The 60,948-nt window shown below is 34.1% G+C and overlaps 1 protein-coding gene across 6 annotated transcripts; it reads right to left on the bottom strand.

Moving 5' to 3' along the window:
* Positions 1 to 1,349: 1,349 nt before the first annotated feature.
* Positions 1,350 to 45,403, bottom strand: LOC134255871 (protein FAM149B1-like). Of its 6 annotated transcripts, XM_062738448.1 has the most exons (18): positions 17,719 to 18,524; positions 15,478 to 15,582; positions 14,597 to 14,747; positions 11,074 to 11,213; positions 9,556 to 9,696; positions 7,907 to 8,074; positions 7,679 to 7,811; positions 7,451 to 7,502; positions 7,266 to 7,366; positions 7,071 to 7,174; positions 6,748 to 6,910; positions 6,627 to 6,650; positions 5,723 to 5,887; positions 5,371 to 5,487; positions 4,879 to 4,972; positions 4,617 to 4,742; positions 3,760 to 3,801; positions 3,096 to 3,179 (listed from the first exon to the last, which is right to left on the bottom strand). In XM_062738448.1, exons 1-17 carry the CDS (start codon positions 17,904 to 17,906, stop codon positions 3,761 to 3,763), a joined length of 2,013 nt encoding a protein of 670 aa, XP_062594432.1. In that variant the 5' UTR covers positions 17,907 to 18,524; the 3' UTR covers positions 3,096 to 3,179; position 3,760. The 6 variants fall into 6 exon arrangements, with proteins under 6 accessions (XP_062594433.1, XP_062594430.1, XP_062594434.1 ...); XM_062738446.1 differs by lacking the exon at positions 3,760 to 3,801 and having other exon boundaries at positions 1,354 to 3,179; positions 17,719 to 18,517; XM_062738450.1 differs by lacking the exons at positions 3,760 to 3,801; positions 17,719 to 18,524 and adding an exon at positions 21,032 to 21,266 and having other exon boundaries at positions 1,356 to 3,179.
* Between the last annotated feature and the right edge of the window lie 15,545 nt (positions 45,404 to 60,948).

Genomic DNA, 60,948 nt, shown 5'->3' with positions numbered 1-60,948 from the left:
AAGAGAAAATAGTTTTTACTTCCGAAAATGAGCTCAATTGGCCTTTCATATTATTTTACGAAATTAAATTGTATTTGCAAGCCACATTGCACATGGTATCAAAACTAGTTTCTTGATAACAACATTTTATTTCAAGTTCTAAATGGTTTACCAATCCGCTTTCAGTGAAAGTGGGCCGCTTTCAGTGAAAGTGGGATATTAATTTGGGTCTATCTGTATCTCTGTTTGTGTACACGGTTTCCTTACCAGACGACAAATCGAGAGGCCTTTAAGCTTTTCCTATGGACTCTTATACCAAAACTCTCTATGGTCTAAAAACGACCTCTATTTCACTTTGAGGTCAAAAGGTCAAGGTCATAAAACTAATACATTCTGTTTGTGTGTAACACTTTCTTTCCTTGGGATACTTGGAGAAACCTCCAATGAATTTTCTATTACAACTCCCTATGGTCAATAGAATAATATTCTTTTTAAATTTGATGTAAAAAGTTGAGGGTCATCATATCTTGATACACTCTGTATGTAATTTTTCTGTTCCTCAATGATATCTCATGACAACTTTGAGTTTTTTTGATGAAAATTTACCCTTCAAGTCACCATGGCCCAGAAAAAAAACAACTTTTGATTTTGAGGTGAAAAGATTAAAGTTTGAGGTAAAATTTCAGTCTAATGGACTGGTTTTTGACAAGATTTTTCATAGATCTTTCCTCTATATTTCAATACAAACCTTTCCTATTGTGACTCCACTTTGCCCCCAAGGGAATGAAAGAAACCACTCACAAACTAAACTGCTTCTACATAAGTTTTACCTTCAAGTGGTTCAGAAAAATTCTCTAATTACCCCATCTTATATTTTGCCTTTTATTGATTATCTCCCTTTGGAAGGGGGTTGCCCTTCACTTAAACAATTTACAGTCCCCAGGGATGCTTGTACAGACTTTGATTAAAATTGGCCCCATGGTTCTTGAGAATTTGAAAATGTAAAATTTTACGAACAGCTAGACAGAAAGCTAGACATAGAGACGCTAAACAAACTTGAGGTTTCAGCTCTGGATGGCTAGAACTATTATTTTCAAACAACCAAATGAAAAACAAAGTATTCTGACTTGAATCTTCATAACAAAGTGTTTGGTATATATGTACAACAAATATATCAAGTATACTTAACTTTGACAAAAATGTTACTGTCCTTAAACTTCATAGACAACCTTCAGACTAGTATAAACAACTATTTATATAAATAAGACTCAACTTCATAATTTAGAAATGGATCAAGGTTTATATGATCTTAAGATGTACATCTAGCAGAAATTATGGACCCTGGGCCAGACTATTATATGTATTAAGATATAAAAAAGTTGTCCAGTGAATAGACTTTTGCTACACTCCAAATGAACCAATTGTTAATTCACACTTCAAGGCAGGCATATGCAAAAGAAGACAGTTTTTGTACTTGACAGAATAGTCCTATTTATTTACAGCTATTGGTAGCAGATCACATATTGCACATAGCTACAATTAACATGTTGGCATTATATACGTTTCATGAAAAATAGCATACAAACAACAAATAAACAACAAGTAATTTGTCCACACTCACCAACATCATTCAGACTCAAAAACAGACTCAATTGTACAGTTCAATTTAAAATTATAATACATGCAGAAAAATAAAGGAGTTTCATTTGGGAAGGGGGATGTTAAATACTTTTTGAGTTTTTAACTGAAATAAAAGCAATAACTAGTTTTACTCTGACATTTAACCAATCAGTTCACCGTCTATATATAAAATAATGAAAATACATGTACACATCTCCAGAGTGATCTATCTTAATTAAAACCATAAAAATATATATAGCACTGAAATGGAATGTGGCCAAAAATAGGTGGAACCAAAATGTACTCTTTTACTTTGTCACACATCAGAAGCCTGAAGAGACTTAAATGTTTTTTTTTTGTTGTTGTTGTATATGATAACTGCCTCTGCACACAATCTGTGTACAATCCACAAATGATTGCATAACTATTTACAGAAACCCTGAGATTACAGTTACAATGTTTATGGCGTTTCCATGGCAGCATGTATCACCAGTGTTATGAATTAACAGTTTTACAAAGACACTAAGACAACAAAACTGTCTCAGAGAAAACAACAAAAAATGCTATAAAATCAAGACTTGGTACAGAAATTCCAATCGGGATAGTATGATGTGATTATGCTTGATCTTTAAAAGTGACACATTCAATAAAGATGAATATCATGCGGTTAAATCTTGTGTCAATCCTTTTAAATTTTGGCCAAAAACAAAATCAAAACAAACATAGGTACATAAATCATAACCTGATTGTACATAGAATATATAAATGCCATTTTATCACAGTGAGAAGGTGTGCCTAATGTATTACATGTAAACAGCAACATACATCTGTCTGAGTAAAAGTATTTCCAATAAAAAAAAAAAAATGATTTTCTTTATATGGGAATGGATGTGTTCAAATTAATAAAATCACAGAAAAAGTAACTTTCAGATCTGTAACATAGGGGATGCCTTGAACTGAGGACTGGAGGTAGAGACTTATTGTCACAAGTTCTAGATCAAACCCTTAGCTGCCTGATTCAAATATCTAAAAGCAATGCACAGGGAGTGGTCTACATACACATTTTATCTAAAGGGTCAGTCACAAACAATTATGTATAATTATATCTATATCACAGTAAACATTAAAGTAAAGATGGAGATCACATGGAGGACATGAATGAGTTAGTTCCCTTTCCTAGCCATTCCTCGTGGCTTTTTGATGTTTGACATTGTCTGGGTATGAGATTCTGCACCATAATTACAGGACACACTGCTGTCACCATCCAGCCAATCATAAAAAGTCTACAAGATAGGTGAATTGTCTACAACGGTTCCTGAATGTCTCCTGGCCTCCCAGGGAATGCTGGCTCTCCGACAAATCAACTCACTGTGGCAGAATAAACTGTTCTCCCGTGGGAGGGGGCGTGTGTGTACCCAGATCTGGGGGACAGATCTACTGAGAGGGCGGACACTGGTCTCCACTGTCTGGTCTAGATTTGGCACTTGTAAGGGCAGGGGTTTAGTTTTGTGGTTAAGATCTCACCATAGAACTATGCCGATATCTTCTGTATGGGTTGTGATGACTGGGGGGAGAGGGTGCTGCAATGGAGAAAATAAGAACGGTATACAACTTGGATCATTTCAGTACCAAATATAGTCCTGTCACTGATTTATGTTTATAATATCATCTGAAAGAATAAGCTTTATATGAAAGATTTATAGATAATAAATCATAATTTGTTTTTATTTCCTATTATTGTTTAAGGGGTAACTGTTATTTTTCCACGTGAAGGAGAGAGGACTTAAGAATCATTTAAGAAATCACACAGGAATAGAAGAAGAGAAACAGATTCAAGGTAAAGGAGAAACACATAGACAGATGATACACTGTCTTTATCTTCTACAAATATGTATGCATCACACTTCTACGTACATCTAATTACAGGTAAAATTTCAAAATTCTTTTTAACACAAGCATGTCTTATACAACATATTGGAACACGTATATAGGAAATTTTAAAAAATGAAATATAAATGTTCAATCACACAATTAATTGTGCATCAACAAACTGCAAATAAGAAATGTTAAATGGAATTAATTAAAAAGAAGAGAATCTTGTCAATAAAACAAGAAGTAAACATTTGGGGGAGTCCCACGAGTGATGGGGCAGGGCTTTACCTCAGCTATCTGGGAATTTTGGTGATAAAAGATGCTTTGGACCTGTTGTAACAGAATAATCCACTAGTTTACTGCTAACCAAATCAGGCTGTTATTGTATTTTATAACAATTTCTTAAAAATCTCATTACATCTGAGTATGATATGAAATAAAGAAACTGTGAAACACATTTCAACTCCAAAAACTGACAACTCTGGAAAGTCAAAAACAAAGCAAAGCTGAAAAGTTCATGCACTGTAACATTAGAATATAATAGTGATATATTTTTGGTGATATCTCTGCACTCGGTGTGGTGACAGTGAATAGGCTACCTCAGACCCCCCAGGCAGTGTCTATGCCCTTATCGGGTGGTGCTGAAAAAGGAAATCAAAATAGAACAAGGTTTAATCTCCTTAACTCTTTACTCATGCTTCCATTAATCAAAGTACTAGGAGACAAAGATTAGAGGTTTCTAAGTCCTTCACCTCTCTGTACAACTACAGTGCTCTTGTCTATTAGTCAACTAACTGTTAATTAGCTTGTTAAACTAATCATGCTAAAAAGCAAATATTACTTATAAATGGATATTTATAGTTGTAAACATGTAGTACTCTTTATTTCAAACAACATGCATGTTTACAACTCAGCGACAACATAACTTGCAGCCACCATGCCAAGCTCTACATGCTATTTTTAATATGTTGTTTATCCTACATAGAAGTTTGTCAAACTGTAAATTGTGTGCAGCAATTTTTAAAGTTTCTTTATAATGTTGCTGACAATAGCTATGTACTATCATGACAAATTCTCTACACTAAGACATTATTCAGAACAGAAAAAAATCCCATTCCAACACCATTAACTGTTATGAGACTTACTCCACTGATTGTGGTAGTCTAGATTGACCTCTGCATCCTCCATTATGTCAGGTGGATAGTTGTTCAGGTGACCTAATTCTGAAGAAGGTTGTAGTCCACTACCCGTGATTCCCAACATGGATGCACCTTCAAAGTAATTTTGTAAAGCTTGTCACAATCTGAATAATGTATATATATTAAAGAAGGAAATATTTCCTATTTTAAGACTTTATTTGAGTTATAAGACCTCGTTATTAACCCAGAACAGCATGCAATTAGTTACCTATCATCTGGGTGCTCCTTTGGGGGACAGGATTGAACCCTCCAAATGGAGTAGAGGCTCTCCGTGAAGTGTTTCCTCCCAGAGGTGTATCCGACTGAAAGACATAAGATTTATAAAGTATTCACCAAAAAAACGAAAAACATGAACATTGAATGGCACTCATCAAAATTGCATCTCTTTTTTTTATACAAAGTAAAAGCAGAAATTTCATAATAAAATATTGACTGAACACATACTGTGACAAAGAAGACACATACATGTGTATAGCAAGATTAACTAAGCAGAGTATAAAGCTACAATGTAAATATTTTTCTAAAAATCATTAGATACTGAAAGTTATTCAATATTAAGTTTCTTTTTTGAAAAAAAAAAAAGCAGAGAAATGAAGCAAAGACTAATTTTGACGAGAGTTGACAAATATGGACTGATTTTGAGGAGAATTGAGATGTTGACTTTGAGTTGGGTGGGCGACTGTGTGTTTCCTGAACTTACCCGCATGGCGTGGGTCGTACTAGGTCGGGTATCAGACGGCATTGGATACCTATCTCTAAAGCTTCGGATATCCTTATCTACAGCACTACTTGCACGATTTGCACTATACACTTTTTTCTAAAAGCAGACAAAAATGTGGTTTATTAAAGAGTATAGATGCTTTAAAAAATTCCATTCACCATGATGTCTTGTGTATATAAAACATACATAAATAAAACAAAAAAAAAGTCTATAATTCAAGTATATATTCTACTGAACAGTAAAGATAAATAAACATTTATAAAACATACATCAGAGCAGAACATCTAAACATGGAGGAGCGAGATTTTGTGAAATCTCTGTGATGGAGTACCTGTGCCCTGCTCTGGCTGGGACTGGCAACTACATCCTGCTCTGAGCCTAGTGGGGGCAGGGTCCCATTTCTTTGGTGATGGGTGGGTGGGGATGAGAGACGCTCACTTTGTGGGGTCAGACGAGTTACTTTGAGTGCACCACTTGGTCCAGGCTTCTCATCCTCCTGAAAAATGAAGCTTATTGTACTCTCTCTTTTCTATTTTCACTTCATGCAGCATTGACAACATGGGAGTTTTGACTTCTGGGTGATGACTCATGGATATTGCTTCCAACATTTTTAATCCCACATGCTTTTGACATTTACCTATGGATGCTCAATATTCATACACCTGTAAAACTATCTGACACAGGTTGATTTTAATTCCAATTTATGAATTATTCCACCAATGATATTTGCATTTAAAAAAATCTCCATTATTTTCATGAAAATATTATTGCCTATTTCAAAGATATTTAAATATATGAAGTCTGAAAAAGAAAAGTTAGAATTCTTGGTGGAGCTAAAATTACAAATGTTTTCGTTTTGGAAACTTTCATGTCTAGCTTCTAACTAAAGAGTACATTTATGCTATATTGACAACTCTACAAATATATCTCTAGATCATTAAACAATGTGGTTAAAACATGACAGAAAATAGAGATATGGAGCACATACCCAACAACACAAGACAAATGGACTCAGAGGTTAACATTTTACATATAGTTTAAGATTATGTTAAAGTTTCAGCTATTAGAATCCCCATTTCCTTTAGCTCTATTGCCCTACATAAAGTAGAAATCAGTAGTTGTATTCACAACTAAAGAAAATTCTGACATGATTTGGTATATTATTGTTTGCCATGTCCTTAAGTAACCCTCCAACCACAGAAATACAGGGAATATAAAGACAATAGAAAACTCACTCTGTGTTTTGTCTCTCTGATAAGCTAAACAAATAAAACATTTCTTAAGTATCAGTTCAAAAAAATACGACATCCATCAAACGAACTGAAAAATAAAGACTCTGGTCATCTGAACTCTTACCACATTGGGAGTTCTGGACCTGTCAATAGGGGCCAGTCTGACCAGTCCACTGCGCGTGCCTCTCTGCTGGGTCAGTTTGACACTGTATGGACGATTGGGCGTTTTCAGAGAAGGGTTAGCACTAGAGGCAGGACGGGCGGTGTTGATTATTGGGTCAGAGTCACTACAAAACACTTATAAGATCAACAATGGTAAAACTTCTATACACAGAACTACACATTGAGTTTTATGCTCAGATTCTGATTTCTCGTCATTGTAAAAAAAAAATAGATATAATAAACTTGAATAGTTAAATGATTGTTGATTTTTAAAAAAATGCTAACTGGAGGGAGGTAGTTTCTCGACTCTGTAGTTTCTTTGTAGATATGTGAAGAACATTCTCTAATCGAGGACCAGTCACTCCTATTGTAGTATTGGACCTCTGAATCTGTACAAAACAAGCCAAGGGTATTTATATTACAAACAAGAAAAGTATGTATAAAGCTAAATAGCTGAAGCTCCAGGTTAATATTTTGTACCTTGTTGTTAAGGAAGCTGAAAGAGGTTTCCCGTGAGGGGGGTAGCAGATGGTCAGGACGGATCTGCTCTAATATCGGAATCCGAATAGGCTTACTCTCATCTGCAGAACAAAAGACGAATATATTACACCACAAAAACAGAAGCAATTCAATTAACGTCACATGCAGCACTGTGAATATCTTACCAAGAACCAGAGCTGTGTATTTCCTTGTAAGTGGCTGCATCCATGATACAATCTGTAGAAGAAAACATATCTGTTGAAAGCAACTGACAAAGGACTACTTTACGAGTCTGTAGATTCAAATTAATCACCAATAAGGCTAGTACTCATTAAAACGTTACAACAGCAATGCTTATGTCCATGAAGAAAAAAGGCATACCAGTACGGCAAGCGCTGACAATTTTATCTTACCTCCTGCCATATATTGTCAAATGCAGAGCTGATTACACTGTCTTTGATACTGGCATTGGGGGTGATGGGAGGGTAGCCGACCCTCCTTCTCCTGGGGGTTAACTGTTTCTTGTCATGGGAACTGTCCTCATATCTACAACAAGGCCACATAAGTTTTAGTCCTCCTTAAGTTAAATGAGGTACACAACCATAACTATAATACACAGCACTGAAACACAAAAGACTTACAAGTCTCTGTATTCAATTGCTATGATTTCTTCATATTCTCCCTCCTGCTCAAAGATTTCCTCCTCTAGATGAGTGAACTCAGTAATGGGAGCATCCACCCCATGTCTGTTTGAGCGAGCCTCAATAGGGGGCTTCTTAACTCGAACACTTTTCCCTGACAATGATAATCTACAAGAGAAATATAAGGCATCATTACTGATGGTGTTCTGAGAAGTCTCCTCATCCTTAACATTAGGTACCTGGCTTTATACTTTCAACACCTTTTGAAGTGTGGGTTTCAGTGCCAGTGTGGGTTTTCAAAGATTACCATTAATATGTTATTGCATATACTGAGCAAGTTTGATTTAAAAGTAGCACTTTCTTTCGAAAAAAAAAATTGGAAAAGTTCATAATAATGATGGCAAATTAAAGATGATTAAAGATTATATGCAGTGAAAGTATCAGCTATTATAGATCTTTGGTCCAGGTGAGCTTATTATAGAATATTTTCAGACTTCGCTTGTTACTCATCAATACATGTATTGAGTTTTCAGACACAGACCTAATTTTAACATAATTTTTTCTGCTTTAGGAAACACAGCAGAAGATGAGAAATATAATCATTTGTGCATGTGTGCACAATGTATACACAGGAGAGATAGCAGAGTGACTCAGCACTACAGACTAATGGTTCTCCCCGGGGTACAAAGGACATCAAATATTGGTTATCTGACAGCAATGCATAATTCCTACAAGTTGTTAAATGTATCAACCCTATTCAGATAGGCTTATCAAATTTATGCAGAAAGATTGCTATGGAAACCAATAAACAGGAACAATAAATATTTAAATTTTAATTTTCTCCATACTAGTAAAAAAAAGTTATCCAGTTGATCACATCTAACTCGGGTAATGCAATATGACTAGAGAAAACTCCATGGTGTGGCAAGTTTGAATTAGAAATGATCTAATCATTGGACACTTAATTATTGATGGGAACTTTACCTCATTATCATGAGCACATTAATTGAAACCTAAATATGAAATTTACCTTTGACATTTAAGATTTATTCATACATGCACACTAAATAATAGAGATACAATTACATTTTTTTTTTAATCAATGATGGAAAAATCAATAGATTAAAACAGAATTGGATACTCTTTCAGCATGTTCCAATTGACAACCTTGCTGTCTCCTATATGAATACACTGTTTAACTGTAAAATTTGCAATGTATAAAAAATACCAAAACAAAATTCATTTAATTATTGGTAAATTCATATATGCTTTTTAAAGTTCATTAAATGTCTTAATATATATTTTCTAAATACCTGAGATCTGAGATTAGGTCTGGTTTGTTGGTGGACAACACATTTATAAGAAACTTCAGAATATATTTAACCAATGCATTAAATAAATAAATGGAACAGAATTCACAAAAAATTTTATCTACTAAATTTAAATAGTACATCTTTTGGACAAAAATTGTCAAAATTTGTAACTGCAATGCAACTCCCCAAAAATGACTACGAGTTTATGAGAATTAATTAAGTTTTAGTTCTGATATATTACTGGGACCCGTTTTAAAAAAGAACTCGTGACTAAGGCCAAAAACTTGTTCTTTTGTAAAACAGGCCCCTGGATTCTGCCAGTGGATATGAACTGACCCCTGAATATCTTGAGTATCTGCAATCTCAGTCTCTGTAACATCCACCAATCCAAGACTTCCTGTCATGGGTCGTGACCCCTCTCTTTCTATCAGCTGAAATCCCTGGTCCTTTGGACTCATCAGCTGATTTCCTAGTATTCTGTGGAATATCAGATAAGACACATGCATTAAATTCTGGCTTTATGTGATTATAATATATGGTATTAAACAGTAGAACCCACTCTTATATACAACTGTAATATGACAAACAACTATATTTATTTCTTCGCATTTTTTCTTATGTACTCTCCGTGAATTTTCGTATCTAAAGAAACTGGTTTTTCATGCACAAGCTCTTTAGTACTCACTATAAATATATTTATTGGGGAATGTTCGATTAATGCACTGTTCATTACAAAGAATCGTAGGTTGTTTTGTGTCTTTGGCTTTCCCTGCCCACCCAGCCCTTGCATTGTTTATTTTGTAAAATTTATGCATTTGAATTGCATATTTGAATAAAAATGCGATTTGTAACGAACGCAACAATCCTACAGCATATTGTCTTGTATGTTTTTCTATAAATTAGTCAAGAAAATATTTATTTTCGGAGGAGTGAAACGAGGGAGAAAATAAAGGACAGGGAAGAAAAAGTAATGACATGACAAAACAATGGGTAGAGTAAAAGTAAAAACGGACTGGAAAAAAATGCATGCTTACAAATTAATACAAATTTGACTACGGACTAAAGGTTTTTTAGTCAGAGAGAAAAGGATTGACCTAGACCTTTGATTTCACACTTGGTCTAAATTCACTGTAAATCCCTTATCCTAGGGCACACTTCTGGTGAAATTCTAACCAGAGGGTTAAGAAGGGAGAAGATGTACTCTTAGTAATGTTGACATATTTTTTTTTACTTTGACCTCTGAGTTTGTTTAATTTTCCTACACGCCTACCCAAGGGACATTTTGTGAGAGAAGTATGAACCAGATATGATAAAAGAAAGAGAATCTTTTCCCTAGACAAGGAATTTATACAAGAATGATTTTAAAATCTTGTCTTTTCTACAAGCTTACTCAATACATAATCTACAGAATAAAAAAAATGATGCATTTGATATGTGTATTAAGTATGGTTGTTCTAGTAATGCTTTTTTATTGATGAAACATTCACCAAAGAATCTTGCTTTCAGCTTATTTCATCGAAAAAAATTTGAAAATTAAGATCATCAATCGGGAAAGCTTTCAATCTAAATTTCAATTTGAATGTGTAAATACTACATAGTATGATAAATCTCTAAATGCTCAGCAGTGTGCTATTCACATGTGATCATATTTCCTATCAAACTAACAAGATTGAGACATGTTGCAGCTTATTTTTAAATGTGGTCTTCAAATATCAAATTCTCAAAAATTGATTACGAATGTTTGTCCATGATAACCTGATCAAATTTCTTGTTACGCACTGTAATCTAACAAAGGACAGGACTGAGTGATATATAACCCTTTTTTCTGAGAACTGGAGGAGTCTGTTTACACACCTGAGATGTGGAAACTGGGTCCCCCATTCCTGGCACTCCTTGTGAATATAGGGCGGGGCACCTCGGCTCTGCTCAAACAAAACAGAATCGATCTCCTCAAACAAGTGCTGTACTGTCTTTGCAGCCTGCTTGTCAAATTCCTGCAAATAAACAAATCAGTGTAAAATATTTGCAATAAAATTTTGTTTTTGTGAGATGAAATATTGAGACCTGGTTATTTAAAGGTTTTCTACAAAATTTATAACTATTAAGCAAATTTTTTTTAAACCTTTAATGTGACTGTATGTTTGTTCTGAGGGCTATATATGGCTTGAACAAATTTGAATCTCTATTATAAAAGGAGACCTGATCAATTTGAAAATAATTACAAGTAAGGTGAGTATATTTGCACTGAAATAAAGAGGAAAACATATCTAAATGCTGTTATCGGTATGCACAAAGTGATCAAAAACTTCCTTGTGGACATATGAAGTAAAGATAATTCATCCATGTTAGGAGACTTTGATATCAGTAATTCAAGAAAGTAGTTTCTGGGAATTTCTTATATGCTAGAATGTCTGTACTTTTCCTTAACCACTACTTTACTTATTAAATCTGAACATCTTAACTACTAATTTTAAAACTTGAGATATTCAGAATTTTATGTAAATCTAAATACATTCTTTGTTAAATGTTCAAATGTGAAACCTCCGTGTGGTTTCCTGCTTGATTGTTCTGTAATCCTTTGAGGTATTTCTTTAACTTGTAGCTGAATTATGGGTGCTAGTAAATTTGAAGTTATGTAAATACTATGTCATCAAACAAAGTCTTGTGAAGAGAAATGGTGGGCCAAATCAGCATGGAATACAATTTCAGATAAATAAAAAAAACACCTTGAAAATGGATGAACTGATTTGAATTTTTTTTAACACTTTGTAAACAATATTATGCCAAAACTAATAGAAAATTTGTTATTAATTTGCCATAAATTGCTGATTTATATTGATTTATGCAAGAGGAGTAATAAAGTTTGTGGAGGATAAATCAACACAGATCCTTGGTATCCAAGAGTTGTCAACCACTTCTAACCCAGGGACACTACCAGGTATAGAGGACATTGATTAGAGGATAGGAAAGTTATGATCATGCCGTCAATTATTGGTAGAACACTTAGAATGTGAAATAGAAAGCACGGAGAGTGTGATAATCTACTTAGTCTAGAACCAAAATACCCTGGCCCTAAAGCTGTAGCATACTTCTGTATGTCACAATGATGAACGACTTCTCTTTCCACTAAGATGTTATTACTAAAAATCTCAATTCCTGCCAAGGAAGCCGTTAACAAAGTTGAAATTTGTGCTGTCTGTTGCATAATTTTCAAGGAGCTGTTTTCATTTTTGTAAGCTGGGGATCTTTAAAAGGCTTGACAAACTTCACAAAAGCTTTCACATCTTGCAACATTAATTTTCATAAAAGGACTGCCACTGACTTTTTTTATTGGTCTCATTTTCCTATCTGTCATGGGAAATCTAACAAACTCATCCAAGCTTTACTTTTTGCTTATTAATCTATTAGAGAGTCGGATCCATTTACACAGAAATCAAATTGCCATCCTTATACAATCACAATAAAGTGACGTTCTATAGACTATTAATAGAACCATCTCCATTCTTTGTCTTAAGAGTTCGCAAAAATCAAGAACTAATGCCACTCTATGTAAAGTGCATTTTTATCTTTACAATTTATAATTACTTTGAAATCAATGGTAAAAAAAAATAATTTGCATTGAAAGAATTTTGCCAGGTAACAGTTTCCAGCTGGCAGGAAAACAGACAGCAAGTACTAAATGTTACAAGTTCAAAGATTTAATTGTGTATACTTTAAAATAATTGCTATCTTTAACAGAGCAAAAAATTTGAATAAAAGCTCCATAATTCCAGGCCTGAAGACTAAAACAATACACTTTATGGACTGTCACAGTGTTTACCTGCAGGGACCTGAGTATGCCATTTGCTCCAAGAAAACATTACAGGATTGAACCTGGGAGTCTTTGAGTGATGTTTGAGTTTACTATCATTAGATTGCCTTTTTATTAATTTTATAACAGGTACTAGAAAGTTCATTCTTTATACAGAGATCACTATTTTTCAAAATTTTTATTTCAAGTGTCAGTAAAATTGTCCTTGAATGTGGGGACCACCCATGTGAAAAAGGGTTTGGGTTTAGTTGATGTTTGAATTTTAATGCAACAAATTTATGAAAATATATTCCTAGTCATAAATTAAAAAAAAAAAAAATTGAACAATGCCAAAAAAGAGATGAATAAATCTAAGGTAAACTTTTTTTTTTACCATACATAAAAACCAAAACACCAGTGAGATGAATATCCCCAGATGGGAGGTTTCTAACTCTACTTGAATCTTGATTTAAGAGAACAGTTCATAACAAATATTTAATGTTTATTGACACTGCTGCTGTTTCAAGTAAACTTATATCACTTCTCCAATGGCTAGGTCCTCTCTGTTTAAACAGGTTCACAAGATATCTGTTAGTTAAATATTAATTTCTGACTCCACTTCCATAATATTTTTTCATCACCATGGAGATATCAATCTGTCAAATGATGTCATCCTTCCAACCAAGAGGGCTGAGTGATTTCAGATCTGTCACTGTTGCCATCATCATATGAGAAGATACTCAAATCCCATTGTTTTATTAACATCCCTATCTCTCCATAAAGGATGAAAATTGCATAAAAACTCAAAAGCTTTGTATCAAACCTCTATTCACAACAAAATCTCTCTTCTCTCTTTTTAAAACAATTTTTTGTTCACATGATTTAAAAAAAATGGTCCAATATTATAAAATTAGTAAAGGGCTTTTATATTTTTTTCTTCAGCTATAATCAAAAGTACGTTCTTTTTAAATCTAATTATCAATATTTTTTAATTTTTTTATCAAAGGCAACACATCAAAGATTCCATGATAATCTAAACGTCTTAATGTGGTCTTTGCACCCATATTCTGAATTATTTTGCAAGATAATGTCTCATTTCTGCACAAATTATCTTTTTTTTTATTGATATCTGATAGGAAAATAATTCACATCAACATTACTTTGAAGCATTTAAGGTCATGAATTGAAAATCATTGGGACATTTTTTTTTTAAAAATATGTTAACATCACAAAATATTTCAAAACATTTTCCTACTCAACCTAACAACCTAATAGTTCTACAAGGAAGCAAACATTTGAATTTAAATTCCTCAAAGTAAGTGTCTTTAAAAAACTAATCCTACCATAAAATTATAGACTACACTGTAAAAAAAAAATTATGCTGGTAACACACAAATATTATTTAAAGCTCCAATAATAAAGTTATAAAAAATGTTTGATTTACTTCTGACTAACTGATTCTCAATTTGCTATATGCATGCCATTTAAACTCCAGATTGGAGGCTTCTCTATACATATATACACACACAGACTACTGGAGTCAATACTGAACCGATTCACACCAAACTTGGTAAGACTATGACTTACATCCCAGGAGTATCCTGTGGATGTGGAGCCAGTGCTGCTTCTCTCGGTGGTGTTCCCAGTCCCCCACTCCCCCACTTTGGCAGGGAGGGTACTCTGGGCCTCTGTTAGTGTGGGGGTAGATCGTCCACTGCTAGAAGGGGTACCATGATAACTGTAAACAAAAAATCATAAATTGTTTTGGATTTTCCACCTAAATTTTGATCAAATTGAAAGCATTGTATCATCAGTTTAGATGAAAATATCATTTAAACCTTTGAAATAAGCATACAGCACTAAAAATATATGTGCAAGTTAACTTATACTAGTACCCATAAAAATCTTTAACATTTTTTTATACAAATAACTGTCTTGTTATCATAAAACTCTTTCATTGGGTGACCTTTTTAGACCAATTCCAAACATTGGAAACCAAGTAAATAAGATGATCTTGAACTTTTAATCTTGAAAATCATTTCAAATTTTCCACTTGCTAAAATTACAAAATCTAACAACATGCAAATTTGCCATTCAAAACTTATAAAAAAAAAAAAAAAAAAAAAGAAGAAATATAATATTTAATTTTTTTTTTAATTGAAGAAATCCATTTGTCAAAGTTTGCTATTTAAACTTTGACAATTTTAACCAAATATTACCAAAGGATCTCTTTTTTTATCCTACAGAGCAAAGTACCATACACAAACTACATTTCATAATGTAAATGCCTACATAGGTAGACAGGTAATAATTATTTGTTCGAAGATTTCACTAAGTAGGGACAAGAAAATTATTTATGTTACCAATTCAACAAGTTCTTTGTGTCATAAACAAATAATGACAAGGCATAAAGAGCTAAACAGAATTTAGGAACAAACATGACTGAAGGAATAAGAAGTCTGGCTTGCCTAGTGAGGGCTTCTGTGACTGTATCCAGGAACTCGGCGGGGATGGCCTGCTGGGTCTCGATGGTGGAGTAAGGTTCATTGAGGGAGCCCTGAGGAATGCCTCGTCTGAAAACAAACAATAACACCTTTATATAGCCATACCTGGGAAACAAATTACAGTCAAGATGCTTTATCCAACAATCAACAAATACATCTTTGGAGTGTTTACTTTCATATGCCAAAGCATGTGTTGGTAAATGTTTTAAGGCTAACATAAACTTTGAATTATTACGATAATATTGTGTAAATTGTACAAGGGAACAGCTAAATCTTTGTACTCAAATGATGGGAACAAAGACACTTGTGTGGGTGACCCATTTTTTTCTTCTTCAATTGAGATTAATATTTTTATAATAACATCTTTCAATATCAATTCTTTATTAAGATTTATATTCACTGTAAAACTGCACAATTGTTCTGTATGAACCTTTAAAGTCATCTTTAGTAAAATTATTTTTTCTGAATATCTAACCAAAATAAATTGAAATTAGAAAATATTGATTCATATAACTCATGTTACCATATATACTTAAAAGACCAAGTAATTACTTGAACAAACCAATTAACTGGATGAATTTTTTTCATCCCCATTCGTATTATCCATCTTCAGATTACCAATTTACTAATGTCATACGTACTATGGTATTAAAATATCTCGGCAAGTCTTCATATCCAAATCATTACATTATTTGATGATTCTTGTCAACAACCTTATTTTGTAATATATAACAAACTTTGTTGCAAAGAAAAATCATGACAGTATATTAAAATATGTACAAGTTTTAATATAATCATTCATCATCATTAAGTAGTCAATGGTCAATCAAATTAAGCTGCCTTCCTAATACCCATGGTATCTTTGACTCAAGGGGGCACCTTGACTTCCATAATAGAAATCAATCATGTTTAGAAGTTATAAGCTAGCACAAAGGCTTTGGCAACATGTCCATTTTCTGTCCAAACATTCTTCCCGGGCTGACCACTTTTATGTCCCTACCTTTAATAAAACTTTGCACTAATTCTTGTATTTGACTTAATTCTTTTGGTCAATAACGACCCTATCTTATCTACGTACGCAATGTTTAAGTGTAAACCAACAATGTCCAGTGCAAACTTACTCCAAAACAACTGTATTGAAAGGGAACAAGTTCTATTGATCGGCCCTAATCAGCCTACAGGTTATTTCAGATTTAATGCTAAATTTGATTCTAAAGACCTTATTCATTCTGATATTCATATCTCTCTCAGTGTTGAGAAATCTTTTCTACAAAGATTTGCTGAATCCCTAGAACTTTACCTTAACATTACATTCATGTATCTTTATTAGTCCCTTGTTCAATTTCAAGTACTTCATTGACAAGCTATAAAATTTTACAATTGCTTCAGGTAAATTTGGTCAACATAAAATTCACCATACACATTTACATCAAATAGAAAATGACAGTTCTATCCTTAAAAACCATCCCAGATTGATCTACCCCACTTTAAACTGTACGCCATTATCTCACCAGAAAAATATCAACATTTTGTTACGATGTTACTTTCTTTTCAATTTTTTTTTTTCAATTTCTTTTACAAGAAATTCAGAATAGCAGACAATTACTTGTATTCCAATACTGAGATCAAGAAAAGACTGCAGACATCACAGCTTCATTGATAATCAAGAGATACGAGAGAGAGAGAGAGAGAGAGGAACATTAACATGTTTAAATTTAATCAAAATAATATCCATTCAAAACATTTTAACTCCAAGAATATTTTTTTTGAAAGTATTTATTTGCCTTTGGAACTTTCTATTTCTTTTCTTTTTTTAAGATGTATTAAACCTTTAGAAAATTTTAAGCATTTTCCAAATACTAGCACATACCTACAATTTATTTTTTAAATGATGATTTTATGATCTATCACATTTTAAAATATAAACTGTAAAAAAAAAAATACATATATATACATATATGAAATGTTGTTTTTTTTTACGGCTTATGTCTGTATACATGTATTTTTTTAATCAAGATTAAAAATATAAATAGGGGAAAATCAGTTACAAAATCTAATATAATTTTTTACTGTGAAAAAAGAAATACCAGTAAATTATGAAAAGTCATGGTTTTAAATGTCAATTCAGTATAAATAATTTCAAAAATTAAAAATAAACTTCAAATCTGAAATTTAAATTGAAACTGAGGATGAATACTGGATTACCTTTTGTGAATTTTTGCACTGACACATACAATGGAGCGTGAGAGACCATAGGATCGCCTGTACGGTAATTTGATGGTCCTTTGTCCTACCCCACCCCTACTAACAGACTTAACATCCAAGCTCAACTTCCAGTATTTGGGGTTTGGATGGGACATATGAACATGCCTTATCATTACATCTGTACCCATTCCAAAATCTGTCACTATAACTTCGTTACAAATCCACAAAGGCCCATCTTACTAATTCACAATAAGATCAAGCCATGCTTCTTCACTCACAGAATCCAACATTACTGCTAGAGAATTGAAAGTTAATCCTTTAGTTTCTATGAGGAATGAACCAACGGACACTTTATAAATATCACCTTATGTCTGTTAACACTTCCAATTACATGTTTTTATTTAAACAAAGGTGAGTGAAGATATGTTGCCACTGATTGGTGAGTCAATTATCAGGTATGATAAACTATTTCCAGTTTTGTGTTTACACGAACATTCCTGAAACAAAGGTATTAAGCCAGCCAAAATAAAATGGCACATCATTTCTTATGTGATATTCATATTGACAAATGAAGCGTGGCCAACTTCAATATTGAAAGTGCCTACACTGGCAGTCAATTTAACTTTCTATTGACTGTCCAATGAAAACTATCACAAACAAACAATGACGACTTGAAAGACCAAGGTTTACTATCTCAGAGTTATACAGGCATTTACATGTAGCAACTGCTGTCATCAACGAATAATTCCGCAAACCACTTGCTGACAATCGCGGAACTCTCTACATCAATTGGAATGGAAGCTAATATTCCTCTGAAAGCTCCGAGCCATGATAACACTATCTTGGTTGGTAAGGAGAAATTTGTGATAAGATGGATCCAGACTTATTAGCATTATCTGCACTGACATTTTCACAAATATCACCTATTGATGCAAAGAACAAATCTATTATCAGAAATTAAATGCCATGCATTTATACGAAGTTTGTATGGCCGAATCACAAATCTTGTCAAGTTAATGGCTTCTTAGCATCTTTTCTTTTATACGTCTGAAAATGAAACTGAATACAAATCCGAGGGAATGAAAAGCAAGGTTTTCTGGAGATTAGAAGTGATGTATTGGCACATGGAAAAGAATTTAATAAAGCTGCTATATTGATGACAATGTATTCAGTTTCTCCTCAAACCTAATACATGACACAAGGCATTTAATGAATAAATCAAGCTTAATTATTTTATTACTGTCATCCTTGTCTAATATTTCACAAAGGGATTTTCCAAAGAAAAGTTGCCAAAATAGTTAGGGTGTTAAAATTTTTTTTATTATTATTAATCCGGTTGTTTAGCACAGTCACATTTATTTACAACTGAATGTATAGGCCGAAAAAAGCAGGAATTAATGAGTTTACCAGGGATGGGGTAATTGAATAAAGTAATTGTAATTGAGTGTAATTAATTACATTTTTCAAAGTAATTGGAAGTAATTTGTATTTGAGAGAGCCTGCAATTACATAATTGAATGTATTTAAATACATTTCAAAAAGGGTCATGTATTTTCAATTACTTTTCAATTACATTTCAATTACTTTTTTTTCAAAATGAAAGTTTATATTTAAAAAAGTGTCTTATATTGCCACATAGTTTTACACTGGTGGGTTTATTACTTATTCCCATGTTTTATAAATCTCAGTTCTCCCTATTCACACTTGCAAATAACAATGATAAATGTTTTGATAGTTAATTTGTTTTACAGCAATTAGACTAACTACATCCCCTTTTAGATTTACCTGTATTCTATTCATTTTAAGATAGAAAATAATGAATGGAATAGTGATAGATATTATTTATTTCCTTCAAAAATATGGATTTGAGAAAGTAACAAAAAAGATCTTGCCATACACCATACTGGTGTAGCATGGGCTTGTGTTTGTACAATAATTAATTGTCTCATAATGTTTTATTTGTTTAAACAGTGTGTCACACTCATTATAAGGTAAAGGTCTAATTTTGACCAGGTGTGAATCCCTATCATACCCAAGAACAAAAACACTGAATGAAAGTTCGAATAAAATCTTATTTAAAATTTTTTTCATTATTTTTATAAAAATAAAACTCGAAGTAATTGAAATGTATTTAATTACATTTGTCAAAGTAATTGAAAGTAATTAATTACATTTGAAAAAATCAATGTAATTGTAATTGCAAGTAATTGACAAAATTATCAATGTATTTGAAAGTAATTAATTACATTTCAAAGTAATTGACCCCAAGCCTGGAGTTTACCACAAATTTTAATATCCATATTTCAAGAAAAGCTGTAATTTGATTCTGCTTTCAGAAAAAATATAAATTAATATAGCAAGTTTCAATTATTTCAGTAAAAACATATTGTTTTCTCCACCTATCTGTCTGAAACTTTCAATTGCAATAGTAGCCAAATAATAAAAGAAAACACATATACAGTAAAAATTTGGTTATAACAAAGTCACTGGGACTTTGCAATATATGTAATTCGTTATAATAATATGTATAAGGAATTCATTAAATTTATAAAGCTGCATCGTCTCAAGCCACGGTCCAGAGTCCACATATAGCTCTCTCCTACCCGTGGCTGCTTGATCACAAAAAGTGTCGTAATCTTGAATATTCATGCCTCTCTATTGTGACGTCATATTCAGTCAGTGGCAAGTTTTGTTTCCATCGCAATCGAAATCAACAACTGACGTCAACAGTATACAAGAAAAATTTCCTTTACTGCGATTGGATATTAAAAGGTCGCGATAAAGTTCATCTTCCGACTATGCTTTACTCGCATTGGTCAATATTTTAATGAGCTACGAAGAATTCTTTCCTCGTTCAACCACGGCCAGAATGGGAGAGGATCGTACATTTTGGCCGTGGTTTGCGACGATGATAAAGCTGGGGATCCAAGATAACTTCGCTTTATCCATGAATTCACAATATCTGTGTTCGTAGTAAACGAGTTTTACTATAATTGGAAATTGCTTGCTTTAAAGAAAAGAAAAAAACAATGACTGCATTCTGTAAAACAATACTTAAATCTTATACGCATATCATAGTTTTGCTGGTTAAACATGCTCACCATTGGTCCAAAATTTATGACCGTTCAGTACTATTTCTTAATGCAATGCAATCTGAAACCGAACTCCAGTTTGTGAAATGTTTATAAAACTGAAAGCGAAAAAACAGATTTCTCCAGCTTGACTCGAAATAAAGGAAAAAACAATAAATACATATAAAAAAATCTTTTTCATTAAGGAAAGGAATATATGTTTTTGCTTGGCTTTTACAAACCCATTAATGATGAGAACATTGTCCAGCGATTTCCTTGTTCGGAATCGAGTGTGTGGAATCGTCATGGCAATGACTACATTTCTGGTACAATCTATCAAATCACTCAAAGAAAACTTGCATGCCTAGTGTACATTATCCAAGAGTATTCTAGCAATTCAAAAAAAATATTGCTAAATGTCTTTTAAATAAACACATCCCAACAGATTTCCTCCTTCTAGTGAGCACATTTGTGATACCAGCTTACTCAAAGAAGAACCTCCCAAGAAACTGAATTACAGCTGTCTTAGATAAATTAGAGATTTTCTGTTTCTGTAACCTTCTTGTGAATAATTAATGCACATGATGTAACTTGTGAAGAATATTACATTAAAAATTCATAAGATGAATTAACCCTCCATCAAATAATTTATCTCTACAATAAAGATTTCCTTAAGAGGATGATTCTGCTATATGGTAGTTGCTGTCATGCTAATTTTCCAATAATAAATTTAACAATCTTAATTAAGTGAAATTTAAAAAAGAAAAAAGAAAAACACAAAGGGTAGGGGGGTGCATGTCTATAAACATGACACATGTACATGTAAAAAATTGTTATTTCTTATTTCTTTAATGACATAATACAATATGATTGCCTTTTCAGTGTCAGGCTTGGGAAGAATAAAATTTCGGCCATGTTATTTGTGACATAATCTACCACAGGACTGAGCATGGGCAGCAATTTACTCTCCGCAAGGACAAAGCTTCATAAGTTGAAGTCCACTCTGGCCCCCCACCCCTGGACCCCCTAGTGCAGGCGGGCAGCACTATCAAACCTTAGTTTTGCCACCCCCGTGGCTGTTGTTATCACTCCAATTTGGTTTAAAATGTACGCCATCATAATATATTGCTTCACAATATAAACCACACTTCATAGAAATACATGTACCACATTTACTATCATCTGCCTGTTCAGAAACAGTTACCGTAATAAATTACTTTGTAATGAAAAGCATTATTTATATTACGGTTTGATTAACTTGAGCAATCTTAGAAATTTGTCAGAGCAATAGAGATTACTAGGTGAATTGCTTATTAATTAGAGTCTTACAGATTGAATAATAAAATTTGTTTTCAAAAACTTCAAACTCTCAGTTTAAAATTTGACATGTCAAATCTAACAGCTTTCAATGATATTTCAATGGTTATAGTAACTAAGAATGAGTTCAATTCTTCTGAATTATTAGACATTTTGTGTCAAGTTAATCTATATAATTTATTGAATAAATTATTCCTGCTTAAACCAATATTTTGTTGCAAAATATCATGTGAGGTTCTTTGATATTAAGACAAGATAAAATCATCAATTTTAGTTGACTTGTTTCATATCTCCACATTTTGCTGAATATAACATACACCTTTTCCCCTACATTATTTTGTGAGAAGGGGGGTGGCACACCACAATAGGTTTTTCACCAGTTTTTCTTTCAAGTGAAAAATACTGTGAAGTAAAATGTCCAGATTGCTGCTTGGTCAAATTTGGTACCATAATTTTTATTTTGTAATCAACCCCCCCCCCTCCCCCGATTTGCAGGCCCCAAAAAGGGGGTTTATAGTTTATACTCAGTAAAATTTACAGTGCATGCCCCAAATTGATGAGGAAAACTATATTTTGTTTGACATCTAACATTGTGCCTTTGAGCAGAAACTAAATACAAAAGCAGCAGGGAGATCCTGCTATTTTCTCATAAAATATTGATGTACCTGTCATCTGCTGTGATGAAAGTTATTAAACCTTCCACAGGAAATGGTAAAACTGTCATATCCACTTTCAGTAAATATCAAAATACAAGTCATTTGAATTTTCGCTACTGGCAAAATGCAAATCAACTTTCAATCAATTACAGTATTTGATACGCAATCCTATTTGAAAAAAAAAATTACAAAAAAACATTAATATTACAGAACAAGGGAACTTTTTTTCTTGATGTGAAAAGGGAGGCAACTTCTTTTACCTTTTTAGCTCTGTAGTTTATCCTCCTTGACAGATTTGTTTTCCCAAGCAACAATCAGATTTAAAAAAATTGTTTATTACATACATTGATGATCTTAAATGATTATGTGTTCCAAGGCCTTTGGGTGATTCAATTTGCAAGCACTCGAGGGAATCAAAATTGTTAATATTTGATCACTATTTGAGTATCTAGTAAACAGAGGTTTTTGAACTCATAAAATATCACAAAAACTTCAAAGAGATTGTGCAATCTTAATTACAGCAGGAAGAAAGGGGCACACATACATTTTATATTGACAAGCTCTCTATGAATAAAACTTTGTTTACAATTTGAGTACTGTCTATACATTTACAGTTTGGTTATTGTCTACATTAACACATGGAGCCTGGTAGAGGTCAATAACCTTTTTTTTTTTACATGAAAATGTACAGTACTTACTTTAAGAAAATGCCAAATTTCTTCAATTTACTTACTAAAAGCAAAATTATTATTCTATAAATTTAAACAATTTTTCACTAGATAAAATTCATTGATGAAATGATTTCATTCAAGAGTTGATGCATTAACATTCTTTCAAAAGTGAACACAGCCAAGTTACTCATGTGCCAGTGAGCTCAGATAATAACAAATTAATATAATTAATTATGATAATTTCAAAAGTGACACAGTTTTTTTTACAGAAATTCACTAACCTTATTGAGTGTTTACAATGACAAACAATAATACATGTAAAACAGTTTACATGTATAACAGCTAGAATTTGCAATATAAAATAAACTAGATGTGATCTCTTAAATTTGCAAGCAGAGAGAAATCTTCCATCTGATTCTCCATCCTCATACATTTTATATAAAATTAAATGTATAATACAAATTACTTATTTTATATTGCATACGGAGATCAGAGTATTAATATGTTTTCAAAGACAAACTGTCCATTTCCAAGACCTGCCAGATCTTACAATTTCTTCACCTTTCATTGATCATTACAGCACTTTTGGTCAACCAGACGGATGGCTGTCTCCATTAACACCAACCATCGCATCAGAGTTAAAAGAGACAGCCACCATTTTGGACCACTGTTTCAAATATTAAAACGCAAATATCTAGAGTTGGGATTTATAAATTTTAAAGCAAATAATTTATTGAGCATTATCAGAAGAGCCTCTATTAGAGCTACTACTAGGGCTGTGTATTGAGCCAAAATTTTCGATACGATACAATACAATATTTTTTTAAGCGATATGCGATATATTGGATTCTAAAACAAGTCCATCAGAAAAGGCTTATAAACCATTTTAATGCAAAAATTTCATAGCGATTAAGTGTTTTATTACCCATTTTAAAGTTCTTGTCTTATTGACATTACCAATAACACTTTAAATTAAAACTTTTAATGACAGTAAATTCAACATGTTCAAATAAAATTCTCTTTGTATTTTGAAACAATTATAATAACTGTATTATTTCCCCAAAAATTATATAATTATTGAACAGTTTTATTTCAAAAAAGTGAAATATAATCTTTTGTGATTGAAATTTCCATCTTTTTAACAGAATTAGAAGAAAAACTGTCTGTCCGATACGTATTGGAAGTTATTTTTCGATACGATATTTTTCTTGAATATCGATACGTATTGATATATTGATACAGCCCTTAGCTACTACTGCATGAATTAAAAAAATATTAGGGAAAAAAAGTTTTAAAAATTGAATTGGTATCCAGTACTGACCAGAAGTACTGAAGAGGAACAAAAAGTCACATCCTGGCTAGTATTTATCACAATCTATAATCCCTACAAGTTTCACATTTATATTCTTTGCTGTTCTTGAGATTATCTGCTGACAATATGTCATTTTAAATTCAGGGAATGGTTTATTTCTTGGCACCGGAGGTGATTTTTAAAATTTTTTTCTTAGATAAAATATTACTATAGATTACAACACATTGTTCCTGCAAATTTCATTAAAATCCATTCAGTAGTTTTTGAGAAATCACATGCACATAATTAGAAAGTCAGAAAAATAAGAAGAATAAACAATATTAAATATTAAGGTCTTCCATGAAGATGGAAACCCTTAAAAATTAACGTTTCAAAAATTAATATAAAAAAGTTGAAAATCAGATAAGAAATGAAGAAGTAATGATAGTTTAACTAATTTCAAGCATTTCTTTGCACATCAATTTAAGATTCTGAAAATTCAAGTGAATTGTATGGAACTTGATCAGTTTTCTTAGGAAAAAAAAACTTTCATTTTAAAAGTATTCAATAACTTTATAGTCAACTCAAGAAAAAGTATCTATAGTAAAATGACAATCAATATCTGAATATTGAGTTGCACAACACCCCATGTTATTGATGTTGCACTACCTATCTGTAACACAATAGAACTATTTTAAGATCATCAAAGTACTTCAATCATATTTGAACCACATGAGGGAGTTCTAAAATCCTGAACTTTACAGGTGCTACATTTCAAAAACATATCTAACAGTGTGAAAATTGTTTGTTTTTTCCTACAAAAGACAGGGTTCTTCTTCAAACATTTCAACGAGCGAGTTTTTAAGCCCTAAGGATCAAAGACTTATCTTTGCTATTCCCTGTCCCACATTTCATATCTTTCAGATCTCCTGTATTGACATTTTTCTGTGTGCATAATAATAAAATTGAAGGTAGCGATCTTTTTAACCTGTCAACCGAGAGCCACAGAGAAAGGGTATTATTTGCATTGTCAATTCTGAAGACAATGTGACAGGTCTGTCAGTATTGATCTATGGACAGAGAGGGTCGAGTAATTACAAGGTGCCAACGCACTACAGGGTTCAAAACCAAAACTGAGTATATTCCTTCTAATTTGATTATCAGTCCTTTTAGTAACCATTAATTTTAACTCTCAAACTTTCTCAACCTTCTGAACGCACCCATGTCTGTACACTAAAGCTTAAAAAGCCCTTTGAACTCTTATTACATTTCTAAGAGCAAGCATGAAACTAACTTTTCTGACCACAACCCTTCTTGTCACAGTTCATTTTACTCAACAATCTACTCCAATCATCCAATTCAATTTATTATTGGTCGTCTCTACAAGACTCCAGAACCAAATCACAATTCTTCTTATACATTGTACCTATACTGCACATGTTTGTAGGGAGTAGGGTAGACTAAAGATTCATAGTAATGTCCTATCAAGTACTTTCTTCAATAAAATCACAGGTATCATATGATACCCGGCCTCCCATTATGGTTATAATGGCAAAGTGCATGTTTTGCTCTGTGAGACCCGAAATAAGTATCTGACCCAAAAGAAAAAATAGTAGGTGCACAATGGCACTACGTAACAAAGATTCTGTGAAAGTCTCATTAAAAATTTCTTTCAATGGAATATGAGGAGTTGTGGATAAGAGATGGGTACCCCAAAACGTAACAGATAGTTACCCATATTGAAGCGGGGGGTATTATGAATTACAAAAGAAATATACTTTATAATATAAATAAATATAAGATTAAACTGAATGACATATTATGTTACTTAAGATATACTTAAATGTAATGTTATGTAAATGACAATATGTCTGTAGTGTTAATTATTAACATTAGCAGAATTTGCTGAATCATTCTAAAAATCTGTAGTAATAATTGATCACCAAAACTATAAAGATAAGATGGTACGCCAGTGAATAATGCAGAGCTTGAAATAAGTAAATGCCAGAAAAAATAGGAAACTATAAATCTATACATGTATTATGGAGACCTGGAGCCTAATTACTGAGGATCAAACAAACTAATGCTCCAGACATGTCAGGGGAAATGCAGCTCCTATTGACAGACATGACAAGTCAGCAGAGATCACATGCTCTCATCCCCGGGTAAACACAGGACCTCTTATCTGTCTACCTATCCACAACCCAGGATTAGCTCCAAGAATTTCTACTTCTTACAGATACTCTTCAATTTCACAGCAACTAATGGATAAGATACTTATATCAAAGGAATGTACAGTGGTAAAAAGTTGGCTAAAATATTTCTTCATTTTAATAAGGAATGTCAAAATTGCCTATTTCTTTTCCAAACAACACTCTCAGAACATAACCTTTTTTCAAATATACAATAGCACCCATTTACAACAAATAAAGCAGAATTTACACAAAAACTTGAAAAGAAGAAGACTCTTGCTTTGGTATTCACTGCAACATTTAGATACATCAATGGCTTTTTACCAATTAAAAATATTCATTTCTGATATATATATATATATCCCTTTGAACTAAAAATAAAAGATATCACAGTGTATGACACATCTTTTTCATGACTGGATGTTTAACTCAAATTAAGATGTTAATGATAACCTTACAACAAAACTTTATGAAAAAACATGATGACCTCAATTTTTCTATCATTAATTTTCCTTACTTACTTAGCAAAATACCCTTAGCACTTGCATATGGAGTTTATGTCACCCAGTTGATTTGATATCCAAGAGCATGTCAGCTACATAGGAACAATTTCTAAAATATGGCAAGCTATTGACAAATAAATTGATAAAACTAGGAACTCTACAGTCAAACACTTCACAAAGTCTATGGTCAATAGAAAGACTTCAGCAAATAGAATCTATCATTAATTTGAATGTTGCAATTGACATTTTTTTTTAATATTTAGAACCATTATCTTCACAATGAATTATCTACAATTTTATTTTCCCAATTATAACAAGGAGCAAATCATCACAAGTATTACTGATCAAAAGGGGATGGGTTCACCTCCATGACACCTGATCCCATCTGATGTTCTGAGAGGTTTGTGTTTGCTCTACACAAAATGTATATTGTTCAATCATCCTTTGAGCTTGATTACTGTGTTATCCTCATATTTCATTCAGAAAAAAGACTGGGAGTTGATTGTATGTATCTTCTTATCAAATCAATTCAATATAATAGTTCATGCAGTAGAAGTAGAAGAGAAAAAAATCATCAGATCAAAGGTTTGAGCAAAATCTGGAGAAATCCCAAACTACTGTGAAAGTCCTTTTGAGGACAATGAATCAATTTTAATTCATTGCTCAAATCATCAAATTCAACAAGATCAGATAATAAGCATAATGGATAGGAGTATCTCCTCAATACCCCCTCTATTTACCATGTCAATAGACAATGTTTACCATCAGAGAATGTATGTCATACATCATTGTATGGTTGCCGCCAACTTCCTAAACACTCTTCTCCAAGTTGTACCCAAGGTAGCTAGCAGCTACAGTCTTCCATTCTGACACTCCATGCTGGAGATCATGCATAAGAAACCTTTCAAAGAACAAACGCTTGCCCAAAAATGGGGAGTAAAATAAATGGTAAATTATTAGATACAATGATGACAAGCAATTCTATTGGAAGTACACTTTTTAAAATAGTTCTACAAAGTCCTTGCAATAATGTCTATAAAATCCCTGCAATAAAGTCTACAAACCCCTTAAAATAATGCCGACCAATCTAGTACTTATTTCTGCATTCTTCTGATAAATATCTTATGCATGTATCTATATTAAAATATTTCTAAATAGAAACTGAGAGTTGTAGAGCCACCTTTAAAACTTTACACCCTGCTGACCAGCTTATGTTCAGAAAAGATCTCTCAAGAAGAATCTCTTAGGATGATACAAACTTCTTTACAATATATATATATTAATTTCACTTTTTCTGATGATCTTTTGAGATTGGTGATTAAGCAAGAGTCTTCCAAACAAACTTGAGTTCCTAGCTGCCTGAAAGCCAATTAGGGCATTACCAATGACCTCCAACCAAACTTGAGTCTTCAAGAATCTCAAGGCCAATTAGGGCATTGGCAATGTCCTCCAACCAAACTTGAGTCTCCAAGAATCTCAAGGCCAATTAGGGCATTACCAATGTCCTCCAACCAAACTTGAGTCTTCAAGAATCTCAAAGCCAATTAGGGCATTACCAATGTCCTCCAACCAAACTTTAGTGTCCAAGAATCTCAAAGCCAATTAGGGCATTAGCAAAGTCCTCCAACCAGACTTGAGTCTCCAAGAATCTCAAAGCCAATTAGGGCATTAGCAAAGTCCTCCAACCAAACTTGAGTCTCCAAGAACCTCAAGGCCAATTAAGGCATTAGCAAAGTCCTCCAACCAAACCTGAGTTTCCAAGATCCCTCAAAGCCAGTTAGGGCATTAGCAAAATCCTCCAACCAAACTTGAGTTTCCATTTTAGAACCTCAAAGCCAACTGGGCATTACCAAAGTCCTCCAATCGAACTTGAGTTCTTAGCTGCCTCATAGCAAATAATTGAATTTGCAGAATTCCTCAAGCACACCTGAGTTTCCTAGCAACTTAACAGCCATTTTTTCCCTTCTATTGGTTGTTTTTTTTTTAAAGAGTCTTTACTTGTTCTGTATAAATTTCTGGCATATTTTTTTTTTTACTTTTTCTGTACAAATTTCTGCACTATTATTTTGTTTAAAAGGATCCTTCAGATCAATAAATTTGTTTTCAAACTTGCTTTTTTAAAAATGCAGATTCATTGTGCATTGAATACAATGAATACTTGACTCAAGGTTACATCTCTCCAGGTTTTATTTTGCTTATTGGTGACACTGGGAATATTTACACTACTAATTGCTAATAATTGATAGAGAACAATCACAAGAATAGAAAGGAATTACCAAAAGAGTCTTTTAAACCCATGTCAAAATAAATTAAATCACACAGGCGTACCTTAATCACTTGTATATCTGTTATCAAGCATGTTGGTTAATTAGTTACACCAAGGTAAACATGAACATATGCACCAATTGCTCAGTCAAGAAAAAAAGGGGATTACTGTACCTAGATAGTTGGAACTTATGTCAATTTCCGTTGCTATCTTAATAATATATTTTCAAAACAAAAAGTAATGATATACTAGTAAAATAATGATTTTTGGTTCATATTGGTGTCCTTGGAAAACATTTATATAATATCACTAAGTTCCTTTAAAAAAATTAATAAAAATTTAAAATCAGGATATCTGTATATGACTGTTATGATGACAACAACACTGCATGTATTGATAATTACATTTCACATTATTTTATTTTATATATTTACCAGTTAACTAAGTTTCTAGGGGAAAATGTCATATTATTGGTCAGATTTCACTGATCAGAATAATCACCCATGGAACTATTATTGCCTTCAGTATGCTGTATATTTTGTACAAATATATGGCTACTACTAATCTCTTTTCATAGATCACAAAAAAAATTGTATAAAGTATTGGTACGCGTTTTAAATTTATGCAATCTCAACATTTAATGGATGTGATCTTTATTGGGAATAATTGTTGATGGTTCAATGTATATACATGTGACCATATAAAACAATTCACAATATTGCAAGAGAAGTTTAATGCACAAATTGAATTTCTTCAAAAAAATTATTATACGAAATATCAAACAAATCAGTTTTATCAACTTTCGTGATCTTTTTTCATATTTAAATCAATCATTAATTCTTGTTGTGATCCAAATTTCATGTGATCTTTACAAATGATTCCTTGATTCTAAGGTAGCATTGACTGATCACATTTTTCTGGAGTAGGTACATGTGTGCATAGTATCATTTTTGAAGGGGATTTTGGATACATGAGTATGATTAGTATGAGGGGATTTGATCATGCGTGCCATATTTATATTATAGTCAATAGTAGTTCTGTTACCTCAGGTCATTTCAATCTTATTGATATAAATAACTTTTAAATTAGTTACCCATATTATCTTCAAGTTAGAACAAAGTCAGGGTACAAAAGTCTCTATAAGCTGATTTTGCTTTTGGTCTTGTTTTACTGTTTGGTGAAAAATGAGCTTAATATTAAAATAGGTTAAGCTGGCAAGGGGATTTATTCATATCTGCTCTGTACAAAAGAATATTGTAGCTTTTCTAAACCTTCTAAACCCGATCATGTCACTACCAATGACAAATGATATTCCATTTGGCCAAGTCCTGCATTTAATGATACCACAATCTAGATCTCTCTCTGATACTTGGTAGTCAAATGATAAAACACAGGCCTAGCCCATAAATAACAATATACAGACAACTACAACAAGCCTTTAAGATTCCTGCCATTGCATGTAATGTGCACTACTTTGTGTTCATGCCAAGAGAATATCCACAATTTCAGCATTTAATGTGTGCTGCAATGATTTTAACTTTTTATATACTTGAGGACTGTGTTTAGTAATAATAGGTCTATAAACAACAAAATAAAGGAAACCTTATTCTCATTCATGAAACAGTTTTCCTCTAAATAAAGTATTCATCAAATGTCTTATAGGGTTTTTATATGATACATATTACCTGTAGGCATTATCTTCCCATAAAAGTTTTTATTAAAGAGATTATTTTAAATCAGAAATTTATGACAATTTTACACCTATTTGCATTCATTTCTGAGTGAAATTTAAGACTTGTACACTTTTTTGTGTCGTTTCACACCTACCCTGGGGTTACTGGTAGAAGGCGGTGCTGTCTTGGTGTTGGCGTGACGCTCAGGGACCGCTCAGTCACAGTGTATCCGATTCGGGACGGCACATTTGGCCGAGGATTAGAGCCTCTTATTTCCAAATGTAACATAATTCACATGTCGGCAGATAACATAAAGTTTCAATACTTTCCCTGCCACATTAAAAGATTTCAAACGGGTCTAAATTTTTGTTCTTTTTTTCAGACTTCTTATTCTGAAAGATGTAAAATTCACTGAAAACAACTATATTATATGCCAAGTAATTGAAACAAACTTAGTCAACAAGTACATGAAAACAAACAAACATACACCTTACAAAATGTACAGATTTACACGCTCTCTTGAGTGGACCTGTAAATCTTCAGTCCTGAGAAACTTCAATCCCAACACAATTTTTTTTGACGTTAAATTTCAACTGTGTCAACAATTCTGAGTAAACATTAAAGTCGCTTTTTCCAATATCACATTATGTTCTCATAAATACACATTTGCACTACTGTTAGATAAACAGACCTCATGAATACACTTGTTAAATAATTTCCTTTCATTTAATGAAAGATACAGGCACAGTTAATGTTCCAACAGTAGTTGATATTAAGTTCCCTTGGCCGCTTTCTATATGGAGTATAGCGTTCCGTTACCCTGGCCTCTCCATTCCTTACACACCATTTGACATTCACTTAATTCCCACTTAAAACATTACAGAGGTTCTGTACAGAACAGCTATCCAATATTAAAAGCCCCTTCTATAGCGATTTCAACGTATCTGGCACAAGGTGAACATTTAAATAGATCTTTTTATATATATTGCCTTGTGGCATTTAAGACAATGCAAAGTTTTAGTCAAGGCATGTGGGTATATTCATCAAAGACTAAAAACTGTCTTGCAAGAAAATCCAAACACATCACGTGACTTTTAATTTGATCGGCATAAGGTTCCAAAGAAGTGTTCCACCCAAAGGAAGGTGAATCTAAATGACAAGATCTGCAAGACTAAATGTTGTAAGACTGCCTAAAGCTGGATCAATACACAGCTGATATAGGTTCTAGTATCCAGTGTGCCTATATAATTTATAAGATTTGTTTGAAAGATGACCATACAAAATGAACATTTGGCAGGCAAAAAAGACATTCAAAATATTTCCCACACAACACAGGTTTGCTTTGATAGAGAACATTGCCAATATTAATGATCATAAAACTTCTTTTGGTCAACACATGAGAATTAATTTTATGAATATTTTGCAAGACATACAAACTTCTACCTTGTCCAAGTTGAAAATTCATCACAAGGCCCACAAAAAAAAATTCTTAAAAATGCATCTATGGGGATTTGCCATGAAAGTTTAAATGCATTATGCCTTAAGTGCATTATACCTTTGATGTTTGGTTCCATCTTTCAATTGAGAAAAACTAATATTGTCTCAAAAGTTCATCATTGTGCAATTGCTTTTGAATTTTTGGATAAACAGTCATCAATAGATCTGACCCCTTTTAAATACTATACTTGCTTTCAAAAGAAACAGAATGTCATTAACTTTTACAAACAAAAATATTTCCCATGCCTTTTTTTTATTGTCTGAAAAGGAAAATTTAGACCATGGAAGAGGTGCATGTTCATTTGTGAATTCGAGAAATTTCTTCAGCACGCATGAACAGACAATATCCCCTGCACCTCTTTTGAGAAATAATAACTAAATGACAGCAATTAACTGTCAAATGCTTATAAGAACAATTTGAGTTTCTTTTCCTTGCAAGTAAAAAAACGGTACGATATATGCAAAGCTTTGTACCAAGAACCATACTGTTTGTGTAACCACCATAAAAACTCAATTTGTCGTTCAAAAAGCAAGGACCACATTTAAAAGCGAAAACTGTGCAATATTAATATATTTCTGGATGATTTATGGCAAATTCATGATTGAATAATCATCAAAGAAATCAAGCGAATCTCCAACTGCTTTCTGAAATGGCTCATCTCTAATCAATAACAAACAAGAAACATATATTGACGCAAGCGTCAAAAATCGGCCGCAAACCAATTAATTGTTCCATTGATATTGTAATTATAGAAAATGAAATTTGCGTGACCTGTTTTTAAAATTTCTTATATTTATGTATTAAAATATCCCCGTGACATGAAACACTTGCATGCGACATTGCCGATTTTCTTCATGCAAAATGCATGTACAATATTCATGCGCAGATCTAGGACCCCCCTGGAATTTACCAGGTTAAAAAATGTATTTACTAAAACAAGAAAAAAGGTACCATGGACCCCCCTTGGAAAACGCAGACCCCCCTGGTAAACACGAATAAGTGTGAAATGGGTAGGAAAAGTTAAAGATTTGAGGCAATGGAAGTCACCACTACCCCCCCACCCCTCACCCCCCCCCCCACCCCCCTCCGTTTGGGCGAGTTTTACTTTGCGTTTTTTTTTTTTTTGCTTGTCAAAATATTTATGAGATTGGATATTTTTTTTGACTGAGGTGGACCCTCCCCCCCCCCCCCCTGGAAAAAAATTCTGGATCCGCGCCTGATATTATATGTACATGTATAAGCAAACTGTCCAGAGACCTCTGTGTCGGTACTTAAATTGTAAACGAACCGCTCTGGTGGAAGTTTGATGTTTAAGTAGTTTTTACATAAAAGAACAGAACTAAAATTTAAACTAATTAAGCTTTAGTTTTACTTTATTAAAAATGCAACAAATATGAAATATGTTGGGCTCTTCGCTCTCTCTTAGAGGATATTAACATCCCCCAAACTCCCTCTAGATCCACCACTACATTTCTTCTCTTTCAGTCTCTTTGTTTTGGTGTTGAGACGTGGCGGGAAAACGCGTGGCACATTGTAAAACGCGCTTTATCCTAGTCTCTTGGACCAAAATGTTGTAAGATTTTGTGTTTTTCAGAAATAAATATTTCATCAAATTTTTGAAAATTTTCCATAGAAAATGTATAAATATACACGTCATTTCAAAATAAATACGACAAATCCCCTTTAGGCTGTTTAAAAAGAGAAAGTAAAATTGTTGATTTACAACGCTGTCTTTGTTTTAGACTATGCCTACATATAACTTCGCCGCACTTCAATCATGTCGGAGTATGTCAATCAGGATTGGATGAAACACTTACCCCCATTATTTATAAGATTTTAATTTTATGATTATTGTGCCTTTTGTTAAACATTTAAAAATATCTTTGTTTAATATTCTATAATATGAACGTTAAATATTTTTATTTAAATTGTTGTAACTCCGCAGAAACGCAGGTCGACTTCAAACTTTCATATCAAGTAACCGACCGCCTCCTGGCGGCCGGTAATGAATGGTTTTATAAAAAGCCTAGATTTATTTGCAAATATATTCTACTTCAAAGCATTTCATTTCTAGATCTTGGTATTTTATTTTAATATTATCAAAGAACTTAAGCACTGACATGTGCAGAGCCAGAAAGCTAACTTTTTGCACAACCAACCTAAGGTTTTATATAATGGTGTCATCCTACCAAGATTCACTACAAAGCAATCACACACAGAACCCTGTAGACAATCAAATGCACTTCTGATGTAAAAACTAGAGGGTTGCCTATAATGCTTCCAAATCATCAAATGATAAGGAATAGCAATGAAAATAAAGCTAATTTAGCTGTACAGGTGAGATAATCAAATCTATCAGTAAAGAGTGCAGCAGCAATGTTCCTATCAAGCAATGCCTTCTGTCAAAAGAACTCTGGCTGAGTGCAAGAACGTGTACAAATTCTACTTCATATGCCTTTCACTACTTTGATCTGGTGAATTTATCAAGTGTCATTTCTCCTTCAATGTGGTTGTTTGTTTTGCTATAATCGTATCATTAGAATGTCCGTGCTTAAATAAATAACAAGGTGTAATGTCCCTCTAATGCCTCAAAAAACAAGTTGTATTAGATAATTTAAACATATGCCTGAAAGAGTGACTATTTCTTATGACCCAGTGATCCTGAACTTGCAAAAATGACCTTAGGACAATGTCCTGAAAGTCTCATTTCATAAGAAATCATTGTGCTAAGAATGAGCTTCCAATTCTACATATACATTACAAGAAATGGAGAAAACAGAGAGTGAATTTTTTTTCTAAAGTCACCTTGAAATTGCCAAAACAAGTGTGTAATGTACCCATATTTTTCTATAAGAGAGTTGTGGACTGAAGGAATTATGCATTATTCTGAAAGTAACATTGAACAAACAATATTTGGTCAAGATCAAGACATGTCCTCCTGTCATCTTTTTGTAAAGCAAGAACTTCTGATGTTTCTACATCAGAAGATTGTAAGCTTTTCCAAATGAACTTGGTTCAAGATCATGAAACATCCTCAAGTATCAAATATCAATTATATTACTCCATTTGAGGGCCACAGACATGTTATGAATGGAATACTTTTTCTGCAAGTGATCTTGAAAATTTCCAAATGACTAAATGTAAAGACAGTGTTTCTCAAATACAAAACTAGGTCAAGACATAACTTGTACTTTTGAGTCTCAAAATTCTTTTGCTTAAGTCGCCTGTGTGGCGCAGTGGTTAGAGTATCTGCTTGTCCACATGTTAGAACGTCTGCTCTAGAGTTGCAAAGTAAGGAGTTGATCCTTATGTCGCAAGTTGCAGTCCCACTGTGGGATGTGGAGACCGGTCCATTGGATAAGACCATATAAACCAAGATCCTGTGTTGCAGTAGGTCAATGGCCCTGAGTGCCGAGCATAGGACAAAATTTGCAGCTATCCACCAGCAAGAGGTGGCATCAATGAGTGAAAAATTCTCGAGAGGGACATTAAACAACATACAATCAATCACTCTACAGCTAAACGTTAAAAGATGGTTTTTAGCTTATGGCAGAAAGGGAATTTTCTGAGAGGACATGAACAATAACCCTGACCCCCTCCCCATATTTCATACCCTTGAAATCCAGATTTTTTTTATTTATTTTTTTTTGCAATTAATTTTAAGGGTTTACTCTACATTGAACTATTTAAGCATGTTAAAATGAGCTTAACTTTAGAAAAGTATAATTTCTAACCACTTATAGAGAAATCCAAATAAAACATAATCAAGGTTTCCAAATTTGGTCATTTTTATCTCTGCAAAAGTAATGATGTCAAATTAACACCATTTCAATTTTCAAATTTATTAACTTTCATTGCTTATACCTTTAAAGCCATTACCTATCTTGTATCTCATAGAGTTGTTTAAAGATAAATATTTCTTTAAGCTTTATGGCTGAAAAGTATCAAATTTCAAGATCCACCCAAGGAAGAATAAGCTGTAAGTCCAATAGTTTGGGCCAATGCAAAGAAATCTTGTTTTCTTTACAGAATTTCATGTAATTAAAATGTAGACAGCACTTTCAGCCTTTATGATAGACCCCCCTAACATGATACTTTCTATTTAAGTAACAATATTTTGATGACTTCCAGTGATAAGATATCACGAATTCTGAATTAAAATTACACACTAAAATTACATTTTTGTTCGTTTCTTTATTATTATTGGAATATCTGTTGTAAGTAATTCAGACCACACAGAACTTTTTTTTTCAAGAACTGACAAACAATGCTGAGATTGGATTTTTCTTTGTGTTTGGGGAGGAATCCAAAACATTTACATCAATTTTAAATTCCCAGTACATTGCCTTCGAGTTTTGTAAAACATGGCCGGGTTAAACAGGCTGGTATTACATTTACCATTAGTTTGGTTGTAAAAGATTGATAGTATCAAATCCCTGATTGTCATTAATGATAACAATAAAACAATCCTGTCTAAACAAAGGTTAACCAAAATCTGCTTCTACAAAGAGGTCTAACCAAATCTAGACTTTAGCTCAAGTAAAACTTACATTTACATCTATATTAGGACAAGAATTATTATTTAATACAAATCCAGTAAAACAGCAATATTTGAAAAAGGCATTGCTGTCCACCTTATGTAAATGCTAAACTTATATCTTAATTTTCTCTTAATAAGCAAAATGCTTCATTTGATCTCCTATACAATATTCTGCTACAAAGTTATTTTAGAAAGAGCTATAAAAGTTTTTGAACCTAAATTTGAACACTTTATAATTTCAAATTCAAAGAGATACTTTAAAATATATTGGTATTGAGATAAAAATCAGCATTTTAAAAACAAGCCTTTGATACATTGAGTGAGATAACATAAACATGATGGCCGTTCTTTTGAAGATTTGTGTGTATTATGTGTTATCAAGTGCATTTTGATGGTAACGCTAGATCTTCTCATTAACCTTGCCAATTCAAATGAAATATGAAGGTCGGCAGTTCGGATTGGCTTAGAATACTCTGAGCAGATGCACCTCACTGCTTCTTTTCTTTGGACAATGTTTGTGCACCAAATGCCAAACAATGGCTCTGGGCAACTAAATAGCTCTTTGAATACATGTTCAATACTGCACATTCCAATTGCACCATGACATTTGACTGTAAATTTTAATTATTTTTGAAAAGTCCTTTATTGATGTTTACTTGATCTCAGTTTTTCTAGTGTTAAGAGGATCAATCACATGAAATGTAGTCAAATTTGTTTCTTCTTGATTATTATAACAAGAGGCCCATGGGCCTTATAGGTCACCTGAGCATTATGCAACAAACTTTCCAGTGATTGAATTTGATTCATGTTTTAAGCCAGATGCTATGGCATTCACAATTTTGAAAGAGGCACCATTGATCATCATAACAATACACTTAACAGTTGCTTAGTTTGTTTACTTAATGCCAATACCCAGGGTAGGGGAGCAAAAAATGCATTTCAACTAATCAGTAATATTCAGCAATAATCAGTAGTGCCCCTACCACACATGAACCCCTGACCCTTAGGCCTTGATATTTGATTAATATCAAGGAGCAGATTTCAAACCATTCATTCATTTTCAGTATATTAGTAGAGCCCCCACCCCCCTCTTCTATGGTACCCCTGACCCTGGGGCCTTGAAATTCACAATTCTGGAAGATTAGGGCCCTTGTCCATCATAACTATATAGGTAGTTCATCTGCTTAATACCCTAGAGCAGAGAAGAAGATTTTCAAAGACTTAATGTATTTTCACTTTATAATCAATAGAGCCCCGCCCTGACACCAGAACCCCAGACCCTGGGGCTATAAAATATACAATTTCTGAAGAGGCATTCCTGCTCATCATAACTATGTACTTAGTTAGTTTACTTAAATCCTAGGAGCAGAGAAGAAGATTTTCAAAGAATTCATGTATTTTCACTATATAATCAATAGAGCCCCGCCCTGACACCAGAACCCCTGACCCTGGGGCCATAAAATTCACTATTTTGGTAGAGGCACTCTTGATCATCATAACTATGTACTTAGTTTGTTTATTTAATACCCAGGAGCAGAGAAGAAGATTTTCAAAGAAATAATGCATTTTCACTCTATAATCTATATAGGCCCACCCTAACACCAGAACCCCTGACCCTGGGGCCATAAAATTAACAATTTTGGTAGAGGCACTCTTGCTCATCATAACTATGCACTTAGTTGGTTTATTTAATACCCAGGAGCAGAGAAAAATATTTTCAAAGAAATAATGCATTTTCACTATATAATCTATATAGCCCCGCCCTAACACCAGAACCCCTGACCCTGGGGCCATAAAATTCACAATTTTGGTAGAGGCACTCTTGCTCATCATAACTATGCACTTAGTTAGTTTATTTAATACCCAGGAGCAGAGAAAAATATTTTCAAAGAAATAATGCATTTTCACTATATAATCTATATAGCCCCGCCCTAACACCAGAACCCCTGACCCTGGGGCCATAAAATTCACAATTTTGGTAGAGGCACTCTTGCTCATCATAACTATGCACTTAGTTAGTTTATTTAATACCCAGGAGCAGAGAAGAAGATTTTCAAAGAATTCATGTATTTTCACTATATAATCAATAGAGCCCCACCCTAACATCAGAACCCCTGACCCTGGGGCCATAAAATTCACAATTTTGGTAGAGGCACTCTAGCTCAACATAACTATGCACTTAGTTGGTTTATTTAATACCCAGGAGCAGAGAAGAAGATTTTCAAAGAATTCATGTTTTTTTACTATATAATCAATAGAGCCCCGCCCTAACACCAGAACCCCTGACCCTGGGGCCATAAAATTCACAATTTTGGTAGAGGCACTCTTGCTCATCATAAATATGTATTTAGTTGGTTTATTTAATACCCAGGAGCAGAGAAGAAGATTTTCAAAGAAATAATGCATTTTCACTACCTAATTATTTAGCCCCGCCCTAGCACTAGAACCCCTGACCCCAGGGCCATGAATTTCACAATTTTGGTAGAGGACTCATTGCTTACTACAATCATGCAAACAGTTTGACTGCTTGATGTCCAAGAGTAAAGAAGAAGATTTTTTAAGATTGCATTAATTTTAGTGGTTTTGGCCCCACCCCTCAGGCCCCAGGGGGGCAGGGATCATGAAATTCACAATTTTTGTTCCCCTTCACCCATAGATGCTTTGTGCCAAATTTGGTTGAAATTGGTTCAGTGGTTGCAGAGAAGAAGCTGAAAATGTTCAAATGTTAACGCACGACGCACAACGCACGACGCACGACGCACGACGACGGACAAAAACGGATAGCAATAGGTCACCTGAGTTTACTCAGGTGACCTAAAAAAAGAATTTCTTTATAGAAAAAAAAAAGATTTTCAAAAAATATCTCAATCCATTCCGGTTGTTTTTGAGTAAGGTATCTGTGTATAGGACTAAAAGAATTGAGCCCAATGTATAATCTAAATAAAACTTGCAAGCACAATTAAGAAAACTCACTATGGGTTACAGGATTTCATGGACAACAAGTTTGTTTAAAACTTGGATCATTTTGTATATCCTTTAAACTTCTGAAAAGAACTTGCTTGATTTAAAAAGATTCATTTGAGTAAGGTACACACATATGGTTTGTCTCTTCCTTTTTAAAATATTTTAATTCCAGACAAGAAATATCTAATCTATTCATCTTTCAAATCTCTTCTGAAAAAGAGGATGGTAATTAAAAACAGGGTGAAAATTATAAATTTCATAATTTTACAAATTTTATTACTGCATGGAAATTTTTTTTTAAAGGGTGATGCCAAGCAATCAAGATAAGTTTTGTTCAAATTTGCTGTAGTTTTTAAATTGATTTAGTATACCACTGGTAAGACCAAAGAGAGATAACTCTATTACTTAAATAATTAGTCTGAGCTTTTATGCTAGTGCTATTTCCCTATAGAAGTTGATGTCACAACTGTATTAAAATTTGGTATATTTATTATGGTATCTTTTCCTATAAAGAATGAATATTTAATGGCAAACTGTATTTAATGTAAACATTGATTTAAGTTCAAACCATCAATGTTAAAATTCATTGTATGCTTCCACTTTACTGTAAAATCACACATTTTCGTGGAGTCAAAATTTTGTGGTTTGAGGAAACATTCTTGGTTCATGGCAGGGATGTCAAAATAGTCTATAATTGATATCCGAATATTCAAAAGGAGTACTCAAATATATTGGAATATTCGATAAAATAAATACATCTTGTATTACAAAATATATATATCTTCACTATCCTGTCAACCAGTACATGTATATGTTTTATGACATTATTTTGTAGTAATATTTATGCCCCCCTTTGAGGAACTAAAGGTAGGATATATTGATTGGCTGCTGTCTGTCGGTCGGTCTTTACGTCCACCATCAGTTTCCATTCATTTCTATTTTGCAGAGGATGCACATATTGAAATGAAATGTTTATCATTTCTAATGAGTCGATATATACAAAAAAAGAGGGATGGTGGCATTTCAAAAATCCTGTTTCTGAAATGACACTCAACTCAATGGACTTTATGCAATTTTCAAGGTAGGCTTTCTGTTGTCCATTCATTTTTTTTCTGGCCAGAGAGCTACAGATCTGCAGCTTACAAAAACACAGCCAGCAATCATGTGGTAAACAGATGCCTCTGCTCAACACACCTTAGCCATTACCCCAAACCGATTGAATGAAAATTATTGACACTCTGGCCCAAATAAAAGACACCTCAGCCCAAGAAAAATTTTCAGATAGAAAAAAATTAACCCTATGTCTCATCTGTTGTCATCATTGATGTTAATTTTAATTCTTTCTGACAATTAAACATTTCGGGCTATGAAAGATTTATAATTCATTTCTCTAACTAAATCAGATCAGCCTAGACTGAACTAGTTTAGTGACGTAAATGAATCTTTGAATGTAAATGGTTTTCTTGAAGAAACAAAACAGAAAATATTCTATTATTTAATTTAATTAAGCCCTCAGTGTCACCAATATGACAGACACTTGAGATTCCAAAGGATTTACCGTAGCATCTTGTTTGTTTATGATGCACTTCTGTTTAGTTAGCACTTCTGTGATACCGTCTTCTCATTCCTTGATTATTGTCAATGTCCTGATTGAAAGTTTTTTTCATAATCAAAATGAAGAAGTTGATTGTTTATTCATTTACTTTCTGCATTCAACATTATTCAAGTATCAACTTAGAAATAATTGATAATGATATATTTTGCAATGAAATAATGCTAAGGCAGAGGTGTGTTTTATATATGTGGGTCTACCTGTCTTAAATCGTGGGTGGCTGCAGAACTGTAGCTCTCTGCTTGAGAAAATTTGGACAGATAAAGCAGAGAGCTGCAGATCCACGCGTTGTAAAAACTTTTGATTTTTTGTCGCTACTTTAGGTATTTATTTCGCGTAGTTTAAGCTTTTTCTGGCTTTCAGAATGGTATCCTATAATAATTCATATATTTAACTCTTATATTTGATACTTTGTTTACCTTTTAATGGTCTGAAACAGTCCTGTATATAGTATTGTAATGTCGCTTTAAAAGAGTCCATTTCGACGTCCGTAACCACAAACAGCCACTTGTTAGCATTGAGCATACATGCCAACTTTTGAAAATTCCCATGGGGGATTTAGCGCGTGACGACAATTTTCAAAGCTTTAAATTCGCGACATTTTGTCGTGAAATTAAATAATTATGAAATTATATTTTTTTTTTTATTTATAAATTATAATATTGATATCACTTATCAATAAAACTCAAGGGTTCATTTAATTAACACAAAAAATGTTTTTCTTTCCAAAATTGAAATATTTTTGCTAAAATAGGTGCCTCTCTCACTAAAGAAGGGGTATTTAGTTACATATATAAACAACTTTTTTTATCTACCAGGACAGAATTTAGTGAAAAATTGTACAACTTTAAAATCATTTTTTTCAAAGTCTAAAAATAAATGAGGTATTGATACTGTTAAGTCCTGTTTCTAGAAACATTTTTTTATTTATATTTCAATTAATTAGAAATTCTAATAAGATATTAAATTTACAGAAATTTATACCACCTATCCAAAACAGAATTATTTTTTTTTTACAGTCATGAAATTTGTCAGGCTTGATGGTGCCATGTGGGTATTTCCTTAAGTCATGCACATAGATCTACCTAACATATTACTGTTGGGAGAAGGGAGGGAAAAGAAATTCTAATTGACATATACTTGATTGTTTCATCTTAATTTTTTAATAATATTTTAACTGGCTAACTTTACAATATTTTTCATTATAGGTAGACAAAATCAGCAGCTATGCTATATTAGATTTCTACTTTCGTTTTCAAAAAACGATCTCTTTGGATTCCGTTTTTTATTGTTTGATTTGCATTTTATTGTCTTTAATTTATATTTTTAATAAAATGACAAACAATTATCTTGTTAATCTATGTGTTTCACCTTGCATACCCTTTAAAACTAACAAGATAATCCCCTAATTGCCCCAAGCTATAAGCTTCTTGCACCAGTGGACAATTGCGTGCGTTCAAGCGTGAAGTGATTTCCTGTGGCTAGGCCTACATAAACAATGAAACTTATCTGTGTGCATTGAATAAACAAGTCTGACATTGTTATCCCGATTGTCAAAATTCAGCGGTAGGGAAACTTTTAAAATCGGAAATTTTGGTGATTTTTTTTTCAAATCGGGAAATAAGGGCAATTTTGCTTTCCCGATCGGGAAGGCGGGATGAAAGGGTAAAATCGGGAGGATCCCGCCTAAATCGGGAAAGTTGGCATGTATGATTGAGAGGTTAGTAAATGATCAGGAATTTAAGTTGAATTAATGATTAATTATCAAATACCATTTAAAATTATTTTTAAAGCTGGGGGAAGTATAAACTACACGAAATAAATATCTAATTAAAGTAGCGACAAAAAATCATCGGCGTAAATCGAAGGTTTTTACAATGCTTGGATCTGTAGCTCTCTGATTTATCTGTCCAAATTTTCTCAAGCAGAGAACTACAGTTCTGCAGCTAAAATCTTGGGCTGACTTGTCTGAGCTAAGGTGTTTTGAGACCTAAATGTCAGTGGGCCAAGGACCTGAGGTGCCTGACATTTCATCAATGCCGACTATCGAAAAATCATCGTTGATGGGTGCATGTAGGTGACAAATGTTGAAAATTCGATGGTTGCTAAATTTTTCATTTAATATTCTCATTTATGAGGATATCTAAATATTTCATGGTTATTTTTTTCATTTTAAATAATTTTTTAACACTTAAATTTTAGTAAAAACTTTCAATCACATAATCTATTGTATATTACCAATCGTATTTGATGATTGATAGAAAATAATACTAAATTTGTTTGGATCTTTCATCACTATAAACTTGAAAAGTTATAAATTTCATTCACAGGGAATATAAAAATCAGATAAGATATTTAAAACCGAAAAACTGTTGTTTAAAAATGTTAACAAAGTTTGAGAAGTTGTAATCATAAATAAGATGTAATGTCACTTGTGGCATGAGAAGGCCATGTGCATATTAGTATTCTTTCACTTTTCTCTGCCTGATAGTACATGCAGCACTAGGCAGCAATGACAATGGCAACTGGTCTTATATATTCTATACATATCGAAATTTTTTCATATACTTAGCCTTCTCTGGTAATAGCGAGCTTTAACGACAACACCTGGGCGAGGAGAAAATTTGGACATACACATTGATCCAAACCATTTTCCCCCACTGTAACTTCTGGACCCACAATGCTTTGCTTTGTTTAATTCATTAAGCTACGTTCTCGCGGGAATAACAAAAATTCAATAAATAAAAAAATTAACTCGCTTTGATTAAATGGGTATATTGCTGATAAATAGTAAATGAAACACTTTCTCATTTAATGTACACACTGTTCAGGCTTCAGTTTGGTAATACAACTTTGAACTTAAATTCGACCTCATGTGACGTCAGAGTGTAGACACACCAAATGTTACATGCGGTTTGAGGACCCCGATCTAAATAAAACCGAATACGCCCCAACAGCTGCACCATCAGCATATTATTATTCCATCTATAGATCATTACAAGGATACCCTTGATAAATAGAGACACATGAAAACTTGCATTGACTGTTCAAATCTCATGTATGAGGCTCAATATTTGAATGAAAACGGGTTTTATATGTTTGACATTAGACTTACCTTTATTCATATTTTATTTCAATGATTACTTACATTTCAAGAGGCACTTGTCTTCTAACATATCTTCCTAACATGGTCATATCTGCTCTGTGTCAAAAAATGTCATGCTTCTATCTCAGTGCAGAGTAAATGCAATGGTGTCAGGATACTGAAAACTACTCTTTGTGAAGCTTTTGTCGATTATCTTCGATTTTTATGCTCGTTGCTACTTCTTCTCTTGCTTGTCCTATTACTTTGAGTTAAATTGATATAACATTCAGTCAGACTATATTATCGTGCTATGTTTATATTTGTAACAGGAAAGATGGCGCACCGATCCCAGAATGCACCAAAACACAATCTAGGCATGCGTAGAGTCGGTGCGACCGCTTAGAACATCAGGCAGATTTAGATAATAAAATTGTTGCTTGGTAACTATGTAAACTGTTTTAGGAAGGACTTTCTAGGCGATTTTTTCTGTATTCTTTATGAGATATATTGTTTTATAAATTGATTTGTGTATTTTGATTGCACCTCTGGTTTTTGTGATTAAAATCACAGGCTTTAGATTATGAAATAGGGCCTACAACGATTGAAGTAATCGATTATGCAGAGTTGTCTTTCGTACCTTGCTCAAAGGGGGACGTATGTTCCAATGACCTGTCTAATAAAAAGTATAGATTTATTAAGTTTCTACATAAAAGGCAATTTTAAGTGTAATCTATGGTGAGCTAATACAAAGAATTATTTGCACTCAACAAAAAAACTCTCTTAGTTACTGGACTTTTGACAACCGATGACCCTTTACTAATGTCAGGGACCTAGGTAGATATAGGCGTACTTAAAGTATATTGGTCTCTGCTAATATTATCTAACATGTCAGACAATAGACCTGTTACGTCTATGATCAGACATAATATGATCCAACAAAAGATTGTTTGTACAATTAAAGGCATAATTTAGACTACCATAGAAGCCGTAACATCCCTTGTAACCTCAGCTTATTTGTCAGTGGCTTGACTTGGTTTAAAAGATGCTCTTACAAATCTTATCAAATGGGAGACATAGATTCTATGTATAGGTATTATTGGAATAATTTTCTGCATAAATGAGGGAAGTTGATGGCCATAGAAAAATCTAATTCATACATTTTTTTTTCAGCTGGGGATATCGTGTATAGATAGTTTTCGATTGACCTAAAGTTACCTCCCGTTGGTCGCCATATTGGAGGTCGACCCGGTGAGTTTTCCTCTTTGTCTTACCAAGTTTAAGAAAATATAGCATAAATATTTGGTGGAAAATTTTTATTAAATAATTTTTTTTAAATAAAGGAGGCTTCCAAAAATTTATATACTTCAGAAAAATAACGATTCCTAATTCTAAATCGCAAATATAAAAATTTAAAATTGGTTGAACAATGAAGGAATATGAGCATTTGGACCTCCAGTATGGCGGCCAACGGGAGGTAACTTTTGCTAAATTTAGGTCAATCGAAAACTATCTATATTCAAAGTGCAAGTGGTAATCCAACTTATACTCATAGCTCCAAGTCTAAGGCAGAAATTCATCACAATTATATGTCAGTTTTAAATATTTTTAATAAATGCTCTCATGAATCAAATTGAAATTTAATTACTGCACACATAATTGATTGTTAACAAACATATTCTTGCAGATAAACTTTGTGTGTGGTTAGAATGAGCAAGGATGCCCTTTTCCAGAATTGCTTAAATTGACGTAGCCACAAGATCAGAGGTCCCAGTGTAAATGAGAGGCTCTATTGATCATATTGATATCATACAAAATAGGAGCAGAGCAAACGTGGTCCTCCAAAACATGAGAGGGGACCAGGTGCCATGGAGGAGTGAACAATTCCTGCTGACCAGTCACTTCCGCCGTGTGCTCCTTGTCATAATCGGGAAATAACGCAAAAATCCGTCGAAAATTCAGTGTATAAATAATGGACTAACAAGTAGTATGAAGAACGTCAGTCAGCAATTGACTTAATGATAAATTGTATTTGCTAACAAGGTCAGTGTATCGACCCAAGAACTTACGAAATGACGACTGTAAACGATACTACTGATATTCTTGTTTCTAAACTTGTTTGTCACTAACTTACCTCGTTTTAAAAAATTGTTCATACGCAGAGCATGCTCTTGCATTTCGAATAAAATGAGAACCCGTATGCAGACGATGAAGGTAGATTGCTGCATAAGTAAGGGAAGTTTCCTCAAAAAATGATCAGTAGTTGTAGTTTTGCAGTGAGGACGTTCAGCTTTAGAATGACTACCATTACCATGGAAAGGTGCGAAAAGTGACGAATTTTAGGTCTTTCGTAAAAAAAAGTTGGGCGACATATTGCTATTATTTTGTCCGGGAGTATTCTTTCTGTTCCCTTGAACAATCGTAATGAAACTTTGTTATATTAATGATTAGTAATTGTAGTTATGTGATTAGCATTTTAAAATTTCAAATTTTCAATAGTTGTCATGGAAATAAGGGGAAAGTTCAGGGCGACATTAATGATTTTTTTAATTCTTAGAACGAACAAGTGGTTCTCAATCCAACAATTACAATTTATTCAATGATTGTACATAATGATAATAAACCGTGATTATGCTCCCTTCGCTTACCAGTTTTTTTGCATTGCTAATAAGCCGCAATTTGAAAATAAGGCGGTTTTGAAAATAAGCCACCACTTTCTTGTCAAAACCTGTTTTAGGGTATGCTGATCGGATAAACAGAACATTCCATAGTCAAATTCAGTATAGAAATAAAGACCTTAAAATTAGTCTAACACAAGTCAGCCAAAATAAGACCAAGGAAAGGTTATATTTTGGTTACATGTTCATTACAGTGACATAAAATTCATGAATCGCCGACTTAAAATGAAGTTGTTGAAACCCCTGTAACATCAACTTATCATTAGCATTCTTCTATTGAAAAAAAATGATCGCACTCGGAGTATGCCCTTGAGTATCAAATAAATTAGGAGATGTAAACATCATATACAGATGATAGGTGGATATTAAATATAAAAATATAGATATGACAGACTCTGTGATTTCTTTTATTTTAAATTTCCGAAGATGTATGAGATCTATTTTTGAATGAAACTACTAGGTGTTGACGTTAATTGTTAATGCATCTTTGGTATATCTTAATGTCAAGTTGAAAAACACAGCAAGAGTTTCCTCCTTCTCATGTTGAATTTTTTCAAGAAATGCTGCTTTAATTGATATAAAACAGGCCAGTTAACAAAGGAGCTAATTAGATTGATTGATTTTACATTGTTTAACGTCCCTCTCCAGAATATTTCACTGATATGGAGACGTCACCATTGCCGGTGAAGGGCTGCAAATTTAGGCCTATGCTCGGCACTTACGGCCTTTGAGCAGGGAGGGATCTTTATCGTGCCACACCTGCTGTGACACGGGGCCTCGGTTTATACGGTCTCATCCGAAGGACCGCCCCATTTAGTCGCCTTTTACGACAAGCAAGACGATACTGAGGACCTATTCTAACCCGGATCCCCACAGGAGCTAATTAGTGTTTATTCCATAAACATATCGTTGGAAGACCTACAAGCAGTCTTAAAGAACGAGCAGGAGCTGAAACATCGTCTCAAGCCACGGTCAGGAGTCCGCTCTCTCCTACCGGTGGCTGATTGATCACAAAAAGTTTTGTAAACTTGAATATTAAGGCCTCTCTATTTTGACGTCATATTCAGTCATTGACAGATTTTGTTACCATCGCAATTAAAATTAACAATTGACATAAGCAGTGTACAGGAAATATTTCGTACACTGCGATTGGGTATTGAAAGGCCTTATCAAAGTTCATTATCCGACTACGCTTTACTAGCATTGATCAATATTTTAATGAGCTTCGAAATATTCTCTTCTCATTCAATCACGGTTATAATGAGAGAGGATCGTACATTTTGGCCGTTGTTTGCGACGACGGGGCTGAAAATACACAGGGGAAAGATAGGATGCACTCCGATTCATCGACTGACGCAATAAACGGAGACACCTAGTTAGACGTGGGAGGTAGTCCAGGAATCTAATTACCGTGACAACAACGTCCAAGCGACAGTCAACGAGTTGGAGGGGGGCAACCAGGGAGAAGTGGTAACACCAGAACAGATACGCCAGCCCAGGAAGCAGCTGGCAGAATCAGAGAGGAAAGCAAAGGTCAAGTGGCCGGCTAGAAGCAATAAGGAATCAAGGGGCAAGCAATAGGAAGAGCACGATTTACAGCCAGCACATTCCAATTACATCAAAACATTTAGGCAACAAAGGATCAGGAAGCTAACAACGGGAAGAGAGGAAGTCGAACAATATTTGAAGGATATGAATAGTAATCCAAGGAGAAATGAAGATTTAAGAGAGTTCGAGAAGCTCATGCAGCCACACAATCTAGACCATTTGTTCGATGAAACAGAACCAAAACTGCGAAAAGTAAAGGTGTCACCAGGAAGGCTAGAGCAGTTTCATCTGAGAATTGTGTGGAGAAAGGGGCAGTTGGCATTAAGCTAAAGGATGCTTCATTGCAAAGTAGGAAAGCTCAAAGTAACAAGCAGTTCCGTACCATTTCCCTAATGGACGTTGAAGTAAAATTAACCTGGGTATTTTGGCCAAGAGGATGACAACCTACTGTAAAATCATATTTTTTCGAGGGGTAAAATTTTCGTGGTTTGAGGAAAATATATTGGTTCATGGGGGTCTGATTTCGTGGCGGAAGAATTGTTCGATAGTAATATATGTGAAAAATTGCATTTCATAGTGGACATAAATTCGTGGGTCTCTTCATACCTTGAAAACAACGAAAAATTACCCTCCCCCACAAAATTATTGATTTCACAGTATATGCTCTGAAACATATGTCTACGTCTAACAATACATAGGCATAGCTTTTGCAGAGTGTCAGGGGTTTCGGAATGTGGTCAAAGCAAAGTGTACAAAGTGTTTTAACAGAGATTTTACAGGAAGCTAAAGAGATGAAAGGAGAACTGGAAGTCATATTGTTGGATGAAAGATATGGAGATAAAGAACAGTATTCAATCTCAAAGTCCATAAAACAATACAAAATAGGAAAAATCCATCGTCAATTCAGTATATAAATAATGGACTAACAATTAGTATGAAAAACGTCAGTCAGCATTTGACTCAATGATAAATTGTATTTGGTGACAAGGTCATTGTATCGACCATAGAACTTACGAAATGATGACTTTAAACGAGGCTGTTGATGTTCTTGTTTCATCAACTTGCTTATCAATAATTTACCCCGTTTTAGAGACTGTTCATACGTAGAGCATGCACTTGGTTGTTAGATTACCATTAACGTCTTTTTCAAGTAAAATATCCAAGTATGAAACAGATGTGTCAGACTCTGTGGTATCTTTTATCTCCAGTTCACCAGGATGTATCGTATCGACGTAGGTATGGAAATTATCATTGTTAATAGACAATACGTCGTCGACATATCTAAATGTCGAGTTGAAGGCCACAGCAAGTGTTTTCTTCTTTTCACGCATAAGATTTTGCACACATTCTGCTTCATATGAATATAAAAATAGGTCTGCTAATAACGGAACGCAATTGGTACCCATGGGAATTCCAATAGATTGTGTGAATACCTGGTCTCTAAAATCTACATAGATATTGTCAATCAGACACTCAAGCATCTCTTTGATGTCAACTTCAGAGTACTTGTGTGTGCAATCAGAATGTGTTTAAACAAAATAATTTTGCAAATGACAAATGACCAGGTAAGTAAGTTTACGAGTTCTATTTTTATTGAAAAAGCAGCTGTCAATGATATTAAAAAGCCTGGACTTTAATTTATCGTGGGGAATGGTTGTGTATAAAGTTGAAAAGTCGTAAGTTTTTAAGCTGTTAATTTTGGTAAAATCTTGAGATTTCAAATTGTTCAAAAGTTCTTTGGAATTTTTGAGTATCCACATCTGATTCACACCGTCTAGGCAACTACCCAATGCATATTTTTCCATATCTCATAAACTAGTCCAACTTACGCTACAGAGCTACCATATACCAAACAGGAATTGGACGCTACTCAAAAGTTACGTTGACAAGCTTCAAATTACGGTTCATTTCGAAGACTTCACAACATCGTGGCTGCGCCTAGAAATTGATATTAGCTTTACAGTAACAGTAATTTTGTTCTGTTCTTTGTAGCCATGTATTTGGTAATGAAGTCTATGCAGAAGACGAGGACATCTTTAAAAAAATTGTTTGGTTGCCCTCTCCCGACCGACTAGCTAAAATGGCCCGACTCAAAAACCTCTTATGTCCTCCAGGAAGCAATAGTTTTTCTTCATTCTGGAAAATATATTTTTAAAAAATTGCAAAAATATTGTAATTTTCTGAGGAAAATAATTTTCTCACCTACCTACCGACCCAAATTTTTTATCCCTAGTCGGGCAACCAAACATTATTTTAAAGCTGGCCTGAGTAAAGGTCCATGGATGTTGGTAGGCGTGAGACAGCCCCCTGTCTGAACGTTCATGAACGATATGACAATAAGTACAAAGACCATCATAGAGACAGAATGGAACTTTGAAGGGGATAGAAGATATGATAAGTTGCGCCCGTATGAAGATCAAGTCAACAAAGTCTAGGAGCCTAGTATTTAAAAAGGGGAAAGTTCAGGGTAGAAGAGATTGTCCTATCAGTCTCAGAAAAACCCATCAAATGCCCAGAAAAGTTTTTAGCTCACCTGAGCTGAAAGCTCAAGTGAGCTTTTCTGATCTCCCGTTATCTGTCGTCCGTCTTTCACATTTTCAACTTCTCAAGAACCACTGGGTCAGTTTTTACCAAACATGGTACAAAGCATGCTTGGGTGAAGGGGAGTTTAAATTGCTAAAATAAAAGGCCAAGTCCCCTTCCAAGGAAGATAATCAAGAAAATTATACAAAAAAATAGGGTGGGGTCATAAAAAATCTTCTTCTCAAGAACCACTAGGCCAGAAAAGCTGAAACTTATGTGGAAGCATCTTGGGGGAGTATAGATTCTAAATAATTCAAATCATGATCCCCAATGGTAGGGTTGGACCAGAGTAGGGAATCCAAGTTTTACATAGAAATGTATAGGAAAAAACTTTAAAAATCTTCTTAAGAATCACTGGGCCAGAAAAGCTGAAATTTACGTGGAAGCATCTTGAGGGAGTGTAGATTTTAAATTGTTCTAATCATGACCCCGGGGGGGGGGGCGAGGCCACTATAGGGAATCCAACTTTTGCATTGAAGTATTTAGGGGAGAAAACTTTAGAAATCATCTCAAGAACCACTTGGAAAAGGAAAATCTATTAAATAACAGAATGGCCAAAGCTACTTAGTTGAGCATTGTGGCTCATCGGCCTCTTGTTGATGTTTCATGGAGTGATAAACAGAATGTTAGTGACACCAGTAATCAACTGGAGAATTGGATGCACACCATAGACAAAAGTGCCTTTCCAAGAAAATGTGAGGTATGGATGTACCAACACGGCATACTTCCATGATTTATTTGGGCTCACTTGTGAACGATATACCACTCGATGGAGCGACGGATAAGAAGGTACCCTAGAAGATGGCTGGTGGTAAGTTTAGCAGCATTGATTTGTACAGCACAAGAACAAAGCTGTAATAACCTTTGTCGTCAATCGTTGAGGAATTCAAGGTCACCAAGGTCAGGCAGTTTCTGATGCTACGCGACGGTAATGAAAAGGTGGTTAGCAAAGAAGACAGTACAAGAGTAAGAGTCTCGCCTGAGGCAAACCGTGTTATAATAGGCAAGGAGGAGGGAATAGCAATAATACCATCGACAAGATTGGGAATATCGTCAAAAGTGAGGAAGAGGCAACTTGTGCAGATAGGAGCACGCAACATGGAAAAGCACACGAATGGTGAAGGCATTGGTATGAAGAAGCGGGGTAGCTGCCTAAACTTGTAAGGAGCCCGACAGATAAAATTATCTTGGAATAAGATCTGGATAACAGAGCCCCAGAGACTTCAGTTTCAGCTTAATGCGGTTCATGACGTGTTGCCATCTCCGACCAATCTGGCAATATGGGGCATGTGGGACGACTCAGACTGCAATTTTTGTTGTAGACCAACCAGCCTGAAACATATTCTGTCTTCATATTCAGTAGCCTGAACAGATGGAAGATGTACATGGAGACATAACAAAGTTATATCTGTTATTGCAGACTGTTATTGCTAGAAAAAGCAAGGAAGAAACCTCGGAAGATCAAGAAAGGCTTGAAGTCGTGCTGGGGGAGTGGAAGGAGGAGGACTATTGGGAAACGCCACTATGAAAGCAGATCTCACCAGCCATATGGTTAGAGCGTCGTCTGTCAGTGGTCGTCCGCAATCTGTCTGCTCTGTCTTTGCATAGTAAGGAGTTGATCCTTACGTCGCGGGTTCGTATCTCACTGTGGTGCGTTAAGACAGGTCCTTCGGATGAGACCGTATAAACAGACGTCCAGTATCGCAGTAGGTGCTGGCACGAAAAAGACCCCTTCCTGCTCAATGGCCCTGAGTGCCGAGTTAACAATAGAAGTGTTTGACAGTGATGAAATGTTTTAAGTAAGTTGTAAGCCTCAAACTGACCAATTTGTCAGATATTAGACTCTCCTCGGCGATAACGCGCCTCGGGTCGTCTAATATCTGACATAATGGACAGTTTTCGGCTTATAACCATTACATACCAACCTTTTGCATGTCCCTTTCTAAGACTGTCAAGAAATTTGAATCATATTAAGATGCATAAAATGAAAATTGTTTCATTAGAAGATGAGGATGTCCTTAAGAGTTTCGAATATTGAAATGTGATTTTGAAGAATTTCATCCTTGGAATGTATACTGCGAGTATCATTTAGATTTCCAAATGTAGAACTAAAATAAAATTCTTAAAAGAATACAGCATTAAACTGTTGCAATCAAAGATGATATTGTTTCAAGCTACAGTTTGTAAAGATCAGTTAGAAATGCATCGTAAAGATTTATACTAATGTTCATAGCCCATATTTCTTTTTCTGCAAATTTAAGTATAAGGAACCGACCGGTTGAGTAAAACTTAGATTTGAAGGTACAAGACTTGTAAAATGATAATGCAGACTAGGGTTAATTTATTTTGACATCAATTCTCTGTCGATCTCACCAATTACAATCTTTCAATGATCTGTAAATATAACCCTATTCCATTAACAATCAATTCTCCAATTCTCTTGCTATAAATCTCTATTTTTAAACATACACTAACTCCTACAAGAACTCAGATCCGATATTTTTTATGCTAACACGTCTGTGATATTTATTTCTGAATAAACACTTCTTAATTTCCACTCAGACACAACGTGATGATGCTTCCATATAAATATGACCAATAATAGCTTTGCTGTTCTTGAGAAGAGGATTTTCTTGAAGGTATTTCCAATATACATGCATTTTTATGTTAAACACTGATCGTCCATTGTGGCCCCACCCTATTCCCCGGGGGTCATGATTTGAACAAACTGATCCCTTATGTATGTCCAACCCTCATGTTTTGAACAATATTGTATCTTCCTCATGTCATGAAGCTTTTATCTAAGTTTCATCATTTCTGGCCACAGTAGTTCTTGGGATTTGTTTTTTTAAAGAATGACCCACCAATTTTTTTTTACCTCTTCTTAGTTATCTCCCCTTAATTTGGGGTGTGGCCCTTCACTTGAACAATCTTTAATCCCCTTTATCCAAGGATACTTTGAGCCAAGTTTGGAGAGAAGCAGAGAAGCAGACATGGCATAAAAACGAAAAGGGTAGGTCATAGTATAGCCAATCCATACGTATGGAACAAATACAAACAGACTGTAATAGAGGAAACTGGCTGTTCAAAAGTTGACCAGATGCCAGAAGTAAAAACCAAGCTTGAAAACTCGAATAACAGCACCTTTTTAGCTGAAGGAGGCAAAACTTTATGCGAACTTCCTCTAGAAAGTGTGTTGTAAATTGTAAAAAAGTAGAAACTGAACCAAATTAAAGTTGGACACGACTCGTAAAAAAAGATACATGACTTAGAACTTCGATTTTCCATCATCGACACCAGTAGTAGGTATACTCCTTTCATCCGTGCATCTGAGAGCTTTATTGTAATGGATACCGGCTTGGAATGGACGAAACGCGTTCTTGCTGGTTATCTTACATTAACTTTCTCCTCTATCGAAGAAGAAGGAGACAGTTACTTTCGTTGATACCGAATGTTTTACAATGACTTTGTCTGCCTACACAGGTGGCAACGTGATATTACTCAACAGTAACGAAGTGAATGCCTAACATAGGGGCCCTCAGATATTACGACTGAACAAAATAATATGACGGATAAGTTCCTGTTACGAATCGTTATCAGCTCTAAATTCTAAAGTCTTTACCATTTACATTTAAGAGGGCCGTTCAAAAATTTTGCGTTCTTGTTGCACAGAAAAAATATTTGACGACATAATAGGGCAATATGTCACAGGATATAAAAGAATCTTTACTTATATAGTCTTCAAAATTTCATATCAAAATATTGTAAATTGATATCAATTTTGGATGATTTATCAGAACATATCATTAAGTCACAGACGTCATTAAATCTTCGACGTCACGGGCATTGTAAAAAAAAAACCGCGAGCTTTCATTTTCTCAACATTTTCCCAAGAGTTCCTTTACAGACAGTTTGAGTTACCACTCAACATCCATACACCATTTCTTGTCAATATTAAAATCTATCAAACAAAAAAAGAATGTACTTCTTTTTTTGTTTTAAAACCCAAAACTGCAGGTATTTATGAGATATAGTCTGACATTGGTCACTCTCAATCACGTTCTTTACAATACTGATAAATTTTCGTCAACAATCCTCTTCACATCCTCCCATATAGCCTTTTTAGAGATGTCTAACGGTCTAAAATTCAAATTTGCTATTTGTAGACAAATGTCACGAATTCTCTACTTTACTAAATGTTTTATTAGGCATAATTTGGATCTATGCTGGCGATATCTCGAGCATAACACACAATTTAACAAAAAGGCGGTGCTCCGTCAATTCAGGAGACGTCATTTTCACAGTCATCGCATCGGAGAAAAATCACTATATTTCTGTTAGTACTTCAAATATCACCTCAGAAATCTAAATGCATAATAATAGAACAATGTAAAGATACATTTGAGAATATTGTCGAGAAATTTCGCGAATTATAAAAAAATTAATGAGTTAAATTTTGGATTCCGCATGTTTTTGTTTCAAATTTTTTGTCGTGCTCCGTACCTCTCCATCTGCGATTTCAAAACAGCGATAATGTAAGGAGAATTTTTTTGAAATACAGATATTTTGCCCAAAATGTATTAGAATCTTTGAGATACATATTTCTGTGAAATTTCTTAACTATATGACTTCTGGAATAGTAAATAATAGCAGAATCCGCGTAATTTTTGAACGGCCCTCGTACCAGAGTTATTTCTCTTTGTATATCCTCACGAAAAGAATCATGAATTCGTATTTTAAAACATCATTTTATCCCAAATTCGTTGATGTCCGTTCTTTCAATCAGATTTGACCTAATTGACCAATGGGGGGATGTTTCTATACCGGCAATCGCTTCCCTCGATAACTTTTATATGATATTTACCGATGAAAGTTTTCCCGGGAAAAGTTTTATGTGATATTTACCGATGAAGGTTTTCCAGAAAGACAATCGTGTGCTGAGGAGAACTGAGGGTTTTCTATGAAGAAAATTGTCTCCCGAAGAAAACTTTATTGACCGTTTGAGGTTTTCTTTGTAGATCATCATCTCCTGGGTAAAACCTCTATCTGATATTGACCCATGGATTGATTGTTTGATTTTTTGTTTTTTTACGTCGAGAATTTTTCATTCATATATAGTGATTCACCATCTACCGGTGAAGGGCATCAAATTTAGACTTTTAGACACCACTTAGGGTTATTGAGCAGTGAATGTTCTTCATTATGCCAACGCCGATCACGACACGGGGCTTCGATTTTAAGGTCTCAACAAAAGGGCCCACAGCTTTCACTATAAAGTGCCGAACGGTTTTGAAGAAACAGTTCTGCTTTTGTATCGATTAAGGTCTGTAGCGGCCGTGATTCGAGCACACGACCTTCCGATCATGAAGCGAGCGCTCTATCGATTGATGGACTCGGATTTTCAATGTAGATTAATATTGCTATTGACCGATGTAGGTTTTCTCTGAAGAGAATCGACTCCCGGGAAAACTTCAAAACCTTCATATAATTTTGTAATTACCGATGGAGGTTTTCTTTATAAACATTCATCTCCGATAAAGGTTTTTTTTAGCTCACCTGAGCCGAAGGCTCAAGTGAGCTTTTCTGATCACATTTTGTCACTCAGGGCCATCCGTCTGTCAGTCCGTCTGTCTGTCTGTCTGTCCGTCTGTAAACTTTTCACATTTTCGACTTCTTCTCAAGAACCACTGGGCCAATTTTGACCAAACTTAGTACAAAGCATCCTTGGTAAAGGGGAATTTAATTTGTGAAAATGAAGGGCCAAGTCCCCTGACAAGGGGAGATAATCAATGTCATGACACCCTAAACTTGATCAGTGATAAAACTATTTTCTATTTACAATTTTATATAAAAACAAATATGTACAAATATACAAAATGAAATTAATGAATTTCAAAATGTCTATCAGTGTCCATCCTGAGACCACGTTCCTATATCCGTCCCCGCCTCCTGTGTTTAACGGTCCATGACCTACGGGTACCACGCCCTTACACCAAATGCCACCACGTCCTCGACGTCCCGCGCCTATCCCACGCGTCTTAAGCGTCTGCAATGCTGCCAAATCCGGGAAACCACGTTTCCTTTCTCACGGTCTCGGCCCAGCGTACCACGCCCTTAGGTTGCCTCCGCCGACAGCACCAAATCATACTAACATGTATCAATAGGGACCTTCAACAAATATGCGTAGACATAATAAGCTTGACCCCGAACGGGCTGCCTTACAACATAACATAAATGTTTACACATATACTTGTTTCAACATACAGTTTTAACTAACATGTATCACACCGCTTCGCAAAGCAAAATAATAATACATTGTAACGTTACACTCTGAGTAATAAACTAATATCATTACTTTACGCTTAAACTCACGGCATGTGCACGTGGTAAAATTCCCGTATACAATTCAAACACTTTCTCGTGGATAAAAATAGAATAAGCTCAATTAACATAATACTGCATTACTTTTTAATATAATAAATGTAAGTAAATTACACTTACCCTGATTGGAGATTCAGTTACCACGAAAAACTACCTAACCCTCCATGGACATGTGAAACTACTTTCACTGGTCAAGGAAAACGTGCGCTACCCAAGATAAACCTGACATCACCTTATATAGCGACTGGCCAAATATTTAAATCACCTGAGCGTCACAATGGGGCTCCTTGCAGGATAAACACTAAATACAAATAAGGCTCAACACAGGGCAATACTAATAAAAGAAAAACAAATAAACATGTAACAAAATCAACTTTGATTGTGACAATCAAGAAAAGACAAAAATAGGGTGAGGTCATTAAAAAATCTTCTCCTCAAGAACCACTGGGCCAGAAAAGCTGAAACTTATGTGGAAGCATCCTGGGGTAGTGTAGATTCTAAATTGTTCAAATCATGACCCCCGGGGGTAGGGCGGGGCCACAATGGGGAATCCAAGTTTTACATAGAAATATATAGGAAAAATCTTTGAAAATCTTCTTCTCAAGAACCACTGGGCCAGAAAAGCTGAAACTTATGTGGAAGCATCCTGGGGTAGTGTAGATTCTAAATTGTTCAAATCATGACCCCCGGGGGTAGGGCGGGGCCACAATGGGGAATCCAAGTTTTACATAGAAATCTTTGAAAAATCTTCTTCTCAAGAACCACTGGGCCAGAAAAGCTGAAACTTATGTGGAAGCATCCTGGGGTAGTGTAGATTCTAAATTGTTCAAATCATGACCCCCGGGGGTAGGGCGGGCCACAATAGGAAATCCAAGTTTTACATAGAAATATACAGAACAAATCTTTTATAATCTTCTCAAGAACTACTGGGCCAAGAAAGCTGAAACTTTTGTGGAAGCATCCTGGGGTAGTGTAGATTTCAAAATGTCTAAATTATGATCAGTGGGGTAGGGTGAGGTCGCAGTATGTATTTAAAGGGGGAAATCTGGTAAAGAACAGAATGGTCAAAGCTTCTCAGGTGAGCGATGTGGCCCATGGGCCTCTTGTTGCAGAGAGTAAACTCCCGGGGAACATTTCAGATGATTCCGTATTGACCTACGGAAGTTTCTTTAAAGCAAACTTCTAGGTGATATTGAGGTTGGAGATTCACTATATAGACAAGTATCTTCCAAGAATAACTTTTGATAATTTGTATATAAACAATCATCTCCCGGGAAGACTTCTATGTAATTTTGACCGATGAATGTTTTCTGTGAAGAGCCCCTTCGTCTTTCGTGATAGCTTCTTTGTGAAACTGGCCGATGAGGGTTTTCTATGTACATCGTCTTCCAGGGATAAGTTCTTAGTTATATTGACCGGTGGAGGTTTTATTTGTCGACCATTATCTCCCGGGTAAAACTTCTATGTTAAATTGAAAGATGGATTGATTGTTTGATTATTATTTGCTGTTTTACGTCCAGTTCGAGTATTTTTCACTAAGATAGAGATGTCACCATCTACCGCTGAAGGGCTTCAAATTTAGACTTTTATGTGGCACTAACGGCAATTGAGCAGTGAGGGTTGTTTATCATGCAACGCCTATTGTGACACACGGCCTCGGCTTTTAAGGTTTCGTCAAAGGTCAACATGTCCAAAAATTTATTTTTACAATAGCCCCAAAACTATGTGAGGTATAAAGCTGAAACTTTTACAGTTTATAAATTTTTCATTGATTAACAGATAGAAAGTATCATTTTATTAAAAAAATACTTGGAATAATATTAATTGAGAAAAATTCTTCTTAAAAATGCATATATTTTCAAAAAATACACCTAGTTTATTCCATGCTCTTAGTGAAAACCATCATTGCAGAAACAAAATATGTTTATCAATGAAGGGCAATTGGACTTGGATAGCCTCTGGAAAGTTGTTTTCCCTGTTTATTTTGTCCAAATGTCAAGACTTGAAAGTGAAAGTACATTGCAAATGGCCGATTCTATAGGGGTCTTGTCTTTATACATGTCATGCTTTCAATAACAGCCTTTCAGAGACCATTCACGCCCAACTTGCCCTTCAATGATAAACATATATTATTTCTACAATGTTGGTTTTCACAAAAAGGACAGAATTAAGCAGGTGCATTTTTCTTTAAATATGCACATTTTCTAATACAATTTTCTCAAATAATATCTGTTTTAAAATATTTGTTATCAAGTGATACTTTCTATCTATTAATCAATGATATATTTATAAACTGTAAACTTCTTGACTTTATACCACACATAGTTTTGGAGCTATTGTAAAAATAATTTTTTAGACATGTTGACCTTTGACGAAACCTTAAGGTCTCCTCCGAAAGACCCACAACTTTCCCTTTGAACTGCCGAGGACTTCACGAAGGAACTCTTGCTGTGTATTTTTTTTTACCGAGTAAGGCCAGTCGCGGCATTGATTCAAACTTCCTATCACAGAGCGAGTGTTTTACCGATTGACGGATGGAGGTTGTCAATGTAGATCATTATCTCTTAGGAATAACTTTTTTATACAGACAATTGTCTCCCAGGGATAACTTTTATGTTATATTGACAGGTGGACGTTTTCTTTGTAGACCAATATCTTCCGAGTAAAATTTCTATCTAATATTGAATGAATGAATGACTGATTG

The sequence above is a fragment of the Saccostrea cucullata genome, unplaced genomic scaffold (genome assembly GCF_032062105.1).
Source record: "Saccostrea cucullata isolate Sc308-1 unplaced genomic scaffold, CSIRO_AGI_Scuc_v1 ctg78, whole genome shotgun sequence".
Taxonomy (NCBI): Eukaryota; Metazoa; Mollusca; class Bivalvia; order Ostreida; family Ostreidae; genus Saccostrea; species Saccostrea cuccullata.
The sequence above is the reverse complement of the archived record's forward strand: the minus strand, read 5'-3'. Positions and strand labels throughout refer to the sequence as shown.

Bases quoted from the DNA above. Each gene is read 5' to 3' on its own strand.
- LOC134255871 (XM_062738446.1), bottom strand. From the start codon at position 17,906: ATGGGTACAGATGTAATGATAAGGCATGTTCATATGTCCCATCCAAAC. The intron at 15,583-17,718 runs GTAATCCAGTAT...GTTTGTTTTCAG, and splicing joins AGTGCAAAAATTCACAAAAG to ACGAGGCATTCCTCAGGGCT. The intron at 7,367-7,450 runs GTAAGATATTCA...TTTGTTCTGCAG, and splicing joins ATACACAGCTCTGGTTCTTG to ATGAGAGTAAGCCTATTCGG.